The sequence below is a fragment of the Solanum dulcamara genome, chromosome 7 (assembly GCF_947179165.1).
Source record: "Solanum dulcamara chromosome 7, daSolDulc1.2, whole genome shotgun sequence".
NCBI classification, from domain to species: domain Eukaryota; kingdom Viridiplantae; phylum Streptophyta; class Magnoliopsida; order Solanales; family Solanaceae; genus Solanum; species Solanum dulcamara.
This window is the reverse complement of record NC_077243.1, coordinates 77,204,037-77,269,688: the sequence shown is the minus strand read 5'-3', so window position 1 is coordinate 77,269,688 and position 65,652 is coordinate 77,204,037. Positions and strand designations below refer to the sequence as shown.

Here is a 65,652-nt window from a genome sequence, read left to right as displayed (position 1 = left end):
TTTTTGACCATAGAAATTACTTTTATATCCCTTATATTTTAACTAAATTCTCAAACTACCTTTTTTTATTCTTTTAACCCTAAAATTCACATCATAAGCACTTTTATTCAAACACTCAACTGCTTATTTATAAAAATAACTTTTAGCACTTCAAAGTTCTAAAAGCACTTAATACATAAAAGCTACTTTTTTTAAGCCCATCCAAACGGGCTCTTACTCTCTCTGTTTCACTTTGTGTAACACAATTCGAAATACGAAGATCAAACTATTTAATTATTGGTATAAATTCAATTATAAATTTTTTATTTTTTTCAAAATAAAATTTACGCAGTATAAGAAGATCTCTTGTCAATGCATGACGTTATTGTGGTCTTAGTGAACCAACTAATCATAGAACCAACTTCCAACTGCTAGTCAATAAGGTATTTAACATATTCTGACATACCAAAATAATCACAGATGCCTAAGAAATTTAACTCAATCATCTCACTATTATTTTTACATATTCTGACATACCAAAATTGTTTGGTTAGAAACAAATTATCTCGGGAGAAGTTATTCCGGTATAAGTTATTTTATCATTATATGTGATAATTTATCTCATTAGTAAGGTATAAATGATGAGATAAATAATTCAAGGATTACCTAATATATCTAACCAAATGCAGGATAAAATAATTTTGGGATTATTATACTTTATACCTCACACCAAACGACTCATAAGAGTAAAGAAGTAACTCAAAAGGTGAGGATTCACCCAAACTAGCCTAGCAACTGGAGTGTAGTCTTGAGAATAAAATAATATGAAGGCTAGCTCAAGAGGTAAGCAACAATAACATATCTAGTGTAGTCTTATAAGTGAGGTTTGGAGAGGATATTGTGTACGCAAATTTTTTCTTTAATATATTTGGCAGATAGAGAGGTTGTTTTCGATAGATCCTCGATTTAAAATAAAATAAAATAACATAAGTGCAAAAATCAAGACATGTACTACGCAAGATATGACAAAGCATATTGAAAAAGGAACATTAACTACAACAAAATAATACGATAGGCCAATTACAAGGAACAATATATAGTAATAGAAATCAAAAGAATAAGAATCTACAAGTAGGGTCAGCAAAACCAATCGGCAAACCACATCAAACTAACAAACTAAGTCAAATCGAAAAAAAAAATTGATTAGTGGTTTGGTTTTTGAACAAAAAAAACCCTATCATAAATGGTTTTGGTTTGGTATTGACTAAAAAAATCAACCCGAAATCAAAATCAACCCGACATTAAATATATATAATTTTTAAAATTATTTTATACATAAAAAAATTATTATAATATATTTTTCTGTAATTTTGCCATCGTTTTTATTTGGAAAAATTACTTAACTACACACCTAATATATCTATATTTACTATTTTCCCTACCAATTATAAAAATATCAAAAATTCCTCTTTTATTATTTTTCTCTCCAACTATCAGATACATCCCATTACTCCTTCATAACTATCCTAATTTTTTGCCTAATTTCAAGCCATCAAGGAAGCGGTTCCTCTTTTTCAATTTCAGTACATATTCTTCTCAAATTCAATCTTCTAAAAAAGGTAATACAATTTCTCCATTCTCGTTCAACTTCAATTTCATCTTTTCTTCAGTGTATTTTTTTCTTCAACTGTATTTTTAAAACTTTCTTAGTTTTCATCGGCATTACTTGATACATATGGATTTCGGTCCATCTTTTAGTATTGGTCTTACTCAGTTAAACCAACATCAAGGAGTACTCGTTTCTCTTGGCTCTGATTCATCTTGGAAAGGTTATAATGAGATTATATTCAAACATCATAATGATCCCATAGTTATAGATAAATTACGTGCGAAATTGAAGTCCAAATCTCCAGTGCAACAAGCACCCCAAGAAGCAGAGAAAAAAATTGAAGGTGTTACAACACGCCCTAATCTTTCAAAGGTATGAGTTCTTCTATTCTGTATTGTTATTTTTCTTTTTAAATTTCTGTTTTTCGAATACATTTCAACGTTTCATTCTTAAAGTCTGTAATGATACATTTAGTCTTTTTTTTGATATGGGCTAAATGTATCAGATATCTTATTTTTGTTTTTGTTAATGTTGATACACACTTCGTATGATGATACATAAGGTTCTGATATGGATTTTGTTATTATGTACCTAATACATAAAATATACTGCTTTTTATAATGATCATGATACATCATGTACTAATTATGACACATAAGGTTTTACTGATTTTGTGTTGTTCATGATACATTAGTTTATGCTTTTTCTGTTATTCCTGATACATAAGGGGAAAAAAGTGTATCATATCAATATACACAAGCTCTATATGTTTACTTATTGGCCATGCACTTGATACATAAATTCACTTTGTATCATATATTCTAATGTATCATGCTATGCTATATTTTCAGAAAGTCAGCTATATAATATATCAGGTACAAGTCATAGTTATTCATTTGTTATGTCAATGAAGGGTCTGAAGTATGTGATCAAAAAGATCCTGTCTCATTCTTTAAGATTCGGCACCACATATACTGCTAATTTTATTGATGATTTCAAATAATTAATAGGTGAAGAAGGTATTCAATTGTTTAGGCCAACCATCTTTGGTCACTGCCTAGATATGCACAGTGTAACTTTCAAGGTCAAATCATCAAATGTCTCTTATTTTTCGAAGTGGAGCAGAAAAACAAAGATGAATTGCACATTCGACATGTTCAGGATAACGTACTCCATTTCTCAATCAAGAAATTTGCTATTATTATTGATTTGCAGTGTACAGATAATATCAATGAATTTCGTTATCCAAATGCACCCTTAAGCAGATTGTTGTCTAGATATTTCCCTAGTGCACAAAATGGTATAAACAAAGGACGTTTGGTCCATCATTTTCTAATGGGAGGATGGGAATCTAATGAAGACGTTGTTCAGATGGTCATTTTATACTTCATCCACACCTTTGTCTTTTCTCAACTAGGTGATGCACCTATTTCAGTGGATGAATTTAGGATGGTAGAGGATGGAAGATATGAGCAGTTTTCGGGGGTAAAAAAGCATTTTTCCAAACTGATGGCATGTCATACACGCTCAATGCATGGATTTATGAATGTGCATCTCAAGTCCATTCTGAAATTGTCGTAAGAATGGGTAATCATATTCCCAAAATTCTTAATTGGCGTGTTGTTGCGGTTAAGCCCAAATTTGAGACCTTCATGTCTAGCATTTTCAGTAAGGTATATTTCATAAAATCCTATTCATATTTATATCAAATGTAAATATCATATGTTGTTTAAGATTATTCCTTTTTGTAATTCTGCTCTGATTCAGTATACATAATATTTATGATACATTCAATAATCTTGAATCTGATACATTAGATCTCTGTCATGAACTCATGATACAACTGACAATAGTCTTAGACCTGATACATAAGACAACTATCATGAACTCATGATACTTAATTTTGTTTTTTTCTGCTTTTCACTCTATTTTTTTCAGTATACATGCTCCAATATTGTCCCAACTCAAGATGAAATGGAATCACTTGATATTTATGGCAGTAAACCTCCTACTGAAGCTACTATATCAGCTATCAAAGCCAAATTAACAGAACCTCGAGAACTTGTAACACCCCTCAAAATTTTTCCCTAAGATTTGGACCCTTCTTATATTCGGGTAGGGTCGAACTCGAGTATTGTAGAGCATTTGCAGGAGTTAAGATGAGTCTTTGAGAAATTGAGAAGTGCTAGAGGTGATGTGGGGTCACGAAGGACCCCTAGGACCCAGCTAAGTCCAAAAGATTCGTCGTGGCTAAGTTTTAGGATGAGTTTATATGAGGGATCAACTTCTAACGATCCTATCTTTTGAAATATGACAATCTGGGTGGCCCAACACCCATCAAATTAAAGGTCGTCGAGTCTTCTTTCCAACGCCACCAAGAATGTAATTTTTGGAGTTCGGAGTCAAAAGATATGACGATCCTAAGATGAACTAGCACAGTAGAGATTTTCAGGCCTGGGTTGCGATTGCTGGAAAACTGGGCTTGGCGCCGCAGTGGCGCGACGCGCCACTATCGCGCCAGAAATATGCCTCAGTAGTTTGGGCTCTAGCGCGGCGCGCCACTAAAAGGTGTGCAGGGTTTTTCAAGCCAATTTCCAGAACCCAGAAAATATTGGCCTTGGCGCTGTAAGGGCGCGACGCGCCACTATCGCGCCAGAAACATGCCTCGGTAGTTTGGTCTCTGGCGCGGCGCGCCACTGCGAGGTGTGCAGGTTTTAGGCGTAATCATCCTGGCGCTGCAATGGCGCGATACGCCACTATCGCGCCAGGTGAATTTTTAGCCTATTTTCAGAACTTTTGAGGAGGGGCAATTTGGGAACTCACCCAAATTATATATGTATCACCCTAGACTATTTTGAGATCATATTTTCAGCCCCCTCTCTCTCTCTAAAAAAGCCCTAGGAGTTCCTCTCCCTCTCTCTTATTCTTCCTCTCCAAATCCTCCTCCAACAAGAAGAATTCCAAGAGCTTCAAGGTTTGAGTTCTCCATTGAAGACTCAACCACAAGGTTTTCTTCAAGTCTTCACTAAGGTATGTAAGGTTATCCAAAACATGGTTTGAGTCCACCCATGTGCCCTACTCTTGCTTTGAGGTTAGATGTTCATGAAAAATGGAGTTTTCTTGGTATGGTTATGTTTGTATGAGCTTTGTTCCCTATTTATTTGACTCTATATGTGTTGATGTTGTTGAGCTAAAAAGTTCTTAAAATGGGCCTTTATGTGAGTATGAGTTGATAAAGAAGAGTTGTTAAATATGTTTTATTGACCTTTTAATTATTTAGATTGTGATAAAGAATGTTATTTTCCAAAAAAAAGGTTGTCGACTTTAAAAATGTCGATTTAAAGTCTTGAAGTTGTGATGAGTCACAAAGATTTCTCAAATGGATGGAGGCAATGATTGATTATATCTATATGTTGCTATAAATGTGCATTTAAATTTCTTTTAAAGAGATGATTGAGATTGATCAGATAGTACGATTGAAAGAGATTTGATTGTGATGGAGTTTATGAGTTGACAAGGTTGTAATGAGACTTGTCGATATAAGTTGAATGAGTTGATTGGATGGAGTTTTATGAGCATTGAGTCTTGGTAGGAGTATCGAGCACCGAATTGGGCAAGAGTATAGTCCATACTCGAACCCAATACCTGTGTTGCCAAATGTAGGGGGGATTGAACCGTTAAAGTAGGATGCTTCCTCGAGAGATTTGTCCTAATATTATAGGACTTGGTTGGATTGGATCCATGATTGGTTGATTCGTTCATACCCTGGCAAAGTATGAACGGACTCGGCAACAACGTTGGTTTGTTGTACTTTCACTGACTCATAAGTGATGGTTGTCGGTTAAGAGAAACTCTCAAATAGGTCTTGATAGTACTCCGAGTCAGAGTGAGTTGAATGGTATGTGATTGGTCCCGTCTAAATCATATTCTTGTTTAGACTTAGGACACTTGATTGAGTTGTTATTTCCCTTGAGTTGAGCTTCCGAGTTGATTTGATTCTTCCTTGATGTTCGTTGTATTCGGCCATTTTATATACTCGTACATTCCTTGTACTGACGCAATTTGGCCTGCATCGTTTCATGATGCAGAGACAGGTACTAGAGATCATCAACCGGCGCTCCGTTGAAGATCCACATACACTTCCAGATAGTTGGTGAGTCCTCTTAGTTTCCGGAGTATGTTGAGCTTTCCTGTATAGTGTGTTGTCGTTTCTTTTATTTTGATTTTTGGTAGCCATGGACTTGTCATTGGCACCTCTTAGACTTTGATAGAGGCTTCATAGACTAGAGTGTGGGGAGGTTGAACGGTTATTTTGAGGAGTCTTATTATATTTGTTTGTTGAGTTGATGAATGTTTGGCCTTCGACCCCCATATTGTGAATAGTATTTCATTAATTGAGTTTCCGTTAAGAGAATGTGATTGAATGAATGTGTGACTGGACCAGGTGGTTCGCTCGGAGGTCAGAAATGATCTTCGGGTGCTGGTTACGTCTAGGGTACCCTCCCGGAGCGTGACAGAACTCCCCAAATTTAAGGACTTTTTAACTAAACCACCGAAAGAATTGTTAAGAAAATCCGATCGTGTTGCTGATACATCTTCTCTAGCGCCTCCCAAAAAAAAGAAGACTGCCCCTAGTAAAAAATCCATTTCATTAGAAATGGATAAAAAAGACAAAGATGTCATACCACCAAAGCCATCAAAAAAGCATGTTTCTACTACTACAAAACTATTGCCAAAGTCAGTGGTAGGAGGTGAATCATCTGGTCAATTGGACCAAATTGTTCGTGTGGAATTCAAAGCATTAAAGAAGTGTCTAAAGAAATATCTAAGTTATTAGTATAAGATTTAAGTTAGTCAATATACTTTTAACAAGTTGATACATTCTGTTTTTTGAAATTATTGTTTTTAGGTTGACCGGAAGTTCAAGCGACTCGAGAATAAAATCGATTCAAATCATATCGATCTCTTGAATGCCATTACGAATATAGTTCACCTACCCTCCAAGATATAGTATTTTTTGTTAAAACATTTGAATTCGTTAGTATATTTTAATTTTTGATTTTTATAACATTGTAGATCCCTGATCATGATATGACTGGCATATTAACTGCAATTCAAAATCATTATTTTGTTGAACCACTCCAAGTGGTTGAAGAACCTCAACCACCTACTATATTGAAGGAGAACAGTAATGATCAAATTAAATCTGATGCCCCTGAATCACAGGAACAATCTCATGGCCAAAAAGATATGCAGTACATAAATCATGTATAATTTAATAAGACAGGTTTTTAAATTGTTATACTTATTAACTACTTGATACATTTAATAGTCATATATCAAATCTATATTTTTCCATTTTAATAGTTAGTTACAGATGTAATTGTTATTATAATTATAGGAAGCAAAATCATCCAATATTCCACAACAAATGGAGGATGTATCACTACATGCCATGAAATCAGATGCTGCAAAAGTGTTTGAAGAGGCCGTTGTTGTTGATACATTAAAGGTAATGTACCAGAACATATTATGAGAAACAGTTAATATATATATATAATTTTATTGTTTATATTAAATATTTATTTTAGGATAATGCATCAGAAGAATCAAATATTAACATGAAAGATGCAACTGACACTTCTGATAAGACTGAGAAAATGAAAGAACAAGTTGAGCAAATTGATAAAGATAAAATCAAGCCTGGGATATCGATAACCTTTCCACTCTTGTATCTGATTCATTAGCTTTACTACTGGTTAGTGTTACAAAAAAAATCAGAAAATACTAAATTGCTTACAATTTTTTTATCATTCTTATAAAATAGGATTTCACAACTTCACCTTCAATATTGTCTGAAACTAGAGAAGTGGTAGATGCTCTTATATACGGACTTCCATTACCGACCACAACATTACCTGTTGTTAGTCATGAAGAAGTAGTCAAGGCTGAACATTTACTTCGCAATAGTATACTGCCTATCATTATTCCATCTAAATTTATTGTATTGCCGGATGATGCGAAAACACCTCTTCCATGCAGTAGGATGCCTTCGAAGATATTACAATCACTGTACCTAACAATATTTTGATCGAGTGAAAAAGACAAGGAGAAGATGCCTACTGAAAGGTATCAAAAATACCCTTTTGAAGGTTTTGGAATATGCTATAGTTCTCCAATCGAGATAATCACCGAGTACTCCCAATGGATAGATAAAAGACTATTAAAATTACATGCCAACAAGTAAGTATTATATTAATAAATTATTAATCAATAACAACAACCCACTGAAATCCCACATCGTGGGGTAATAAATTATTAATCGAAACTGTTTATTATATAATTACTCTTAATTTAGGGTATGTTCTCATTCAGGAAACCAAAGGGGGAACACTATAAAGCTAAGTGTTCTTCATTCGATTTTGAAAAAATAGACTTTGTAGTGGCATATCCACAAGATAAGAACTGGTTCTATCTCATGTCACAACCAAAAAGATGCTGGAATGATGAGCTAAGTTATACTATTTCTATCTTTTATAAATATTTATTGATATGCCACAAGTTATTGTCTGATACATGTATATTCATTTTTTCAATGTATCTGATTCATAAGTTCAATGTATCAGATATATATTTGACAGATGTATCTTGTATGTTACCAATTATGTATCATATTGTTTATCTTATATTTTCTTATATTGTGCAACACATCGATGCAATATTGTACTACCTTCGAAAGAAGTCCAAGATTTAGTTGGCCAATTAGTATAGATACACAATAACAAGCTGTATCTTTAAAGTTTACATCGAATCTGTACACATACGATACTATCATATTCCTACTGAAATTTCTACCCAAGAAGATATGGTACGCGCCTCAATTGTATCTCATCACGACAGGTCTGTCAAAAACATAATCAGAGGTTTCTCAATCTCTGCCGGCTTGTCATGGCATTTGATAGATGAGGTATACATCCCGGTCAACTGTGACAGTGATTTTCATTAGGTGCTAGTTGTGGTTGTGTTGAGAGAAAGGCTGATATGTGTGTATGATTCATCCTTTGGATTAAAAAGAACAAACACTTCATTATAGATTCAAAAGATAGCAGTAATGCTACCGACATACCTTCAAGATAGTGGGTTTCTTGAGAAGACTGGGTGTATCAATTGGTCATTACTTGATTCATACAAGGATGAATCAACCAGTAAATATTTTGAACCACATCACCCATTTCGGTTTGAATATATTGAAGGCATCGCGCAACAAGAGAGCGACAATTTGTGAGTATTATAGATTATGCATATTTCATTAATTGTTTGTCTTTTAGTTGTTTTAAAGTAGTTTACTTCTGATTTTGCAGTGATTGTGGCGTATTCATGGTTGCTTTCGCTAAATATCTAAGTGATCGAATTTTTATTCCATCTACTAGATTAAATGTCCAATAACTCTGTTTAAGATACGCCTCTCTATTATGGAATTACGGCTGTCAAAAGAACAATGATGGTTATATTAGCGAAAATGGTGATCCACCAAATCCCAAGAGAGATTTCATTTCTCCTGCTCAAGGAGAAATTGTAACACCCCAGAAAATTTTTCGTAAAAACTCGAACATTTCTTTACGTGTGTAGACTCGAACCAAAGGACTTGTAGTTTTATATATGAGATAGGATTAATTTCTAAGTATTTTAAGTGTGTTAGATGTGTTTAGGGGTCATAAGGGATCTCTAACACCAAGTTGAGTCCAAAGAATTCCAATCGATTAAGTTTTCGGAGGAGTTAGTATAATGGTCAACTTCAAACGACCATATCTCCTAGAATATAATGAACTGGGTGGCCTACTACCTACCAAAATAAAGGTCTTTGAGTCTTCTTTCCAACTCCACCAAGATTGCAATTTTTTGAGTTTGGAGTCAAAAGTTATGACCATTTTACTATAGACTAGTACTGCATGAATTTCAGGCCTGGGCGAAATTTAGGCTTGGCGCTCCAGTGGCGCCCGATGCCACTATAGCGCCAGAAAATAGCCTCAGTAGTTTGTTCCTTGGCGCGATGCGCCACTATTAGATGTGCAGGGTTTTAAGCCTATTTTGGCTTGGCGCTACAGTGGCGCAATGCGCCACTATAGCGCCAACAAGATTTTTGCCCAATTTTCTAGATTTTTTAAGAGGGGCAACTTGGACTTTTTCCCTAATTATATATACCTTTACTTAGAACATTTTGGACCATATTTTTTTAGATTTTTGCCTCTCCAAAGAAACCCTAACCTTCATCCCTCTTCTCTTCCAAACATCTCCAACAAGAAATTACCTTCAAGAATTTCTAAGGTTCAAGCTTTCTATTGAAGACCCAACATCAAGGTTCCTTCAACGTTTTCACCAAGGTATGTAAGTCTAACCTAAAATATGGATTGAGTTCTTCCATATGCCCATAGATGTGTTGGATAAGAGTTGTGAAAGAGTTGAACCTTCTAGGAAGGTTTTCTTGAAAGTTTTCCTAAACTATAGAATGTTTTTAGATACTATTGGTTGATTGATGATTTTAATGACTTGAGTTACTAAATAGTTATCTTTCATATTATTGACTACAAATGTATCTTTGTTTATAGATTTATAGGTATTGATGATATTCTTGAGTTAAGTTTTGTTGAGAGTATGGATTCATGTTTCATTCACATGAGCCCAAGATGAGATTTCTTGTCATAAATGTCTTGAGGTTGAGATGGATGGTTTTGTGTATATGTGTATTGATTGAAATGATAAAAATAAATTGGATAGTTAAGAATGTCCTTTTGCTTCTATAAATTGAACATAGGACTAAAATGAAGATTATGGAGTAGACGTTTGATATTGATGTGATGATGATATTTGACAATGAGGTGATGATAATAATTGATAATGATGTGGATGGTGATGTTGATAATGATGCGAATGATGATGTTTTGTTATTGGTGTGAATGATGATGTGAATGGTGATTATTTAATATATGTAGAATGATTGATGAAGAGATTATGTTGATGAGGAGGTTGTGTGATGAAATAGATTGGAGTCTAATGTGATCATGTGATATGTGATTTACCTAATTTGATGTGGTTGGAGTCTTACGAATATTTTAAAAATAAATAATCTTTTGAGAAAGAGTTTTAAATAAATGTTTTGTGAACCTTTTTGCATAAACTATTTACACACCATTTTGAGCTTTAAAGGATGATTATTTTTATCTACGATTTAAAAAGAGTTTAAGCATGAGTTAAGTTTGAGAAGTCTTTTAATTATTTTTGAACATGAGTATTTGGAGTATAAATGAGTTGAGCATTATTTTTCTTTAAAATGTAAATTTTGAGATTTGTATAGATTTTTAAAGAGAAGAGTTTGATGATTGGAGATGAGTCGATTTGAAAGAGGGTCCAATGAGGCCAGATTTGATTAAGTTTTGAAAAGAGTCCAATGAGACTAAATGAGTTGATTTGAAAGAGTCCGATGAGGCTAAATGAGTATTTTAAATATTTTACTCACTTAATAGCTATGCACGTATTGAGTCTTGGGAGAAGTATTGAGCACCGAATTGGGTAAGAGTATAGTCCATACTCGAATCCCATAAACTACGCCACCAACGTAGGAAGGGATTGTACCGTGTTGGATGTTTCCCTATTTCATTATCCTGAAATGATAGGACTTGATTGATTGACGGATCCATGATTGGTTTGAGTCGTTCATACCTTGGCAAGTATGAGCGGATGGAGCAACGTCGTGACTCATTGTGCATCACCTATATATAGGTGGTGGGATTATTGTCGGTTAGAGAAAATCCCAAATTGAGTGGTTTGTGCATGATATGATTGGTTCGATTGATATTGGTTGATGATTGAGTTGGATTGTATAACATTACTAAGTTCTAAGTTGCATATTTATTGATTTGAGTCATTTGACTTGATTGTTGAGTTGTTTGTTGAATTGATTGTATGGTATTGGATTGGAATGGATTAAATGATATGTGACCAGATAGTGTATGATCAGATTGCACATGATGAGAAAGGGATCGAATTGTAAATGATTTGATTGAACTGTATTGTACATGATTGGATTGGATTGTATGGTTTATGATTGGTCTTTGTCTAAAAATTGTATTCTTACTTTAGACTTATGACACCTTGATTGAGTCTCTCTTTTATCTTTATGATTTGAGGTATTTGAACCAACGTTATTCTTCCTTGAGGTATGTTTCATTCTGCCATATTACATACTCGTACATTCCATGTACTGACGTCCATTTGGACCTGCATCATTTCATGATGCAGATACAGGTTTAGGAGATCGTTAATAGGAGCATCATCGAGGATCTATATACACTCAGCTTATCGGTGAGTCCTCCCCTACATTAGGAGGACACCGTTTATGTTATTCTTGCGTCCAGTTAGCCCTTTTCATTTTGATTTGAGGTAGCTATGAACATGTCATTGGCACTAATCAGATATTAGTGATAGAGGATTCATAGACTAGATAGTGATGGGTCGATTGAATATCTTATTTCCTTGAATTATTCTTGTCAGACTATTTTAATGACAAAGATTGAAGTTTGATTTGTTGGCCCACGGTCTTTCTTTCTTGAGCTAGATTGTTGATTTGGGATTTGTCCGTCAAATATTCTCTTTATTTTAAGTCTTTCACTGATTGAATGAATGAACGGATGTGTGATCAGACTATGTGGTTCGCAGGGGAGCCACAAATGGTTCTTAAGTGCCGGTCACGTCTAGGATACCCTCTCGGGGCATGACAGAAATGGTGGATGTTGAGTAGTTTTTTGAACTTGGTAGATGTAGAATGTAGACATTTATTTTTGTCAGAAATAGTAAACACTTTTTTTGGCTATGTAAATTTTGTAAGATTTTTTTGAACAACTATTGTGTTAATATTTTGTTGCAAATGCATTCAATGAATTGTAATTTTAATGTATCTGATACATTTCTAAATCAAATATGTATCTTCTATGTATCAGATATAAAATTTTATTTATTCAAATGATTCATAACATCAGAACTGGTATCAAAGGCATACCGCTGATATATTATTTTTTTAGATCAATTGTAGGTTATGTATCTGTAACTTATCAAACTTAAAATTTGGATAATAAATGCTTTGAATCTAAGATGCAGTGTATCAAATAAGTCTATATGAAAATTAGATTTGATGTTGATACATAATCTTTCAATATATCAGATACATATTATATCTTACGTATCATGTCTTGTGACAGTGAATGGTCATGTATTAGTATTCATTGTTACAAACTCAAATATCAGTTGAAAAACTATGTATCAGCATGCAATGTATCATTATTTTGATGTATCTGATACATTTCAAAAATAATTATGTTCACTTCAAATATCAGTTATAAATTGATACTTATTCAAATGAGATACAAGAAAAATAACTCTTACACAAACACATGAATTTGAAAGAACTGAATATTCTGATTAATACCAACTAAATATATAATACATATTATAAAATATAACCAATAAAATGATAATATATCATTTTCTAAAACTTCAAATAACAAGTAATTCAGTTTTAAAAAAGAGCCAGTTACATAACTAAACAACAAATCTCTATTGAATTTCTCAACAATTCAAAAATTATGATACATTCTTATTACAAATGATTAAATAATATTTATTCAAATTCAAGATAAATCTATATTGAAAATTCAAACTATCAGTACTATTAATGTATCATAAGAACACTGTGTCACTAGTCCTCAGGTACAAAAAACAAGTTCGTCGGTTATGACCTTTTTATCCACAACGTCCACAACAATTTGTGTTTGATGTTAGTTTCTCATCTGGGTTTTTTCTCTTCTTTTTCTTGATCGTCCAGACATCTTTTTGAATCTAGGCAACAAAACTAATTCATTTGAAACATAATCTGGAACCGACCAATCTTCTTTATCGGGCATTGAAATCATTGAAACCTTATAAGTTTTGGCTAATGCATCTGGTTTGTAGTAATCAAAACAGTATGGATGCATATTTGTAATATTTTTACTTTTTAACACTGCAATTGCATGTGCACAAGGAATCTTGTCTAGCTGAAATCTTCCGCAATTACATATTTTTCGTTCAAGGCATACAATGTATCTTCTTCCAGATTCATAAACTAAAAACATAAACTCAGATGATGGAACAACCTGCAAAGAGTAAGATGATCTAAATCAAGAAACCTGAAAAACACATTGATACATCAATTTACTGGTGATACATAACGTATTGAGGCTAAGATACATACCTTCATTCTTAGACTCTTAGATACGTTTAGAATCAAAATCTCTTCAAACCTTATCCCTAATGTTTCCTTTGTATATGAGGAAATCTCTCTGTTTTTGCAGTGCCAAGAACAAAATTGAATTCTAGCCTCCTCCAAAAACTCCAATGTAGGTAGTTGTCGTGCCTCAACAAGGAACTCATTGATACAATCGACGATGTTTGAAGTCATCATTCTTTCTCTGTTTATTGTTGGATGAACTCTAGACTATTTTTCATACCCAGCTACCTCAAGGTACTCCTTAACCCTGTAATCAATTTATTCTACCTTAGCCATCAATTTTTCAAAGTCTTCTTTTCTATAGGATTTGGCCATTGAGTAGAACAGATCACTCAGTGTGTTTTTTCTCCTCTTGAAGTTCGTACACACGTTCTTTCAAACATGCCATATGCATGCATAATAGGGAACATTTGAAAAAATAATACTTAAACTCTTCATTATGCTCTTATTTCTATCCGATACAACACAATTTTTTTTCCTCTCCCCAAATACATTTTTTTTTGAATTGTTGAAATAACCATGTCCATGAAGAATCATTCTTGGTGTCGACAACTCCATAAGCTAATGGCAATATGCAACCTAATGAAGAAAAATCCAACCAAATGTTAATTTTTTTTAACAGTTAGAAGGTCAAGTATCAGTGAAAGGTGTATCAAATTAAATATAACAAAATAACAATAACAAATAAATTACCTGCTCTATCAAGTGTGCTTGCCGATACAAAGGCCCCTTTGTAAGCTGCACTAAGATATGCACCATCAACCACAACTATAGGTCTACAAAAATCAAACCCCCTCATACAGGGCCTTAATGATATGAACAGATACATAAATTGATTTTTTTTGGACTTGTACATCCTTATATATAAATTTGGGTACATATTATTGAGCATATATATGTATATGGGCATTTTTCTATAACCATCGGCAGGTTTACCCCTTATCATCTCTAGTGCACGCTCCTTAGCTCGCCATACTTGTTGGTAAGAAATCTCAATCCTATATATTGCTCTAATATCTTCAGTTACATCATTTGGAGTATAAATTCTTTTATGATTAAACAACTTAGGAGCAGTTACACCACTTAAAATCCAACTGTAACTTGAACCTTTATTAACATCCTATCTCTTAATGGACAGGTATGTTCACTATTGAAGTACCTAATCTTGAAAATATCTAAATTTTTAAGACAAGATGCCTTCAAATTTCAACCACAGTCAGCAGAATAACACACTAAAATATAGCAGCATGTATTAGATTCATTTAAACTCAAAAAAATGTATCACGTATCATTCAAAACTATAATATTTCACAAAAAAAACACCTAATCACATATACAAAAATATTTCATGACTTTATCATATACAAAAAAGATTTTTTGATTTTACGTATCATGAATTGTTGCTGATACATCATTGCGATGTATCATTTAAAGGTACCGTTCAAAGCTAATGTATCAGAATTCAATGTATAAGACTAAAAGCTCATTTAGATTCTATGTATCAGAATTCAATGTATAATTATTTGACATATCTGATACATTTAATAAAACCTTTACTTTTGAAAACATTCACTTATAATTCAAATTAAAATAGATATTTTAATACGTATCAGATACATACAAATTCTTATGTATCTTACAATGACTAATATCTCACAATAAAAGACCGAATAATCTGTAGTCAATAAACATATCTTTGAATCAGATACACAGTATACGAAAAGTATTACGTCCTTTTCACATCAGATCTCTTGTGCTTTATTTTGTATTTCGCCATAACAGAGATCAGTTTTGATTTATCCTTATACAGTTGCTTCTCCTTCACATCTGTACTATTTGCATTACTAATGTAATTCGTTATTTTTAATTTGGGAATGTAACATGAATCTTCAATTTTTGATTCAACGACAGCAAGTGCGTGTGTATCTTTCCCTAAACCTTTGAGACAGACAATTTCACCTGATGAAGGATCAAAGCAATGTACCTCTTCATCATTTTTATCACTGGTATCAATGCATAATTGATACATTCCAATTTCAGGCTTGTTCTTTTTCACCTCCAAATGCAGTTTTACTCCCATATAGTTTCTAATCATCAGTGGAGATGAATTTCCTTCAATTATGTATCGGATTTCTATGTTTTTCCTCATCTTGTCGATATCTAATTCCACTGCAATAGCAGATTTGAGATTCACGAACGAAATCGTTTGACTAATGACTATTCCTTCGCTCTTGTACCCTGCATAACTCACATCACTCTCCCAAATTCCAGAATGCCTCGACAAAATTGTTAAGTTCATCATGTATCAACCTCTGATTTTGAAAAAAAAACCTTCATTACGTATTGGGTTGTGTTGGAGGTAGATGGGTAAAAGAATTCTGAATGATTTGAAACTGGTGCGAATTGAAAGAGATTGATATAATTTCGTGTCCGCGATTTGCCAACCAGAATTTAATTTTTTACGTTTTGTTTCCTTTTAAAGCTAAATAGACTCATTAAACTTATGTATCATACGTTATGTATCAGGTCTATAGGGATGTATCCGAATTTGAGATTTTTAAAGGGATTTTTGTAAAATTAAAAAGGATTGAAATAGAATGAAATTAGGCTTATACAGTATGTGATTCCTAAAATTTTTACTTTTTATTTTTAACATCTAATTTAGGCTTACCATTTAAGTCCACTGTCCATATATGTGATTAAGATAAATAAAGCCCAGCTCAAACTAATATGTGGAAATTTCGCAAATAACTACTATAATAAACTTAATTAAACTCCTTAGCTATATTTTGCATATTTATGAGTTGTAACTATAGTTTAAGCTGTCTCATTTATATAATTTGCGGGTTTGTATAATTCGCAGATAAACTAAAAATAACGAATTTATACAAACACAAACATTTAAACTTTAAACAGTTATATAAATTATATTATACAAAATTATATTATATAAAAGGTATACAAATTTTGAATTATACAAACATGCGAATTATATGAACTCGAACCATAATTAATACTAAATGTTAGTGACAATTGTAAATTTGCTAAACTATAACTATATTAACTAATTAACTAGTATATATTTGCTTATTCGCATAATTTTTCCAATTAATATTCACCTTAAGTCCCTAATATTAATGTTTCGTTCACTTCTAAGTAGTAAGTTGTAAGTCTAGATCAAATTTCTGAAGTGGTATGATAATAGCTTCATCACTATCTATCAAATTTCTTGTAGTTTTGTGAAACATATGGCTATTATTGATTATTGAAGAGTTAAATAAATTTTGAGATAATTAAATTTGTTTGTCCTACTAGTGCTAAAATGATTCACATTGAATCACAATTTTTTTTCTTTGAGACTGAAAACCCCGAAAAAACCATGCTAATAACGTGTAGAAGTAAACACAGTAACATATTCAAAGTGACTAATTATCTACGTAATAAGATATTTGAAAATACACTAAATTATATTTTAAAATTTCAATTAAAAGTATCTGCGATATAATGTATTTTAGATCACAAGTTTTAATTGTTATATTTTTCGGAAAAAATTCAAAAATATACAATTACCTAACTTACATTACAAAAATATAACCTATAACTTACATTACAAAAATATAACCTATAACTTACATTACAAAATTTTAGTTCAAAACACAATCCGATATACAACATTATACATTCGGTAGACAATAATATACAAAATTATCATATTTTATTTTTTACAAAAAATATTTAAAAACTTGATATACAATATTATACACTCAATTTATTGCATACGGTAGCCTTCTTCGTAGTCGGATAGTAAGGCAAAGAAAGAAAAGTCCAAAATTCTCACTTCCCTCTTTTCTTTATCTATTGATTTTTTCTCACTCTAGCTTATACTTCTAAATAGAAAAGAAAAAAAGAGACTAAGAACAAGAAGAATTATTTTCCAAGAATGTTGAGCCGGGTATATAAGTCATGTATCTAGGAGGAACAACAATAAAAGAAGGGCTTTCGGTTTAGCTAAAAGCCACTCAGCGGATGAGTGACCATATTCGACACCTCTTTCTCTTACTGCTAGTGCACTTTCCTTTCTCTACTAATTTTGTAGCTAAACAACAAAATCCGTTACTAATCCTACTTAGCGACGAATTAGCGGCATATTTTTGTTAGCTACGAGAAAAATAGAGACGGATCAGTGACAACTTTCATAGCTAAATGCAGTGTTTTTTAGTAGTGTTTAACATCAAAAAGCTAGTAATTTTATGTCTTCTCGAGCGAGTGAAGTGCTTCATAAATGTGGAGCACGAACACATAAAACTTTTTGCTTTTCCTTTCCTTCCCTCGCTTAAAGTTACTTTCAATTCCAACCAATTTCAAGTCAGGGCGAGGCAAAATGGGCGAACACGAGTAGTCTGGTGTCCGAGCTGATTGGTCAGACGATGACTACTTCACTTATTGTTTTATTATTATCCGCCTATCAACATCAACAATGTTGGGGCGGTCAGTGTTGCGGTTGACGATTCAGCTCTCAAAAATGTCATTATTTTGGCACCTCTCGTTGCTTCGGATGAGAAGGAAGCTTCTATTATGCAATAATATAGTATTATACAATTTATTTATTTTTTAGCATTTTACATTTGCATCAAAACCCTCAATAAACCCTACACTCCATACCCTTTTCTCACTACCAAATGGCCTCTTTTGGCAGAGTGATCCGCCGTACTTTCTCCACGGCCGAAGCCTCATTATCTCCGATCAGAGCAATCTCCGACGACTTGTACAAAGAGAGGAACCTCAAAAGACTCGTTGAGAAATTCAAACAGTATTCAGATGTCACAAGATTCCGCACAAAATCCGGCATTTACGAATCTACAGTTCATCGATTAGCCACTGCAAAACGGTATAAATGGATCGAAGAAATCCTCGAACACCAAAAGCAATACCGACACGATATCTCTAAAGAGAGTTTCTCGGCGAGGCTGGTGAGTTTGTATGGAAAATCTGGGTTATTTGAGAATGCACAGAAAGTGTTTGATGAAATGCCTGAGAGAAATTGTCAGCAGAGTGTGAAATCTGTTAATGCCCTTTTAGGAGCTTGTGTGAATTCGCAGAAATATGATAAGCTTGAAAGTTTGTTTGAGGAATTGCCGGTGAAGTTGACCGTGAAGCCGGATTTGATCACGTATAATATAATGATTAAGGGGTTGTGTGACAAAGGGGAATTGGATAAAGCAGCTTCCTTTATCTATGAGATTGAAAAAAATGGTTTAAAACCTGATTTGTATACGTTTAATACAATTCTTGGGGTATTTTACTCGAATGGTAAGTTTGATGATGGCGAAAAGATGTGGAATCGGATGGTTAGCAAGAATGTTGTTCCGGATATTAGAAGTTACAATGCTAAGTTGGTTGGACTGATGAATGTGAACAAAGACTCGGAAGCTGCCAAGCTTGTTGGCGAACTGGGAAGTTTTGAGTTAAAGCCTGATGTATTTACTTATGGTGCTTTGATTAGAGGATATTGTAAACAGGGTAATTTGGAGGAGGCTAAAAAGTGGTACGTAGAACTTGTGAAGAGCGGTTCTGCTCCAAACAGGTTGATATTTTCTAGTGTGATTTCATCTGCTTGCGAAAAAGGTGATTTTGATTGGTCTTTTGAGTTGTGCAAAGAGGTTTTTAAAAGGAAGTGTAATGTTGATGCGAAGTTGTTGCAAAGAGTAGTTGATGGGTTGGTGAATTCGTCAAGGATTCGAGAAGCTAAGGAGGTTGTGCATTTGGGCAAGTCAAATGACTACCATCTTTATAAGCTCAATCTGCCTTCAGATGACTAATGGACCAGCCAATTCGCTTAGCATGTTAAATGCTGAATTTGGTATGTTTACCTCGTGTATGAACTTATTTTGATGGTAGTTTCATGACTTATAGCTATAAGATATTTTCTTGTTTTGGATGTTAAATGAATTTATACTTTGCTCAACCTTTTGTGTGTGAGTTTTCGGTCGACTCATGGCTTCACGTGATGTTAGTTTAATGGTCTTGTGGTATAAGGTTTCTAACTAAAAAATACCCTCTCCAGTACCCTTTTAGGCTTTTGTATAGAAATCATAGTTCTATATCCTTAAAATGTACTATTTCAACAAGTTGAGTGAAAGATAACTCCAATTGCAAAACCAAATTTCAGATTTCAATTAATCAACATTAGAAAAAAGTTGGGTTGCAGCTTTCAGTATATTATTTAATAGCTTTATCATTTGCTTTAATAACATACTACAAAAGGAGAAAAAGAATTTGTAACAGAGAAGAAGAGATCAATAAGTAGCAGAAAGGAGCAATAACAACACGACCTGAAAAGATTAATCTACAGTCCCTAGGAAGTAGGAAAGAGAAGTGTCTCCAGTCTCCCTATGAGTTCTCTCATTTGCACATGACTTCTAAAATTGGCCTTTAAGGAATATGAACAAGGAAGACAGAGAGCATAAAGGCTGGCAAATAGCCTTAACTTTGGAACTTTTTTAATATGAAGCAAAGCAGAATTCAGTTCTAAGCATGAGTATGCATATTTGTGTTCGAGTATAAGGCTTCGACCAATAAGGCTATTTCTTGAATGGTTATTTGAGATGATAGAACACCAAACTTAGTTATTTTATTTATTAAATATTGCTTCTTCTGTATTGCATTAAATCTTGTTTTTCAAAGCAAATATTGACAGAAAAAGTGCTGCTCTTTGCCACAAATATACACTGAACTCTTCAGATCTTCAATAGCCCCTTATCTTTAAAACAAGCAACAAACTGATCATAAATCTCTTCAATCCCATACTTAAAACTGAATCCCTATTTGATGAGTTTTTCTGACGAGATGATCAACTTGGCTTTAGATTGGAATTCTTCGAAACTGCAGTACACCAATTAGATATATAGATATATATGTCAGTAATCAAAGGGAACAGTTGGATAGTTGAGGTGTTTATTCAATATTTCTAGTTTCACACCCCAACTATCAGCTGTTTGGGTAGGAAAAAGGAACAGTTGGATAGTTGAGGTGTGTTTTAACTTTTAATACATAGATGATGATAGTTCAGGTAGGAAAAGGGAACAACTGATTGTTAGGGTGTGAAACTCAAGAAAAGACATAGTTGAGGTGTGTTTTTGATGTTTGTGATATTACTTACTCGGTAGGAACATATAAAGTTGGATATCTTTTCTTCAAGAAATTTGCAAGCTCTGTTACACTTGTCTTGACTGCAGAGCAAATGTATCTTCAGGAAGCTGATTCTTTCTCAGCAACAAAAATATGGGCTTGACAAACATCCTCTACATGTGTAATAGAAACTGAACCTGATAACATCTGCATCCCCTTCAAGTCACTTATAAGAGATTCATCCCCTGTCAAAATATTTGCAAAGATAAGATTAAATTCGCATCCAAGGGTTTGGCCTAGTGGTCAATGAAGTGGTTGAGAACCTTGAGGCCTCGGGTATAATTCCTAGTGGAGACAAAAAACACTTAGGTGATTCTTTCTATTTGTCCTAGCCTTTGTGGACAGAGTTACCTGGTACCTGTTGCTGGTGGGAGATGGGAGATGGCAGATATCCCATGAAATTAGTCGAGGCCAGCGAAAGATGGCTCGGACACCACTTTCATAAAAAAAGGATTAAATTCTTCCAATTACTACCTCCATTCCAGTTTATGCGACAATCGACACTGTTTGACCGGCCACAAAGTTTAAGAAAGAAAGGAAGATTTTTTGAAACTTGTGGTCTAAAACAAGTCTTAAATAGTACCCAAGGGTGTGGCCGTTTAAGAGCCATGAGGTCTTAAGTTCAGTTAGCCTTGACAAAACACTAGACGATTTCTTTTCCCATTTTTCAACCCTAGAACAGAGTCACTCTATACTCATGTTAGTGGGACTTAGCGCCTAACATGTTTTCTGCAGAATTAGTCAAGTTCTGCATAAATTGACTCGAATACTACGGTTGTAACAAAAAGTACAAGTCTTAAAACATTTGTTTGACTATAAATCATATAACTAAGGTAAAATAAGAATTTAAATTGAATCGTTTCTAAATAAAAAAGGTAATATTCTTTTTTACACATACGAAAAAAGGGAGCATCACATAAATTGGGACCGAAGAATTGGATATTCATGTGCAGGTCTTAATGGTGTTCTGAGTCAGACCTGTGATTAAGGACATGGCAAGATTAACACTGCTTGGAGTTTCTGGAGTAAAGTAAATACCAGCCATGAGAGATGGAATTACAGTGATATGTTTAATATTGTTTTCCTCAGCAAATTTCCAAGCTTCTTTTTCAGCTAATGTTTTTGAGACAGGGTACCCCTGCATAGCATAAAAAACTTTTAGAATTATAAAACATATTGTTAAAAAAAAGAAAGAAGGAAATAATTAAGTAAATAAAAATATGTGTTCTTTTAACAACTTAACCTTTTTGTTGTGGCAACACAATTGAATATGGCACAAATAGTGTCGGCCTGTTGTCACAACTAGACTTGTATTTTTTTATATTCTCGACCAATAATAAAACTATACATCTTTTTAATGATTTAAACTTTTATATAATATAGTTACACAATTCAAATATATACAAATGATATTAAATAATTATAATATTGAGAAATTACCCAAGTAGGTGGTTTTGTAGAAGTCAAGAACTTAACATCTGTCCAATTAGACTCATCCATGACTAGGCCTGTTCCACTAAGTTGGTTGATTGTTACAGCTGCAGTTGATGAGGTCAATACAACACTTATAACTGTTTTTGATTTGGTACAAACTTTTAGGACAATCACAACTCCTTGTATGGCTGGTTTTATCATATCACTCTGCAAATGAAGAGGACACATCAGAGGCAGAATTCAAAATTTAAAGTTAATGAATTTAAAACAAGAATTATAATTTTATTATGTGTACATTTCATCTTATCTAATTTATGTGACATAGTTTGAATTAAAGTGATAGAGGCGGATGTAGAAGTTTAGATATGGTTTTGATTGAATTCAATAACTCTTGTTCAAACTTCAAACAGTGTACTTGTTTTAGGAAAGTCACTGAATATGTCAACATTTTAAATATAGAATTCAGTTATTAGCAATCGAAATTGTGGCTCCACCTCTTTATGGTAGAGTTTAAGAAAGAAATGAATAATTTTGAAATTTCAGGTCTTAAACATCCCAAATCGATGGCATTTGTCTACATAGCGATAAAACTTTTAAAATTTAGGGCCTTAAATATGCCGTAACATTTGTGTGGTTATGAAAGTTTATTAGTAAACATAAAATGGGAAGTGTAGATCGAGTTAATTATTTCAAAATTTAGAAGAAATGTATCATTCTTTTTAGAATGATTTGGAAAAAAATGTATGTCACATACAATGAAACAAAGAAAGTAGACATTTCAAATGGTTTTTGGCATATACAAAAAGCAATACATTCAGTTGAACTCACAAAACCATCCCTAAATCTGCCTCTTGAGGATTAAATTAAATGTTATAGAAGCTCCAGAGATTGAATATAATTCTATATATATACCTCTGAATCTTGTGAAGCAAAATTAATTGCTGTTGCAACATGGAAGACAATGTCACATCCATTTATAGGGATATCAAAGCTTGTTTCATCTGTTAAATCAGCTTGGTGAGAAATCTTCTTATGATTCCCTATCAAGAAAATTAAAAAAGATAAATTAAACTGTTATATGGGAGTGAAAAGAAAAATAATGGGATATTGTAAAAATATTAACCCAAAACAAAGGAAAGGAAACACAAGCATGAATCAATGTCCATTTTAGTCCTTCCTCCATATACTTTTTTTCTCCACTCAGTGTTCAGTTATCGTTTTTATAAGAGCCCGACTAATCTAAATCACATTTTGTAAAGGATCGTTAAAAGGAGAAGCGCTCCCAATTATTTGGCCCCAAGTGGTGTCATGAAATACTGCTTCGTCCAATAATTTTTAGAAGAAACATTTATATAGATAAGAGCCAATATGAAAATATAATGTCATGAATATCTATTGTCATTATAGTAATTTATTTATTTCTTCATTTTTTTAACATATTGATATCGTTTATGAAAAATCCTACGCACTAGGGTCCCGAACAGTTGTATTAACAGTGTAGCCTTTCTCAAGCAAAGATGCCATAAATCCAGTGCCACCAATTGCTGATTTCAATCCAATTTCTGGAGAACCTACCATGGAATAATCTTAATTTTTCTTATAAGACCTATGAGTCCTTGTACAGAAAAATAATGTGAATATTCAAAACATTAATATAGTTTTAGTGTCAAATGAATAAGGTATGTTGTGTCTTTATATTTAGATGGATGCAACATCCTTAATTTTATATCACTAAGACCATTAGGTTATGTACAAAAAAAAAACAAACTAAGAACATTAGGTTATGAAGTAGATAGGCACATGAAGTAACCAAAATGCCAAACTTTCAAGTTCAAAAGCAAAGTCCATAGAACAAAAAAAGAGAAGTTATAGATTTGACTACGCTGTCAAAAATATTTATAGTTGTTATTAGGAGTGTACGTGGACCGGGTTGGTTCGGATTTTTTACAAATTAAATCAAATTATTTGTGTCGGGTTATTAAATCTATAAACCAAACCAAACCAATAAAAGTCAGGTTTTTTGATATCAATTTTTCTCGATTTTTCGGGTTGGTTCGAATTTTTTACAAACCAAACCAAATCATTTATAGCCGAATAGGGTTTTCTAATTACATAACATGTTTTGGGCTTCCGGTGTTCATTTCTTATGGGCTTTTTTTGTATATTATTTAGATGAGTTTCTCAAGTCCAAATCTAAATATACGAAAGAAAACAAAAATTATGAAAAATTTTAAGAAAATATTTATAAATTACATTTTAATAAATATTTTTATGTATAACATAATTTAAAAGTAATATATCTATAATCGGATCAATTTGGGTTCGGTTTGACTTTTTTTAGTTAAAACCAAACCTATAATGGTCGGATTTTTTTTCCAAACACCAAACCAAATCAAACCAAACCACTAGTCGGGTTTTTTTTTCCGGTTTGGTTCGGTTTGTCGATTTGGTGCGGTTTATCGATTTGTCATGTACAACCCTAGTAGTTATCAATATACAGTCAAATTCCTTAAGCAAGGTGACCCCATTTCTCCCCCTTTAATTTTATTGTTGTTGAGATCCAATCCAAAATGCTAAAGCATCAAAGACATATCTAAATTATCTTTTTTTTTAAAAAAAAAAATCTTACTCGAACTATTAGGTGTGCGAATTTTCTATGTGAGTTATCCTCAACTACATTTTTTCTATGACAAAGGAAACCCACAGTCGCTACCTTTCGGGTGCGCATAGGATAAAATGCCTGCTCCTATGCAATAACTTGCAAATCATACACGTAGTAGGCAAATTCGGTGCGACGAGCTCGACCCAGAAGGCAAATTCCTTATTTTTGCTGGCAAGGGGTTTCAAACTTGAGACCTCCAACATGGAAGTCCCAAGCCCAAACCACTGAGCCACCCTGAAGGGTTTATCCTCAATTATTTATAATCAAGAAAACCTCAACTATCAATTGTTTCATTTTCCTATTTGAAAGATAGTGATATTTCAAGTAGGAAAAGAGAATGATCGATAGTTAAGGTGTGCTGTGATAAATAATTAGTTATAGTTCTAATAGAAAACTCGTACACCTGATAGTTCAAATATGAAACTTGAAAAATAAAAATATTTTAATTTAAATATATTATTTTTGACTATTAACTCTTAAAATTATTATATTTTTTTCAGCATGGCATCACAGGGACCTCAAATCAATCATCTTTCTTGTGCATATCTGTGATTGCTCCTCCAAATTCCATTTTTTCTAGGGTATGGAAAGTGAGGGTTAGAAAAAGTATTACTAGACATCTTGGAAGAATCCCCATAAGACGTGGTCAACAAGAATTAATTATTGGGAACAAATAAATCGGTAAAATAACAGTAGTCACATGTATTATGGTAAGATTAAAACATGCCAGAGACTTCAAAAATATGGGCACATTTGTATTGAATTTTTAAAGGTAGTTTGTTTTTAAAAAATTCTACACAAATATGTAACATTTTAAAAGAGTCTGACCAACCAGTTGAAGAGCCTCCTTTTGGAGCTGGTTAAAAATGGAACTTTTTTTACTTGACTTTTCCCTTAAATTAATTCTTCCCCTAATTTTTATCTGGTTATTAACATGATCCATGTACAGCAAAAGTGTCTTGACATTTTAGTTTCATTTAAGTTATAAATATATGAAATAAATTAGAGTTAACGGTAAAAAAATATATATATATATATATATATATATATTTGACTTATTATTATTTTGGCGAGTTTCATGTCCAAATTATCAATTATTTTTTTTTCTACTTGAACTATCATAATTTATGTATAAAAACACACCTTGAATCTGATTAGGTCAACTATTAGTTGTTCTCTTTTTCTTTTTAAACTATCACCATTAGGGGTGTTCATGGTTCAATTTGGATCGGTTATTGGTTAAAATCAAAACCAAACCTATTCCATCGGTTTTCAAATTTCTAAAACCAAACCAAACTAAAAATAATAACCGTCGGTTTGGTTCGATTTTTATTATTTTTTCGATTTGAAAATGATAAATTTGTTGAAGGCATACACATCTCGATAGATACAAATATCTAGTATATGAACAATCCATATGAAAGCTATTGTGGATTCAATTAAGCAACTAAGCAATACTAGAATTATTATTACATGAAAAAAGTGATTTAGTTAAGCAATACTAAAGTCATTATATATCAAAGATCAAAAGATCAAATCTTTATAGCAAAAAAATAACCCCAAGCTCAACAAGTACATTCGATCTAATAAGTACCTTGTATTAGAATTGAGAAATTCTAGAAAATTATATACCAAAATTTAAGTGTTGGACTTCAGAAAATGGTAAAGTTAAAGACTTAAGTTAATTAAAATTTAATATATATATATATATATATATATTTTATTTATGAATAATATATAAATAATTATGAAATTTATATATATAATTTCTCGGATCGGTTTGGTTATTTTTGCGATTCATTTTTAGTAAAATCAAAACCAAACCAAATAGTATTGGTTTTCAAAATTTAAAACCAAATCTAACCAAGCTAAACCAAATATCAACTTTTTTTAATCGGTTTGGTTCAAATTATGGTTCGATTTTATTTTTTAACCATAACCATAAATAGATCTAATCATCATCTACTCAACTAGGTGTATTTTAATACATATATCATGATAATTCAAATAGAAAAAGAGAATAATTGGTGTTTGAAATATGAAATTCATAAATAACTTTAAAATATTAAGTGTATTTTTTATCATTATCTCGATAAATAATGAATTGCATATAGGATAATGAAGACAAGCGACCAACAATAATATGCGCTCTAAGAATATTTCACCAGTAATAGTGTGTTTGTATTATACACATTGAGAAAACAAATTCCCAAATGTAACACAATTCGAACAAATAAAACCTTCTTGGCAATCACTACGAGCATTGCAAAGTTTTCCACAAGTAGTAGTATCACCAAGTCGAAATAATTTCCCTTTCATCTCTGCAACATCAATGGGTAAGTCTCGTAATGCCATCACTTACATCTTATTCAGAGTCCAAGAGAGATTAACTGCACATTGTAAACGTAACAAAGATTAAACTAATTATCTACTTAGACATCAATATACGTATAATTATATACAAATATTAATATGTAAGTGTTTATTACGGAATAAAAAGGAAAGTAAAAGTAAATCTACCTGAAATTGCAACAAAGAGAGTAATTAAGAGAAAAGCTTGCTTTAAGGAGGCCATCTTAATTAATTTGTAAATATTGATGCTTTCCTTCCTTCATGGAAAGTTGTATTTATAGGCCTAAAATTAGCCAGTATTGAAACTTGTGAGGAAATGACTAAATGGTCACTTAAATATATTTTTGAACAGTTTTGTCCTTTACGTTTGCTAAAGTGAGCATATTTGGTCTACGTCAAATATTTAATAAATTCTGGTTATTAGATTCTGTGAGAACACTGACTAAAAAATTAAGGATTTAAGGAGAACTACTTTAAAAAAATGGAATTAGCTATGAAGTGCGTACCTGATAGGATTTTTTGATAATCCATCTCTAAATAGAATTAGCGACGATTTTTTTTTTCTTCTTTGGCTACATAATTATCCATCCTATTATTTTTAGTAGTGAACTCACATTTGAAGATGCAAGTTTTTACGGTTAACCTAAAATAACTTTTATATTATGCAGTTAAATTAAACTGATAATATGATATCAATATATACAATTTAATTTTTTTATAAGAAATATTTTTAAATATGCCCCTATATTATATATAATTACTTAGTTTAATCATTCGTTATACTTTTGATCCATCTACACCCGTGCTATATCGAACCATCTAGTATTTTTTTTTTAATTTTTATAATCGTTAACAGAGTTTCAACACGAAATGAATGAACTTCATGTGTCCAAAATGTTCAATTCATATTTACCTTTTTTGTAATTCTATCACCACTAGTGCTCAAAGCAATGTTAGCTCTTTCTTCATAAGTCATAATTGTTAGGAGTAGTTTTCTTTGACAATGACATCTTTCTTGAGTCTCTTTTTGAATGTTTATGTACAAAATATGAAAAAGTATCAAATAAAAAAAACTTTATTCTATTAATTTGGCTAAAACAATATCTTATTTTTACTTATTAGATTAAAAATATCTTTAACATTTTATTTATACTTATAAATGTCCCTAAATTGAATCAGATTCACACATATAATCAAATTCGAATTCGTGATGTATTTATGTTCTTTAGAAAATCAAAATTAACGTAACTTCCGAATCTAATTAAATTTAATTATTTAACTACGTACAAATTACATGATATCCAATTATTTTGAATATAAATTCTGAGCAATTGCAATTCTCTTTATTGTAGACCTTCTTTCAACAAGATTGTTGTGATCGAAATAACAAGAATGTCTTGCAGAAGCTATAAATTATAAATTTTAATAATTATAAATAAGATGACAAAGAAAATTATAATTGGGCGTAATTGCTTTTTTTTTCTGCATGCGATGTTGCACTTTTGTCTCTCACTTACATGAGTAATTAACTCAACTAAAAAGGAAATCATTGAATAAAATATTTATTTTATTTGTTGCCTAATTATTATTATATATTAATTTATTTTATTGAGAACTCAATAATTTAGAATCTTGAATCCACTTCAGGGTGTTTAAAGTCACATGGCAATTCCTTAATTAAAAACCAAGAAAAATGATTTTTATTCAATGTAGTAAATATTTGATCTGTCAATGAAAAGGATAATTATGCGCCATTTATTGGACGTCGAGGATATATGTTCATATAATATAGCATATCATGTTCCTCTAGAAAATATTTTAATATGAGTTTATGGAGATTCAGAAAATTCTACAAATACCTAATAATTTAAATATAAAATTCACAGAACAATATTATCCATTATTATTATTATCCAATATTATTATTATAGACATTGCAGATTTTAGTGGCATGTGAATTATAATAAGACATGGTGTTTCAACAAATGAATAAGGTTTTCTTTTCTTTCAAGATATATGTGGAATTTAATTAATTTTTTTTTAAAAAGTTTATTTTCCTTTTTGTTTTCTTTTTAAATTTCAAACTATAATATATTGAACGAAATCCAAATGTTAAGATGAGGAAAGGGTTTAAAAGATGCAAAACAAAAAACTATAGATTCTTGTTTTTCTCAAATCCCAGTTTTAATGAGACCAAATGCTAAAATCATTCTAGATCCTTAGTTATTGCTGAGATTCAAAAATGTAGATTTTTTTTTTTGAATCTACTATTGTTGAATCTTAAAAAAGTTTGAAGAACAAAGATTTGAGAAACTTACTAGCTAAGTCTATTAGGAGAAAATATTTACGCCATGTAGATCATATTTTGAGTTGGTTACCCGGTTGAGCTTATATTTTGTGTATAAACACCTTTTATACATTATCATTTTTTTAAGAGTTGCACACCTTAACAAGCAATTATTCCATTTTGCCTACCTAAACTCAGAATATATGTATTAAAATGCACTTCGAAATTAATTAGCTCAATTATCAATTATTCTCTTTTTCTGTTTGAACTATCGCCATCTACTCAACTAGGTGTATTTTAATATATAAATAATAATAATTCTGATAAAAAAAATAATTAATAATTAAAATATCAAACTCGACAAAATGTAATAAATTTAGATGTATTATTTTGACTTATCTCATTAAATATTGAATTGCATATAGGATAAAGATAAGCGACAAACATATACATATATTTAAGTTGTAACCTATTAGAGTAGGTAGTTTCCCAATATATTGAAAACTTATAAGGTTACATATTTAATTTCTTACACAAACTTTGGAAACACAACATTATTTAAAATGCTTGAATAAACACCAAGACATATCAAGCAATTTACAGTTTATTTATTGCCCGCAACAATTATCTGCGCTCCAAGGATATTTCACCAGTAATATATAGTGCACTTGTGTTATACGCAATGAGCAATTGTAGACCCAATTATAAGACAAGTTGAACATATAAAACCTTCTCTGCAATCAATACGACTCCTGCAAGGTATCCCGCAAGTACCAATATCGCCAAATCGAAATAATTTCCCTTTCATCTTCGCAACATCAGTGGGTAAGTCTCGTAATGCCATCACTTGCATCTTATTCGGAGCCCAAGAGAGATTAACTGCACATTGCAAACATGAAAATGATTATATTTATATTGTCTTTAAGTGTTCATAACAGACTAAAAAAGAAGGTAAAACATCGGAAAAATGTATACTAATAGAATGGGAGAAGAGTGATAAAAGTTTAGAACCTGAAATTGCAACAAAGAGAGCAATGAAGAGAAAAACTTGCTTTAAGGAGGCCATCTTAATTAATTTGTAAATATTGATGCTTTCCTTCCTTCATGGAAAGTTGTATTTATAGGCCTAAATTAGCCAGTATTGTAACTAGTGAGGAAATGACAAAATGGTCATTTAAATATATTTTAGAACAATTTCGTCCTTTACGTTTGCAAAAGTGAGCACATTTGGTCTACGCCAAATATTTAACAAGCTCTGGTTATTAGAGTTTGGGAGAACAAGCAAATCAAATTAAGGAATTAAAGACAACTACTAAAAAATGAAATTAACAACGAATTTCATAGCTAATAGGATTTTTTGATAATCCGTCTCTAAATAGGATCAACACGAATTTTTATTGTTTAACTACGTCTCTAATCACTAATTTCTATTTTTTAGTAGTGAACTCACATTTGGAGATGCAAGGTTTTACACTTAAATCTAAAATAACAGATATCCCTTTATATTATGATTGATATGATAAGTTGAAATAAAACAATCACCTCTTAAAACAGTTAAATTAAACTAATAATACAATATCATTACATATAATTTAAATTCTCCATAAGAAATATCTTTAAATATGATCCTATATTATATAGAATTACTCAATTTAGTCATTCGTTACACTTTGGTTCATCTACACCCATGCCGTATTAAACCATCTAGTATTTTTTATTTGTCTTTAATGGAATTCCATGTGTCCAAAATTGTTCAACCCATATTTTACCTTTTTTTGTAATTCTATCATCACTAATGCTCAAAGCAATATTACTTTTTTCTTCATAAGTCATAATTGTTAGGAGTTGTTTTCTTTGTAGTGACATCTCTATATTGAGGCATTCTACTATCCAACTTTCTTGAGTCTCTCTTCGAATGTTTGTTGAATCGTGTTTCTTTCAGCTATTTTACATATTCGTGCATTTTATGTATTGACTTCATTTAGTCTGCATCATTTTATGATACAGATACAGGTGCTAGGGATTATCAACAAGCGCTTCATTGAAGATCCATTTTTTCTGATAGTGGTGAGACCTCCTTGCTTCCGGAGGAATCATATTTATTTCATGCATTATTTTGAATAGTTTCTTTGAGATAGTCGTGGACTTGTCTCGTCATCTTCTTGACAGTTGATAGAGGCTTCTTAGACATGAATTGAGTAGATTGGAGTTGAGATCTCTTGAAGCTGTTTATTTTGAAAAACTATTACTTTTGAGGCTGAGTTGGCACTTAAGATTATTTATTTAAATTATTCCTTTATTGAGTATTGAGTGGTTAGATCACCTAAGTGTCTCCTTTGAGTTATTTTAACTCTTTCACTGATGTGAATGAATGGTCGGACCAGGTGGTTCGCTTGGGGCCAATAATTGTCTCCGAGTGCCGGCCACGCCTAGGGTACCTTCTCGGGGCGTGACACCAATCCTATGACTTAAGGTATACCAGCTAATGTTTTCAAGAATTATGTAATCCGTCTGGGGCTTAGTTGTCACGCCCTGGGAGGGTACCCTAGGCGTGCCCGGCACTTGAAGGCCATTTCTGACCTCCGAGCGAACCACCTGGTCCAGTCACACATTCAATCAATCACATTCTCTTAGCGGATAACTCAATTAAAGAACATATTTCACAACTTTATTCTATTAATAAAAAAAACTTTATTCTATTAATTTGGCTAAAACAATGTCTTATTTTTACTTATTAGACTAAAAATATCTTTAACATTTTATTTATACTTATAAATGTCCCTAAATTGAATCAGATTCACACATATAATCAAATTTGAATTCGTGATGTATTTATGTTCTTTAGAAAATCAAAATTAACGTAACTTCAGAATCTAATTAAATTTAATTATTTAACTACGTACAAATTACATGATATCCAATTATTTTGAGTATAAATTCTGAGCAATTGCAATTCTCTTTATTGTAGACCTTCTTCCAACAAGATTGTTGTGATCGAAATAACAAGAATGTCTTGCAGAAGCTATAAATTATAAATTTTAATAATTATAAATAAGATGATAAAGAAAATTATAATTGGGCGTAATTGCTTCTTTTTTTTTTCTGCATGCGATGTTGCACTTTTGTCTCTCACTTACATGAGTAATTAACTCAACTTAAAAGGAAATCATTGAATAAAATATTTATTTTATTTGTTGCTTAATTATTATTATATATTAATTTATTTTATTGAGAACTCAATAATTTAGAATCTTGAATCTACTTCAGGGTGTTTAAAGTCACATGGCAATTCCTTAATTAAAAACCAAGAAAAATGATTTTTATTCAATGTAGTAAATATTTGATTTGTCAGTGAAAAAGATAATTATGCGCCATTTGTTGGACGTCGAGAATATATGTTCATATAATATAGCATATCATCAACAATATTATCCATTATTATTATTATCCAATATTATTATTATAGACATTGCAGATTTTAGTGGCATGTGAATTATAATAAGACATGGTGTTTCAACAAATGAATAAGGTTTTCTTTTCTTTCAAGATATATGTGGAATTTAATTATTTTTTTTTAAAAAAGTTTATTTTCCTTTTTGTTTTCTTTTTAAATTTCAAAATATAATATATTGAACGAAATCCAAATGTTAAGATGAGGAAAAGGTTTAAAAGATGCAAAACAAACAACTATAGATTTTTGTTTTTCTCAAATCCCAGTTTTAATGAGATCAAATGCTAAAATCATTCTAGATCCTTAGTTATTGCTGAGATTCAAAAATGTAGAATTTTTTTTTTGAATCTACTATTGTTAAATCTTAAAAAAGTTTGAAGAACAAAGATTTGAGAAACTTACTAGCTAAGTCTATTAGGAGAAAATATTTACGCCATGTAGATCATATTTTGAGTTGGTTACCCGGTTGAGCTTATATTTTGTGTATAAACACCTTTTATACATTATCATTTTTTTAAGAGTTGCACACCTTAACAAGCAATTATTCCATTTTGCCTACCTAAACTCAGAATATATGTATTAAAATGCACTTCGAAATTAATTAGCTCAATTATCAATTATTCTCTTTTTCTGTTTGAACTATCGCCATCTACTCAACTAGGTGTATTTTAATATATAAATAATAATAATTCTGATAAAAAAAATAATTAATAATTAAAATATCAAACTCGACAAAATGTAATAAATTTAGATGTATTATTTTGACTTATCTCATTAAATATTGAATTGCATATAGGATAAAGATAAGCGACAAACATATACATATATTTAAGTTGTAACCTATTAGAGTAGGTAGTTTCCCAATATATTGAAAACTTATAAGGTTACATATTTAATTTCTTACACAAACTTTGGAAACACAACATTATTTAAAATGCTTGAATAAACACCAAGACATATCAAGCAATTTACAGTTTATTTATTGCCCGCAACAATTATCTGCGCTCCAAGGATATTTCACCAGTAATATATAGTGCACTTGTGTTATACGCAATGAGCAATTGTAGACCCAATTATAAGACAAGTTGAACATATAAAACCTTCTCTGCAATCAATACGACTCCTGCAAGGTATCCCGCAAGTACCAATATCGCCAAATCGAAATAATTTCCCTTTCATCTTCGCAACATCAGTGGGTAAGTCTCGTAATGCCATCACTTGCATCTTATTCGGAGCCCAAGAGAGATTAACTGCACATTGCAAACATGAAAATGATTATATTTATATTGTCTTTAAGTGTTCATAACAGACTAAAAAAGAAGGTAAAACATCGGAAAAATGTATACTAATAGAATGGGAGAAGAGTGATAAAAGTTTAGAACCTGAAATTGCAACAAAGAGAGCAATGAAGAGAAAAACTTGCTTTAAGGAGGCCATCTTAATTAATTTGTAAAATATATACAAGAATTGATGTGTAAATATTGATGTTTTCCTTTTTTCATGGAAGGCTGTATTTATAGACCAGTATTGAGACCTATGAGAAAATAACAAAATGGTACTTAAATATATTTTTGGACAGTTTTATCCTTTTCGTTTTGGAAGAATGAGCACATTTGGTCTACACCATATATTTAACAAAGTCTGGTTATTAGATTTTGAGAGAACAGTGAAAAAATATTGAGGATTTAATGAGAATTACTATGAAAAAATGAAATTAACTACGAACTTCCTAGCTAATAGGAATTTTTTGATAATCCATCTCTAAATAGGATCAGCGACAAATTTTCCAGGTCTCCACCTATTTTTGTTATTTTTTTTTTTTGGGGGGGGGGGGGGGGGGAGGGGGCTCTCTTCTTCTTCTTTTTTTTGGATGGAGTGAAGAAAAAATATTCATCATATTATTTAGCTACATCATTTTCCATCGCTAATTCATATTTTTTTAAAATAATGCACTCAAATTTGGAAATGCAGAATTTTAAAGTTAATATAAAATAACTTATAACCTTTTATACTATGCTTGATCTACTAAATTGAAATAAAATGATCACCTCTTCATACAAGTTAAATTGAACAAATAAAATAATATTAGTATATATAATTCAAATTATTCATAAGAAATAATTTAAATATGACCTATATATTATATAGAAGTAGTCAATGTAGTCATTCGTTATACTTTTGAATCATCTAGTATTTTTTTTTATTTGTCATTAATGAAGTTCCAACACGAAACTTATAAACTCCATGTGTCCAAAATGTTCAATCCATATTTTACCTATTATGTAATTCTATCAACACTAATGTTCAAAGCAATGTTTGTTTTTTCTTCATAAGTCATAAATGTTAGGAGTAGTTTTCCTTGACATTGTCATCTTTCTATATTGGGTCATTCTACTATCCAACTTTCTCTCCTTTTGAATGTTTATGTACAAAATATGGAAAAGTGTAAAATGAGAGAAAAAGAGTATGTGTTTGGACGAATAGCTCTTGATAATCAACTTTGGGACTAACGTGTATGTGGCCATTTTGTATTAGTTAGAGCCATTTTAGTCAAGGTTCCTATGCACTTAAAGAAGGTGTTCTCATGTATGAGTCTATGTCAACACATAAAGTGCAAAGAAATAAGGAAAAAAAAGAAAGAAAATTACACTTTTAAGTCTATTGGGAGAAATAGTTATGCCAAGAAACTCATATTTTGAGTTGGTTATCGGATTTAGCTCATATTTGTGTATAAACACTTTTTATACACTATCATTTTTTTTTTTGAGTTGCACACTTCAAGTATATCAAATGTTCCCTTTTCTTATCTGAACATTCATAATTTATGTATTAAAGCACACCTCGAAATTAACTAGGCCAACTATCAGTTGTTCTCTTTTTCTATCTGGATTATCATCGTCTACTCAATTAGGTGCATTTTAATACATAGATGGTGATAACTTATATGTAAAAAGGAATACTTGATAATGGAGGTGTGAAGCTCGCAAAAAATAAGAGAAATTTTCATAAATAACTATATTTTGATCATAATTATGAATAGTAGTTGTAGTTTGCCAAATTACAATTTATAGCAATAGTTTTAGATAGGAGAGAGGTAAGAAATATTGAGAGAGATATAGGAGAGACGCGAGTGATATCGAGAGAGATGAGAGCATAGGCGAGCAAATTGTATCTCAGATATAACATGTATCTCAATTAAAATTGAGATACACATATCACAGATACACATATACATAATATCATATCTCTCTCTCTTTCTCTCTCTCTTTTAATTCTCGCTCGCTTTTTTCCTTTCTCTATCTCAATCTCTCACACATATATACATATTAACTTTGAAATTGAAGCATAGATATATAGATACACATTGTATGTATGTATGTATATATATAGTTTGTATCAATCTTTTGTGATACTCAAATGAAAAATATATTGGTACAATATTTGAATATTGTATCACCCCAAAACAAATACACAGATATAATTTTTTTGATAATAGTTGTTTCAATTTTTTTTATACATAGATATAGACTGATATTAGTTGTATCAATTTTTTCCTGATACACAAACAATATATAGATACAATTGGTTGTATCAATCGAATAAGATACAATTTGACAATAGCTATATTAATTTTCTGATACACAGATACAATTTGTTGTATCAATCTAAGAAGAAAAGAAGATTTAAGTATTGAACAAGAAATCAAGAACCCAAAATAAAAAAAATTAATACCTCGGCGTTAATCCAATAAAAAACTAAATCAACAATCAACAACCACTCATAAAATATTGAAGATCTAGAACCACAACTATAGATAAAAATAATTCAGGTAAAACGTTAATGGAATTTCGTATTAATATAAGAAATAGAGTCGAAGAAGAAGAAAGATTCAGTTAATAAATTGTAGAGAGAAAGAGAGAGGGGAGGGGGGGGGGGGGGCGAGAAGAGAACGTGAGAGGAGAAAGAAAAGTGTGAGAGGGAGAAAGAGAGCGGGAGGGGAGTGGTGTCACGCCCCGGGAGGGTACCCTAGGCGTGGCCGGCACTCGAAGGCTATTTCTGACCTCCGAGCGAACCACCTGGTCCAGTCACACATTCATTCAATCACATTCTCGTAGCGGGAAGCTCAATAAATGAAATATTGCTCCTAATTTAGGGCCAAAGGCCAAACAATCATCAACTCGACAAGAAATTTTAAAAAGGGCCATTTAAGAACAATTCAACATTTCTATACTCCGGTCTATGAAGCCTCTATCTACAATATAGAAGGTGCCCATGACAAGCCCATGTCTACTGTTACGCCCCGGGAGGGTACCCTAGGCGTGGCCGGCACTCAGAAACCATCTCTGGCTTCCGAGAGAACCACTTGATCTCATTACTCATTTGTTCATCAGCGGAAGACTTAAGAATACTAATGTGGGCTTGTCATAATCAAAGGAAAAATATATATTTCTTAGAAGAAGTAGTTTCTAAGGAGAACTACTCCGATTACATCATCAGACTCTGTCTATGAAGCCTCTAATACTCTTAGATGGTGCCAATGACATGTCCATGGCTACCTCAAAAGAAACATCACACTCAACAATAATAAAAGGATAAGGAGTTCCTTCAAATACAAGAAGGACTCACCAAATAGCCGAAAAGAAATGATCTTCAACGATGCGCCTATTGAGGATCTCTAACACTTGTATCTGCATCATAAAACGATGCAGGTCGAATGACGTCAGTACGTGGAATGTACGAGTATGTAAAATGGCAGGAAGGTAAGGATAGATATCAAGAAACTCCTCTCAAGAAAACTCAGCTCAGAACTCAACATCATCTCAACATCAATATGTAATGCAAGTTTAAAATATAATAATAAAAATAATAGTAATAAGCAATGCTTACTCAGTTGGGAGTTTCTCTAACCGACAACCATCACTTATGAGCTAGCGATGATACAACGAAGCGATGTCGTTGCCGCATCCATCCAATACCTTGCCAGGGTAAAGGACATCATCATCTTGGATCCACTCATCAAAGTCCTCTTTTAGGGACTTAAGAGGCATAACCTCCATCCTACGCTGGCTACGTAGTTCTGGGGTTTGAGTCAATTAAACTCTTACCCAACTCGGTGCTCAATACTACTCCCAAAATATGTGCTCATATTAAACTCATCATCTAGTCTCATTGGACTTTAATTTAAATCATCAAACTCATCTTATTACCTCTTCATCAATTATTATACTTCGAAAACATCATTTACATCTCATCAAAACATCTTGCTCAAAACATCATTTACTCAAAAAATCATTTAAACTCAATTCTTTTGTTCTTTCAAAACTCAATAAAATACATATATAGTATTAATTCATATCACTCTTTTTATCAATGAAAATAATAAAAAGCCAACATCTTTACTCAAAATATGTGTAAAAATATTCATGAACATCAAATCAATTAGGATTCATGGGAAAGTAGCCATGAACAATAATTCCAATAATATGAGAGATAACAATAATAATAATATTAATGCATAAATATATCAAACTCAATAGAAGAAGAATTAATTTATTTAGAATTCAAGATTTGGATAAAACTCAACTATAACTCAATTATAATAAATTTAAATATTGGGCGCATGGACGAACTCAATCCAATGCTATGAAAGCCTTACATACCTTAAATCGGAAGCTTTACTTCGAATTGGAACACTCTTGGACCCCTAGCCTTTTCTTCTCGCCGAAGCATTTTGTGTACTACCCGGAGTATAAGAATAACCGGAGTAGTATTTTTATACTACTAAAACTAAAACTATATTTGAGAAGAAGTATATAGAGAGAAGAAATGCTTAAGAAAGCTTGATGAATAAAATGAGGAAATAAGGTGGGTATTTATAGGTGTGGAGGAGGGATCTAACCATAAATAAACATAATCATAAAGGATGATCTTGAAAATTCAATGGAGAATTTTGATGTCATGGATGATGTCAAATGGTTCTAGATCTTTCTATGGTAGGTGAGATGAAATCTCTTTTAACGGAATATCTGTTTTCGAAGCTGCGTTTGAATAAGATAAATTCCTTATTAGGATTTGATGTCTTCATAAGAATTGTAGATATAGAAGTCTAGTTTCATTTAGTTCAAGAATTATTCAATTTGAAGCATTCTACATCGAGATATGAATTTTATTCTACAAATACTCTATTCCGTCACAGCACTATGTCTTGCAAAGATCAATTTATTTGATCTACTTAAACTCCGAATCTTAAGATGTGTTCTTCATGAAAGTTGTAGGTAATGATGTTGTGGTTACTCAGAAATTTGAATCACCTAATTTGGAGCATTATACATCGAGATATGAATTTTATTCTACTAATACTCCATTCCGTCACAGCACTATGTCTTACAAAGATTAATTTATTTGATCTATTTAAACTCCGAATCTTAAGATATGTTCTTCATAAAAGTTGTAGGTAATGATGTTGTGATTACCCATAAATTTGAATCACCTAATTTGGACAATCCTATGAAAAGTTATGCCCAAATTACTTTAGGCATGAGAGAACATAATCAAAATACTTTTAGAACATGATCAAAATACTTTAGAACATGATCAAATTTCTTTAGAACATGATCAAAATACTTTTAGAACATGATCAAAATACTTTAGAACATGATCAAAATCTTTAGGCATGAGAGAACATAATCAAAATACTTTTAGAACATGATCAAAATACTTTAGAACATAATCAAAATCTTTAGGCATGAGAGAACATGATCAAAATACTTTTAGAACATGATCAAAATACTTTAGAACATGATCAAAATACTTTAGAACATGATTAAAATCTTTTCATGCCTTCATATAAGGACTTTTGATAAATCAACAATTTAATGCATTTAAAAGCCAATATAAGTTAATATAAGATAGGTAATTAAATTTTATATATTTAATAATCTATGCATTTGGAATTATGATATGAAAAATCCATAAAGTTTCATGCTTGAATTAAATAGAAAACTTTGATAATTTATTTGGACTTCATGAAAGAAAGGATCCATGAATCAATAATATTTATGGGGTGTTACAATATCTCCCCCTTGGAATCATTCGTCCTCGAATGAAGATGAAACTAGGAGACATCAAGTGTGAATTTATTAAGACATCAATTTCTCAATACATCGTACATTTACCCACATTCCAACAATGTCACATTTAAGCCTAGTTCTATAACCATTCTAATAGACTCATTTGAAACCCTTAACAAGAAGTCATCAGTAGACTACTACAATCACTCACATATCTACAGTCACGCATTCAAGCCTACCATTATCCACTTTACGAATCTCTTAAAGTCAACATCACTTAAGAATTTCCATGCCTACCTTAGCTGTTGTACATCCACATTTGAATTTACTCCTATCAAGGGCATACCAATATACTCTTACCTAGCTAATGCACACAACAAGATCCATGTAGCTCTTTTTTTTTTCCATGTATATAACTTTAAATGGAATGAGCATGCCAACATCATCACTATACGGAACCGCCACTCTCTATTTATCTATCATGACTCGCCTAATATTATTAACATTAGAACAAACAACCGGCCTTGATAACTAGGTACTCTATCTCCCCCTTGTGAGAGAACTTTGAACTTCTTATCAACCACCAATTTTTTTTATTTAACTAAGACTGGACCCATGTCTTGCCTTACTTTTACATTCGATATCAATGATGATTCCAGTCCATTTTGTACAAGAATACCACTTTCATTAACATCAATCTCCCTTAGGATTGGAACTCTTCTTGAAGACATCTTCTAAAAATCGCAAAGAACAATTGTTAGAGGGGAAAAGACCTAGATTATGCTCTATCGCACGACATAGATCATGAGAGAAGGGAAACTTTTCTAATGTCCTATAGCCTCTTGATTATAAGTGTGGTGCACGACACACCCATAACCAAGACTCTACTAGACACGGCTTCATAGACACCCTAGGACTCTTGAACTCTATGCTCTGATACCAAGTTTGTCACGCCCCGGGAGGGTACCCTAGGCGTGGCCGGCACTCAGAAACCATCTATGGCTTCCGAGAGAACCACTTGATCTCATTACTCATTTGTTCATCAGCGGAAGACTTAAGAATACTAATGTGGGCTTGTCATAATCAAAGGAAAAATATATATTTCTTAGAAGAAGTAGTTTCTAAGGAGAACTACTCCGATTACATCATCAGACTCTGTCTATGAAGCCTCTAATACTCTTAGATGGTGCCAATGACATGTCCATGGCTACCTCAAAAGAAACATCACACTCAACAATAATAAAAGGATAAGGAGTTCCTTCAAATACAAGAAGGACTCACCAAATAGCCGAAAAGAAATGATCTTCAACGATGCGCCTATTGAGGATCTCTAACACTTGTATCTGCATCATAAAACGATGCAGGTCGAATGACGTCAGTACGTGGAATGTACGAGTATGTAAAATGGCAGGAAGGTAAGGATAGATATCAAGAAACTCCTCTCAAGAAAACTCAGCTCAGAACTCAACATCATCTCAACATCAATATGTAATGCAAGTTTAAAATATAATAATAAAAATAATAGTAATAAGCAATGCTTACTCAGTTGGGAGTTTCTCTAACCGACAACCATCACTTATGAGCTAGCGATGATACAACGAAGCGATGTCGTTGCCGCATCCATCCAATACCTTGCCAGGGTAAAGGACATCATCATCTTGGATCCACTCATCAAAGTCCTCTTTTAGGGACTTAAGAGGCATAACCTCCATCCTACGCTGGCTACGTAGTTCTGGGGTTTGAGTCAATTAAACTCTTACCCAACTCGGTGCTCAATACTACTCCCAAAATATGTGCTCATATTAAACTCATCATCTAGTCTCATTGGACTTTAATTTAAATCATCAAACTCATCTTATTACCTCTTCATCAATTATTATACTTCGAAAACATCATTTACATCTCATCAAAACATCTTGCTCAAAACATCATTTACTCAAAAAATCATTTAAACTCAATTCTTTTGTTCTTTCAAAACTCAATAAAATACATATATAGTATTAATTCATATCACTCTTTTTATCAATGAAAATAATAAAAAGCCAACATCTTTACTCAAAATATGTGTAAAAATATTCATGAACATCAAATCAATTAGGATTCATGGGAAAGTAGCCATGAACAATAATTCCAATAATATGAGAGATAACAATAATAATAATATTAATGCATAAATATATCAAACTCAATAGAAGAAGAATTAATTTATTTAGAATTCAAGATTTGGATAAAACTCAACTATAACTCAATTATAATAAATTTAAATATTGGGCGCATGGACGAACTCAATCCAATGCTATGAAAGCCTTACATACCTTAAATCGGAAGCTTTACTTCGAATTGGAACACTCTTGGACCCCTAGCCTTTTCTTCTCGCCGAAGCATTTTGTGTACTACCCGGAGTATAAGAATAACCGGAGTAGTATTTTTATACTACTAAAACTAAAACTATATTTGAGAAGAAGTATATAGAGAGAAGAAATGCTTAAGAAAGCTTGATGAATAAAATGAGGAAATAAGGTGGGTATTTATAGGTGTGGAGGAGGGATCTAACCATAAATAAACATAATCATAAAGGATGATCTTGAAAATTCAATGGAGAATTTTGATGTCATGGATGATGTCAAATGGTTCTAGATCTTTCTATGGTAGGTGAGATGAAATCTCTTTTAACGGAATATCTGTTTTCGAAGCTGCGTTTGAATAAGATAAATTCCTTATTAGGATTTGATGTCTTCATAAGAATTGTAGATATAGAAGTCTAGTTTCATTTAGTTCAAGAATTATTCAATTTGAAGCATTCTACATCGAGATATGAATTTTATTCTACAAATACTCTATTCCGTCACAGCACTATGTCTTGCAAAGATCAATTTATTTGATCTACTTAAACTCCGAATCTTAAGATGTGTTCTTCATGAAAGTTGTAGGTAATGATGTTGTGGTTACTCAGAAATTTGAATCACCTAATTTGGAGCATTATACATCGAGATATGAATTTTATTCTACTAATACTCCATTCCGTCACAGCACTATGTCTTACAAAGATTAATTTATTTGATCTATTTAAACTCCGAATCTTAAGATATGTTCTTCATAAAAGTTGTAGGTAATGATGTTGTGATTACCCATAAATTTGAATCACCTAATTTGGACAATCCTATGAAAAGTTATGCCCAAATTACTTTAGGCATGAGAGAACATAATCAAAATACTTTTAGAACATGATCAAAATACTTTAGAACATGATCAAATTTCTTTAGAACATGATCAAAATACTTTTAGAACATGATCAAAATACTTTAGAACATGATCAAAATCTTTAGGCATGAGAGAACATAATCAAAATACTTTTAGAACATGATCAAAATACTTTAGAACATAATCAAAATCTTTAGGCATGAGAGAACATGATCAAAATACTTTTAGAACATGATCAAAATACTTTAGAACATGATCAAAATACTTTAGAACATGATTAAAATATTTTCATGCCTTCATATAAGGACTTTTGATAAATCAACAATTTAATGCATTTAAAAGCCAATATAAGTTAATATAAGATAGGTAATTAAATTTTATATATTTAATAATCTATGCATTTGGAATTATGATATGAAAAATCCATAAAGTTTCATGCTTGAATTAAATAGAAAACTTTGATAATTTATTTGGACTTCATGAAAGAAAGGATCCATGAATCAATAATATTTATGGGGTGTTACATCTACCAACAATCAAAATAAAGTAAATGACATCAAAACTATACAAGAAGAGCTCAACATCCTCCGAAACTAGGAGGACTCACCGCTAACTAGGAGTGGGTGTGGATCTTCAATGGAGCGCCGGTTGATGATATCTGGTACCTGTCTCTGCATTATGAAACGATGCAGGCCAAATGACGTCAGTACGTGGAATGTACTGGTATGTAAAATAGCCAAATGAAATGACATAAAGGAAACATCAAATCCATCAGAACTCAACTCAAGAGAAATAGCAACTCAACCAAGTGTTCTAGGTCTAAATAAGAATACAGTTTAGACAGGACCAATCACATACCAATCAACTCAATCCGACTCAGAGTACTATCAAGACTTAGATGGGAGTTTCTCTTACCCGACAACCATCACTTATGAGCCAGTGACAGTACAACAAGCCGACGTTGTTGCCGCATCCGTTCATGCTTTGCTAGGGCATGAACGAGTCAACCAATCATGGATCCAATCCAATCAAGTCCTATAATGTCAGGACAAACATCTTGGAGAAACATCCGACTTTAACGGTTTGATTCCCTCTTACGTTTGGCGACGTAGTTATTGGGTTCGAGTACGGACTTTACTCTTACCCAATTCGGTGCTCGATACTCCTCCTAAGACTCAGTGCTCATAAAAATCCGTCCATTCAACTCAATCAAATCATATCGACAAGTCTCATTTAAACCTTGTCAACTCATCAACTCTAGCACAATCAATCATCTCCAATTCATGTTTCTCAAGAGTGAAATTAAATGCACATTTATAACAATTCTCAAACATCACCAACCATTTCCTCTATTTATTTAATCAATCTTTAAGACTCAACACAACCTCAAGACCTTAATTTAACAATTCAAACTAAGCAACACTTTTAAGGAAAACACATCATTTATCACAATCTACATAGTCGAGAAAATCAATAAGACATATTTAGCAACTTTTCCTCATCAATTCATATTCACCTAAGGGATCCTTTTTAGAAGTTTCTTGACTCAACCTCATCAACATAGTAAGAATCACTTTAATATATAACAAAACTCACTTGAACACAACCCTAGCAAGATACTCCATTTCTATGGACATTTATCCCCAAAGAAGGTATAGGGAACATGGGTGAACTCAACCCATGTTTTGGGTAGCCTTACATACCTTAGTGAAGATTTGAAGGAAACTTTGATGTTGGGTCTTCAATGGAGAACTCAAATCTTGAAACTCTTGAACTCTTTTTGTTGGAAATGGAGAAGAAGAAGAAGAGAGAGAGAGAGAGAAGCTCCTAGGACTTTTAGAGAGAGAGTGAGGCTGCAAAATGTGTTCCCAAAAGACCAAGGGTGATACATATATAATTTGGGTAAGTTCCCAAATTATCCCTCCTCAAAAGTTCTAAAAATAGGCTAAAATGCTCCTGGCGCGTAGTGGCGCGCCGCGCCAGAGACAAAACTATTGAGGCATGTTTATGGTGCGATAGTGGCGCGTCGCGCCCTTATAGCGCCAAGGCCATTGTTCCTGGGTTCTGGAAATTTGGCTTGAAAAACCCTGCATAACTTTTAGTGGCGCGTCGCGCCAAGGACCAAACTACTGAGGCATGTTTATGGCGCGATAGTGGCGCGTCGCGCCCTTACAGCGCCAAGGCCATTTCCCCAGCAATTGCAACCTAGGCCCAAAAATAGAATTCCTGCCGTGCTAGTTCGTCTTAGGATCGTCATATCTTTTGGCTCCGAACTTCAAAATTTCACGTCTTGGTGGCGTTGGAAAGAAGACTCGACGACCTTTAAATTAATAGGTCGTGGGCCATCCAAATCATCGTCTTTCAAAATATAGGGTCGTTAGAAGTCGTCCCCCCCCCCCCCTTTAGCGAACTCCTCCAAAACTTAGCCACGGCGACCCTTTTTGGACTTAGCTTGGTCCTAGGGGTCCTTTGTGACCCCACATCACCCCCAACACTCTTCGATTACTCAGGGACTCATCTTAACTCTTGCATACGCTTCTCAATACTCGAGTTCGACTCTACCCGTATACAAGACGAGTCTGAATCTTAGGGAAAATTTTTGAGGGGTGTTACAAGTGGTGAGCGAGAGAGGAAAGATTTGCTATAAACACCTAAGTATAGTTATGTATGTTATATAATTCTTTGAAAATATCTCTAGATATGTATACATGATAGCTATATTTGCTTTATTATATAATTTTTTTTTTAAAATGCAGTTCAAGTGTGTTATTTCGACTGTTATCTCAATAAATAATGAAATGCATATAGGATAAAGACAGGCGCCGAACATAAACATATATTTAAGTCGTAACTTATTAGAGAAGGTAGTTTCCCAACATATGGAAAACTTGTAAGATTACATGTTAATTTTCTTATACAAACTTTGTAAACACCACATTATTTGAAATGCTTGAATAAATACAAAGACATATCAAGCATTTAATAGTTCATCCCAACAATTATCTGCGCTCCAAGGATATTTCACCAGTAATATATAGTGCACTTGTGTTATACGCAATGAGCAATTGTAGACCCAATTATAAGACAAGTTGAACATATAAAACCTTCTCTGCAATCAATACGACTCCTGCAAGGTATCCCGCAAGTACCAATATCGCCAAATCGAAATAATTTCCCTTTCATCTTCGCAACATCAGTGGGTAAGTCTCGTAATGCCATCACTTGCATCTTATTCGGAGCCCAAGAGAGATTAACTGCACATTGCAAACATGAAAATGATTAGACTAATAATATATATACATTGAGATCCTATATAAAGATATTAATTGTCTATGTATTTATAACAGACTATAAACAAAAATAAAACATCAAAGAACTATATAATAATAAACTGGGAGAAGACTGGTAAAAGTTTAGAACCTGAAATTGCAACAAAGAGAGCAATGAAGAGAAAAACTTGCTTTGAGGAGGCCATCTTAATTAATTTGTAAATATTGATGCTTTCCTTCCTTCATGGAAAGTTGTATTTATAGGCCTAAATTAGCCAGTATTGTAACTAGTGAGGAAATGACAAAATGGTCATTTAAATATATTTTAGAACAATTTCGTTCTTTACGTTTGCAAAAGTGAGCACATTTGGTCTACGCCAAATATTTAACAAGCTCTGGTTATTAGAGTTTGGGAGAACAAACAAATCAAATTAAGGAATTAAAGACAACTACTAAAAAATGAAATTAACAGCGAATTTCATAGCTAATAGGATTTTTTGATAATCCGTCTCTAAATAGGATCAACACAAATTTTTATTGTTTAACTACGTCTCTAATCGCTAATTCCTATTTTTTAGTAGTGAACTCACATTTGGAAATGCAAGGTTTTACACTTAAATCTAAAATAACAGATATCCCTTTATATTATGATTGATATGATAAGTTGAAATAAAACAATCACCTCTTAAAACAGTGAAATTAAACTAATAATACAATATCATTACATATAATTTAAATTCTCCATAAAATATATCTTTAAATATGATCCTGTATTATATAGAATTACTCAATTTAGTCATTCCTTACACTTTGGTTCATCTACACCCATGCCGTATTAAATCATCTAGTATTTTTTTATTTGTCTTTAATGGAATTCCATGTGTCCAAAATTGTTCAACCCATATTTTACCTTTTTTGTAATTCTATCACCACTAATGCTCAAAGCAATATTACTTTTTTCTTCATAAGTCATAATTGTTAGGAGTTGTTTTCTTTGTAGTGACATCTCTATATTGAGGCATTCTACTATCCAACTTTCTTGAGTCTCTCTTGGAATGTTTGTTGAATCGTGTTTCTTTCAGCTATTTTACATACTCATGCATTTAATGTATTGACTTCATTTAGTCTGCATCATTTTATGATACAGATACAGGTGCTAGGGATTATCAACAAGCGCTTTATTGAAGATCCATTTTTTTTCCTGAAAGTGGTGAGACCTCCTTGCTTCCGGAGGAATCATATTTATTTCATGCATTATTTTGAATAGTTTCTTTGAGGTACTCGTGGACTTGTCTCGTCATTTTCTTGACAGTTGATAGAGGCTTCTTAGACATGAATTGACTAGATTGGAGTTGAGATCTCTTGAAGTTGTTTGCTTTGAAAAACTATTACTTTTGAGACTGAGTTGGCACTTAACATTGTTTATTCAAGTTATTCCTTTATTGAGTAATGAGTGGTTAGATCACCTAAGTGTCTCCTTTGAGTTATTTTAAGTCTTCCAGTGATGTGATTGAATGAATGGTCGGACCAGGTGGTTTACTTGGGGCCAATAATTATCTCTGAGTGCCGGCCACACCTAGGGTACCTTCTCGCGGCGTGACACTGATCCTATGACTTAAGGTATACCAACTAATGTTTTCAAGAATTATGTAATCCGTCTGGGGCTTAGTAACTCATTGTAGTCTTGCTTTTATTCTCTAACACTTTTTCTAGACGTTACCGTTTTTTGTTATACATGTCACTGCTGTAACGATCGAGCCCGTTGTTACCTAAAAATATCTGCGGTAAAGGTATACGAATCTCATTCATCCTAAGGTTAGGATCAATACCTTGGTATGTGATTGCATTAGTTATAAATTAAGGTCGTGCTGTGCTCTTATCTCAAAGTTGAGATAAAAGTGTCTTTTCGATTTAGTTTTGGACTTGAGTTTAAATTAAGATCAATTTAAATGACCATATATCTTAGCCTATAATGAATTAGGTGGCCCATTACCAATCAAATTAAAGCTATTTGAGTCTTCTTTCAAATGCCACCAAGTTTGCATCATTCAGAGTTCGAAGTAAAGAGTTATGACCTTTTTACTAAACACTGTTCAGACTGAGCCGCCAGAGCGAGATTTAGGCCGCTGTGGCAGGACTGCCAGAGCAGAATTTAGGCCGCTTGGCGGCAGAGCGAACTACGCACAGTTAAATATTATTTTTAGATCTAAAATGTTATTTTACTCCCAAAACTCGTCAAGGGTTAGGTTAGGGCAAGAGAGGAGCGATTTCTTCAGTTTTCCATCGATTTCCTCCTTCAAGGCACGTCCTTTCATCAATGTAACACTCGTTTGATTCTTTAGTCCTTAGAAAACATAATTGTGGCCTTAGGAGATGGTTTGAATTCATTCTAAGGAGAGAAAATATGGTTTCATGAGGACTTTAGGGTGCAAGATCTTGGGCTACTCTTAAGAATGGTTAATCTTGATTTATTTATCACAATTCTCTAATGTTAACATGAAATTGATAGTTTAGGTAAATTAATGGTAGAAAAATCCTAGTTTGGATAGAAAAATCATGAGTTTAGCCTAGGGATTGGGATTTGCATATAATATAAAAATATTTAGGCCGTTTTTGATTGATTTTGTATTACACCATTATTTTAGACCAAGAACAAGCTAAAGTTTCATTAAAGGAGTCAAGGTTCGTGATCAGACTTCTGCTGTAGTTGCTTGGCACCCAGATAGGCTAGATTTCTCAATTGAGTAGTTATGAATCTGTTCTCATTTCATAATGTATCGTAGATTGACAGGATATTTCATATTTAGGCCTTCGGGCATGAAGTCTATGTCACGCCCCGGGAGGGTACCCTAGGCGTGACCGGCACTCGAAAGTCATTTATGACTTTCAAGCGAACCACCTGATTCAGTCACACTATCATTCAATCACATTCACTCAAAGGAGGGTTCAATCATAACATACTATTCACAATATGGGGGCCGAAGGCCAAACATTATCAACTCAACAAAACAAGTATAATAGGACTCCTCAAGGTAACAGTCCAACCTTCCCATACTCCAGTCTATGAAGCCTCTATCAAAGTCTAGGAGGTACCAATGACAAGCCCATGGCTACCAGCAATCAAAATGAGGAGACAAAACGAAACTATACAGGGAGCTCAAGATCCTCCGGAAACTAGGAGGACTCACCAAGTAGCTGGAAGTGTGTGGATCTTTAACGGTGCACCGGTTGATGATCTTTAGTACCTGTTTCTACATCATGAAATGATGCAGGCCAAATGACGTCAGTACATGAAATATACGAGTATGTAAAATGGCCGGATAAAACAAACATCAAGAAAACATTAATACCAACTCGGAACCTCAACTCATAAATAAATGACAACTCACTCAAATGTCCTAAGTCTAACAAGAAATAGTTTAGACGGGACTAACTCATAAGCCACTCAACTCAACTAACTCGGAGCACTATCAAGACCTAAATGGGAGTTTCTCTTATCCGACAACCATCACCTATGAGCCAGTGATAGTACAACAATCAGACGTTGTTGCCACGTCCATCCATACTTTGCCAGGGCATGAACGCCTCCCTAATCATGGATACCATCGATTAGTCAAGCCTTATCATTTCAGGACAATAAAAATGGGAAACATCCGACTTTAACGGTTCGATCCCACGGGAAGCATCCAACTTTAATGGTTCCATCCCTACCTACATTGGCGGCGTAGTTTTTGGGGTTCGAGTATGGACTGTACTCTCACCCGCTTCGGTGCTCGATACTCTTCCCATGACTCCATGCTTATAAAACTCCCTCCAATCATCTCAAACAAGCCCTCACGGCTAGTTTCATGTAGAACATTGCCAACTCATCAACTCTATTCTCATTTCAACTCAATTAAGTCATAATGAAAAGTCTCATTTAGGACCTCATCCACTCGTCAATTCTATCCTCCAATCAACTCAGTCAAGCCTCATTTAGATAAGCATTTATGACATCTCCTCAAGACTCATCACAACTCTATGGCTTTAGCCCAACAATTCAAGTAGAATAACACATTTAAGGAAAATGACTTATACAATATATTCACATGGTTAAAGAGATCAATAAAACATATTAACATGTCATATCCATCCACTCATACTAACATGAAGGTTTTAGGAACTCTTAGCTCAACAACATCAATACAAATAGGATCAAATTAATAGGAGATAAAACTCATTCAAACACAAACCATACCAAGGAACTCCATTCTCATGGACCTCTAACCTCAAAGCAAGAGTAGGGCATATGGGTGGATTCATTCCATGTTTTAGATAACCTTACATACCTTAGTGAAGACTTGAAGAAAACCTTGTTGTTGGGTCTTCAATGGAAAGCTTGAAGTCTTGAAGCTCTTGGAACAATCTCTTGTTGGAAATGGAGAAGAAGAAGAAGAAGAGAGAGGGATTTCTAGGGCTTTTTAGAGAGAGAGTAAGGCTGAAAATTATGTTCCCAAAATGTTCAAGGATGATACATATATAATTTGGGACAATTCCCAAATTTCCCCTCCTCAAAAGTTCTGAAAAATAGGCTAAAACGCTCCTGGCGCGATAGTGGCGCGTCACGCCATTGCAGTGCCAGGTCGATTACACCTAAAAACCTGCACATCGGTTAGTGGTGCGCCGCGCCAAGGACCAAACTACTGAGGCACATTCTTGACGCAATAGTGGCGCATCGCGCCCTTACAGTTCCAAGGCCATATTTTCTGGGTTCTGGAAATTTGGCTTGAAAAACCCTGCACACCTCGTAGTGGCGCGCCGCGCCAGGGGCCAAACTAATGAGGCTTGTTCCTGGCGCGATAGTGGCGCATCGCGCCACTGTCGTACCAAGCCCAGATTCCCAGCAGTTGCACCCCAGGCCTGAAATCCCTGCCGTGCTAGTTTATCTTAGGATCATCATATCTTTTGACTCCGAACTCCAAAAATTACATTCTTAGTGGCGTTGGAAAGAAGACTCGATGACCTTTAATTTAATAGGTCGTGGGCCACCTAGATTGTCGTCTTTCAAAAGATAGGTTCATTAGAAGTCGACCTCTTATACAAACTCATCCTAAACTTAGCTACGACGAACCTTTTGGACTTAGCTTGGTCCTAGGGGTCCCTTGTGACCACTCATCACCTCCAACACTCTTCAATTACTCAGGAAATCATCTTAACTCAAGCATATACTTCCCAATAGATAAGTTTGACCCTACACGAATACAAGAAGGGTCTGAATCTTAGGGAAGAATTTTGAGGGGTGTTACAGTCTAGATGACTGAATGTATTGCTATTGTTGTTTATGTAGGAATGTGCTATATGGGTTATGATTATGCTGTGACTAGTAGTGATATTCTAGTTTTTGATGGTTAATCATGGTAGAGGTGAGGATGCTGAACCTGCTATGTGGGATGAATTTGAGAGAGCCTTTCTTGACCATTTTTTCCCAGAAAATTGAGGGAAGCGAAAATGGAAGAGTTTGTGAATCTGAAACAAGAGGATATGACCGTTAAAGAGTACAGTTTGAGGTTCATCCAATTGTCCATATATGCTCCATAGATGATCCCAGATATGAGGTCGAAGATGAGAAAATTTGTCTCCAGTTTGGAAAGACATGTGAAGAAGGAGTGCAAAGCGGCATTGTTAATCTCCGACATGGATATTTTAAGATTAATAGTGTACGCTCAACAGGTGGAGGATGAGAAGAGGAAAGACAGAAAGGAGCATCTGAGCAAGAAGGCAAAATCAGCGGGGCATGAGAATGAACAGAGGCAAAACAAGGGCATCAGGCCCTTCTTCCAGAATAGGCCTTCCAACTATGCCTCATCTACCGCTAGTGCACCTATGTTGCAAAACCGGTATGATCGGCAGGGACAGAGTCGCCAAAATTTCATACCCTAGGGTTCTCAATCTCAGGCTAGCGTGGGTCAAGGTTCGCAAGGGAAGCCACCATGCGGCAAGTACGGTAAGCTCCACTTGGGGGAGTGTAGAGCGGGAAGGGTTGGTTGTTATAAATGCGGTCAAATAGACCATTTTCAGAAGAAGTGTCCAATATGGGGAAACAGAGCCCACTATTCTACCCCCGTACCACCAGCTAGGGATAATCAGAGGGGCACTACTTCAGGTACGAGCGAAGGTACAAATCGTCTATATGCCATGAGTAGTCGCCAAGTTCAGGAGGACTCCCCAAATGTCATGACGGGTATGATTCGAGTCTTTTCTCTTGTCTGTTATATTTTGATGGATCCGAGTGCCACACTTTATTTTGTGACTCCTTACGTGGCTAGTAAATTTAATAAAATTCCGGAATGTCTTCTTGTGCCTTTTTGTGTAGCTACTTCTGTCGGTGATTCTGTCTTAGCTGAGAAAGTCTATAGAGATTGCACTGTGTCAATCCATCACAGGGATACCTTGGCTGACTTAGTGGAGTTAGACATGGTTGATTTTTATGTGATCCTTCGCATGAACTGGTTTTATATCTGTTATGCCTCTATTGATTATAGGACTCAGATTGTCAAGTTCAAATTCCCGAATGAGGCTGTCATAGAGTGGAAGGGTAGTCCTATTGTGCCTAAGGATAAGTTTATTTCATACCTTAGGGCCAGAAGGCTAATCTCAAAAGGGTGTATTTATCACATTGTCCGAGTGAAAGATGACAAGGTTGAGTCTCCATCCCTTGAGTCGGTTCCGATTGTCAATGAGTTTCCTGAAGTCTTTCCTGAGGACCTGCCCGGAGTCCCTCCTGATAGGGAGATCGACTTTGGGATTGATGTTCTTCTTGATACCCAGCCTATCTTTATCCCTCCATATAAAATGGCTCATGCTGAGTTGAAAAAGTTGAAAGAACAGTTGAAGTACTCATAAGATAAGGGATTCATTAGGCCGAGTGTCTCACCATGGGGTGCTCCCATCCTATTCATGCGAAAGAAAGATGGTTCCCTTAGAATGTGTATTGATTACAAGTAGCTGAACAAGGTCACCATAAAGAACAAATACCCTCTCCCCAAAATAGATGACTTATTTGATCAATTTCAAGGTGCCATCTATTTCTTAAAGATAGACCTAAGATCGGGCTACCATCAGTTGAAGGTGAGGGAGTGTGATATCCCAAAGACAACTTTTCAGACCCGTTATGGCCACTTTGAATTCTTAGTTATGTCCTTTGGGTTGACTAATGCCCCCGTAGTTTTTATGGATCTCATGAATCGAGTATTTAAGTCATATCTTGATATGTTTGTGATTGTATTCATTGATGATATTTTGGTTTACTCCAAGAATGAGGAGGAGCACGCCCATCATCTTAGAGTCGTCTTGCAAACTTTGAAAGACCAGGTATTGTATGCAAAGTTCTCAAAAATGTGAATTTTGGCTTGCATCAATGGCTTTTCTAGGCCACATTATATCTAGAGACGGTATTCAGGTTGATGCTCAGTAGATTAAGGCAGTGAAAGATTGGCCCAGACCCACATCTCCGATAGAGATAAGAAGCTTCTTGGGTTTGGCTGGCTATTATCGAAGGTTTGTAGAGGGATTCTCATCCATATCATCACCATTGACCAAGCTGACCCAAAAGAAGGCTAAGTTCCAATGGTCCGATGCTTGTGAGGAGAGTTTCCAGAAATTAAAGACTAAGCTAACCACTGCTCCTGTTCTAACTTTGCCCGAGGGAACAAAGGATTTTGTGATCTATTGTGATGCATCTAGAGTTGGTTTGGGCTGTGTGTTGATGTAGAGGGGAAAGGTGATAGCTTATGCTTCAAGACAGCTTAAGATTCATGAGAAGAATTACCCAACTCATGATCTTGAGCTGGCAACTGTGGTATTTGCTCTTAAAATTTGGCGCCACTATTTGTATGGAGTGCATGTTGACGTGTTCACCGATCATAAGAGTTTACAATACGTCTTCAGCCAGAAGGAACTCAACCTGAGACAAAGGAGATGGCTCAAGCTACTCAAAGACAATGATATGAGCATCCTCTACCATCCAGGTAAAGCTAACGTTGTTGCTGATACTCTTAGCAGGTTGTCTATGGGTAGCACTGCCCATATAGAGGAGGGAAGGAAAGAATTAGCGAAAGAGGTGCACAGATTAGCCCGATTGGGAGTTCGTCTTGAAGAGAATAATAAAAGTGGAGTTAATGTTCAGGATGGGTCTGCATCCTCACTTGTGGCAAAGGTAAAGGAGAAACAAGACCAGGATCCCATCGTTCTCTAGTTGAAGAAAGTTGTTCACAAACAAACGATGATGGTTTTTACCAAAGGGGGAGATGGTGTGTTGAGGTACCAAAATAGATTGTGTGTACCAGATATTGATGATGTTCGAGAAAGGATTATGGCCGAAGCGCATAGTTCTAGATACTCTATTCATCCTGGCTCTACAAAGATGTACCGTGACTTGAGGAGGTTTATTGGTAGAGTGTAATGAAAAGAGATATCGCGGAATTTATTTCTAAGTGTCCGAATTGCCAACAGGTTAAAGTTCAGCATCAAAGGTCATGTGGGTTAGCTCACAATATAGAGATTCCAAAATGGAAGTGGGAGATGATCAATATGGAATTTATTATGGGTTTGCCGAGGTCCCAAAAGCAACATGATTTAATTTGGGTGATTATGGATAGAATGATGAAATTAGCTTATTTCTTGGCAGTTAAGACTATTAACACCGCAAAAGATTATGCAAAATTATATATTCAGGAGATCGTCAGGTTGCATGAGGTCCCCTTGTCTATCATCTCAGACAGAGGATCTCAGTTCACTTCCTAATTTTAGAAATCCTTCTAGAAGGGATTGGATTCAAAGGTGAATCTTAGTACGACCTTTCACCCCCAGACAGATGGCCAAGAAGAGCGCACCATCCAGACATTAGAGGATATGTTGAGGGCATATGTACTTGACGTCAAAGGAAATTGGGATGATCACTTACCTCTCATAGAGTTTGCATATAATAATAACTATCATGCAAGCATTCAAATGGCTCCTTATGAAACTTTGTATAGGAGGAGGTGTAGATCACCAATTGGGTGGTTTGAAGTTGGTGAAGCTGAGTTGATTGGGCCTAAAACAGCCTCAGTAGTTTGGTCTTTGGCGCGACGCGCCACTATCAGATGTGCAGATTTTAAGCCTATATTCGACTTGGTGCCGCAGTGGCGCGATGCGCCACTATCACTCCATGAGTGTTTTAGCCCTTTTTTCCAGATTTTCAAAGAAAGGGTAAATTGGGCATTTCTCAATTTATTTATACACTAGCCTTGGACGTTTTTGGACCATTTTTCAGTTCCACTCTCTCTCTAAAAGCCCTAGAAATTCCCTCTCTTCTCCTTCAGATCCATCTCCAACAAGGATTGCCTTTAAGAACTTCAAGATTCAAGCTTTCCATTGAAGACCCAACATCAAGATTTCTTCAAAGTCTTCACCAAGGTATGTAAGGCTACTCAAATCATGGGTTGAATCCACCCATGCGCCCTACACTTTCTTTGAGATTGATTGTTCATAAGAATGAAGTTTGTTGATAGAGTTAGGTCCAAATAGGTCATTTTCATCTATTAACCTAATTTTTATTATGTTGATGTTGTGGAGTCAAGAAAGTGATGTGCTACATATTGGTATGAGTTGATTGAGATGAGAGGCCGAACATATATTGTTAATTTTCTTAACTATGTTGATTATGATAAAGAATGTTAATTTTCTTAAATATGTTGCTTATCTTGAATTGCTGATTTAAAACCTTAGAGTTGTGATGAGTCCCAAAAGATTTGTTAAATGAATAGAGGAATGATTGGATAGGTTTGTATGTTGTTATAAATGTATATTTAATCTACTCTTGAAAGATATGATTGGGATTGATCGGATAGTATGATTGGGAGAGGTTTGATTGTGATAGAGTTGACAAGGTTGTAAATGAGACTTGTCGATATGATTTGACTGAGTTGATTGGATGGAGTTTTATGAGCATTGAGTCTTTGGAGGAGTATTGAGCACCGAATTGGGTAAGAATAAGTAATAACTCGAATCCAATAACTACGTCGCCAAACGTAGGAGGGGATTGAACCATTAAAGTCAGATGCTTCCCCAAAATTATTGTCCTGACATTATAGGACTTTGTTGGATTGGATCCATGATTGGTTGATTCGTTCATACCCTAGCAAAGTATGAACGGACGCGGCAACAACGTCGGTTTGTTGTACTGTCACTGGCTCATAAGTGATGGTTGTCGGATAAGAGAAACTCCCATATAGGTCTTGATAGTACTCTGAGTCAGATTGAGTTGAATTGTATGTGTTTGGTCCCGTCTAAATCATATTTTTGTTTAGACTTAGGACACTTGATTGAATTGTTCTTTCTCTTGAGTTGAGATTTTGAGTTGATTTGATTCTTCCTGGATATTTGTTTCATTCGGCCATTTTACATACTCGTACATTCCATGTACTGACGCCATTTGGCCTGCATCATTTCATAATGCAGAGACAAGTACTTGAGATCATCAATCGACGCACCATTGAAGATTTCCCTATTTTCAGCTAGTTGGTGAGTCCTCCTAGTTTCCGAAGGATATCGAGATTGTCTTTATAGCTTTGTTTTGTTTCCATTATTTTGATTGTTGGTAGCCATGGACTTGTCATTGACACCTCTTGGATTGTTGATAGAGGCTTCATAAACTAGAGTGTGGAAGTGTTGAATTATCCGTTTGACTAGTTTTATTCTAGTTAGTTATTGATTAGGTATTTATTTGGCCTTTGGCCCTAAATTATGAATAGTATCCTTATAATAGAATCTTCCGCCAATAGAATGTGAATGAATGAAAGTGTGACTGGACCAAGTGGTTCTCTTGAAGGTCAGAAATAGCTTTTGAGTGCCGGTCACATTTAGGGTACCCTCCCGGGGCGTGACACTATCCCCTTTGTTTGTGTTGGATTCTCTCAGGCATAACATGGTGTCCTTAGTTTTCGGACGTAAACTAGTTTATTTATATATTTTAGTGTTTGATACTCTTAGACTTGATATTCTGAGATTAGATGTCCTTGATGTGATGACTTTCAGGTTTTAGGAATGATATGTGATAGACCCTAGTGGATTGTTGTTTCTTACTTCCGTAAGTTGGGCTTTCGCATTATTATCGTATTTAACAAGTTGAACAGCTAATATAAGTTGGGGTTGTATCGTTGGTTCTCCCACCTAGGAGGTTAAGTGTGGGTGCCACTCATGACCCATTTTGGATCGTGATATATTTCTTTTTGATATGGTTGATATTCCTTGTAAAGTTATGTGTAAGGAACTTACTAGGTTAGAGTGAGATCCTGAGACTTGTGATAATCAAGGGGGGTCCAGTATGGGACTATTGATCCATAGGAGATATTTAGGGTGTTCTATATAGGATATATATATATGTGTGTATGGGCGAGGGGGGTGGGGTGGGGGTATTCATAATAATAGTTACAAGTGAAATTTTTGAGCAATGCACGTTCATGCAATAAAGTGAAATAAAACTAGTGAAATGACTATTATGAACCATTACATGCAATGACCCTGTTATTTGATTTGCAAGTATGTGAACTATTTGTTATGGACTGTGATTGTGGTTGTGGTTGTGATTGTGATGTTAGAATGGGTGTCACGTACCGATACATATATTGGATCGGATATCATATTCTAAAATATATATATAGGATTAGATGTTACGTTCCGACAAGTATATAGGATCGAGTGTCATATTCCGACACACATATAGGATCAAGTGTCATGTTCCGACACATATATGGTTTGGGTATGGGTTCCATGAGAGAACCAATATGTGACTATCATCTGTGAATTGATCTTGACTATATGCGTGATGATAGAGAAACTAATCAGATTATAACTGAGCATGCCTATCCTGTGTAATAACTGATATAAAAGGACTGAAGGTCTTAATGTTATCATGTTGATTGTTGTAATTGAGAATTACCTTGTGAAACTGTACATTTCTCCTGAAATGGTAAATTGATAATGTGTTCATGTATATGTCTGATTGGATTATGTTATGGGTTCTAGATGCATCCGTATAGTAGGTATGAGATTGTGGATAAATCAATAAAAAGTAGTCAGTGTGTTGTTAAGGGAGATTAATGCCTTAAAGTCAGTTATTGTTGATGTCCTGTAGGCACATAGATTAAAAACAAGATTTGAAGGTTTTCGGTGATTCTGTCTCCGGCCAGGCCACCCTGGCGAGAAGAATCCTGCTGTGGCGAGGCCGCCAAAGAGGGATAGATCCCGCCATGGCGGGAAGTAGCAGTTAGGAGGTGAGCTTTAGCCACCCTAAAGTTATCCTCTTCCAAGTGAGATGTTAATTATCCTACGGCCATGTAATAAATATAGTAGACGGGTTAGATGGAGTTAGTACTGGCTCGTAGTTTGAAAACTTCTCTATGTGATTAAAGGGCTAGGCTTTGATATGTATTATAATTGACAGTGGACCAACTAAAAAGGATGAAAGTTAGGCTTGAACGACTTTAATGAGGTTAATGAGAATGATAAGAGTTTCGCATAAGGATTGGCGGTGAATCTCTTGAGAGCATGTTTTTTCTTGTCGATTCCTTTATATTATGCGGTGGGTATCGGGTTGACTGATGATACCTACTAGTACATCTTGTTTGTACTGATACTACTCTTGCTATGCCACTTGACATAGTCTGTTTGCAGGGTCAGTGATGTTTCATAGGTGAAGAAGAAGATGAGTCTCCAACAACTTCTACTCTTCATTCCTTATGGTGGGAGCTGTGTCTTGCTTTTATTTATACTCTGTATCTTTAGAAGCTCTTGTACCTATTTAGACTAGTATCCTTTGGGGGGGGGGGGTGTTAAAGTATTTTGTAATAAATTCTAGAATTTTGATAATTCAATTATGATGTATTCCTAACTCTTAAGGCTATTATTAGTATTTGGTTAAACTTTCGTATGTTATTTCTATAAGGGTTCTCCTATCTAGGTGTTAGAGTAGGTGCCTGCATGGCCCGGTGGGTTGGATCGTGACAAATGCACATTTTGAATTTCATGTATTATATTGTGGTTATTAAATTAAATAAAGTTAGACTCTCAATGACTTATATTAAGCTCATTCATAAAGTTGTTGAATACTTTGTTTAGAATATATTATACATCGTAATACAAGGAAGAAAGTATTTGATTTAAAGCATGACTGCCATGATTCTTGCATCAATATATTCTTAATAAAGTGATTGTGGCATAACTATAAAGTTGAGTGAATATGAGTTTATGGCTATATTACTTATTTTCTCTCATAAAGAATTTTCTGATTTTAGTATGTGGTCAAAGTGGGAGAATGTATGAATTCCATCTCCTTCTTAGGAGACTTTAATGTGGACCACATATTTGGCAATTAATATTACCTTGTCTCCCAAGTAAAGTAATAAATCAGTCAATCAAATTTTTTTTAAGTTATACATGTATGGTATTTCTTTGATGGCAAGAAGTAATTCTGAGAATCCCTTAGGGTTAAAGTTATTTACCGAAGAGTATCTAACTTATCTATAAATATGTCTGTGACTCCATCAAGCACACACTTTGATAGACATAGGCTAAAAGATTCTTAGAGTTCCTTCTTCTTCCTTGTTGAAGTTCTTGGCAAGACAAACACGATTCTCTACCATACTTGAACAATAATGATTGAAGACACGTTCCTATATATATTATTTTGACTTTATCTCAATAATTAATTAATTGCATATAGGATAAAGACAAGCGACCAACATATACATATATTTAATTTAAGTTGTAGCCGATTATTGTAGGTAGTTTCCCAACATATATGGAAAACTTAAGGTTACCTATTTATTTTCTTAAACTTTGGAAACACAACATTATTTAAAATGCTTGAATAAACACAGAGACATATCAAACAATTAATAGTTCATCCATTGCGCGCAACAATAATCTTTGCACTTATATTATATGCATTGAGCAAACAAGGCCCCAAGTTTAACACAATTTGAACACATAAAACCTTCTTTGCAATCTCTACGATCCTTGCAAGCAATCCCACAAGTAGTAATATCATCAAGTCGAAATAATTTCCCTTTCATCTCCGCAACATCAACGGGTAAGTCTCGTAATGCCATCACTTGCATATTATTCGGAGCCCAAAAGAGATTAACTACACATTGCACGTAAACATAACAATGATTAGACTAATAATATATAAGAATATCATCTAAGTATTTATAACAGACTAAAAAAAAAGTAAAACATCGGAAAAATGTATACTAATAGAATGGGAGAAGAGTGATAAAAGTTTAGAACCTGAAATTGAAACAAAGAGAGAAATGAAGAGAAAAGTTTGCTTTAAGGAGGCCATCTTAATTAATTTGTAAAATATATACAAGAATTGATGTGTAAATATTGATGTTTTCCTTCCTTCATGGAAGGCTGTATTTATAGGCCTAAAATTAGATAGTATTGAGACATGTGAGAAAATGACAAAATGGTCACTTAAATATATTATTGAATAGTTTTGTCCTTTACATTTTGCAAAAGTGACCACATTTAGATTTTGTAAGAACATTGAAAAAAATTAAGGATTTTACAACGAGAACTATTGAGAAAATAAAATTAACTACAAACTTCATAGCTAATAATTTTTTTTTGATAATTTGATCGGTGGCGATTTTTTATTGTTTATTTACATAATTTTCCATTGCTAATTCCTAATTTTTTTTTTAGTAGTGAACTAACATTTGAAGATGCAAGTTTTTGCAATTAATCTAAATAACATATAATCCTTTATATTATGACTGGTATGATAACTTGAAATAAAATAATTACCTCTTAATACTAATTAAATTGAACTGATAATAACATTAATATATATAATTTAAATTCTTCATAAATATTTTTAAATATGACCCTATATCATCTAGAATTGCTCAATTTAGTCATTCGTTATACTTTTGATTCATCTACACTCGTTTCCTATTGAACCATCTAGTATTTTTTTAAATTTGTTATTAATGGAATTCCAACACGAAACGGATAAACTCCATGTGTCCAAAATGTTCAATCTATTATGAAAGTGGATTGTCCACTTAACATAATATTATATATTAGTGGGGTCCACTCAAAGTGGGCAACTAACCCACTTGGTTTTCTTCTTCTTTGATGGCTATAAAATGCCATCAATTTGGCACAAAAATAATCATCCGATGAAACAAAATTACATACTGCAATCACTTTCTTCTGTTTTATTTTCCTTACTCTCTCCGTCTAATTAATTGTTAAGGTAGTATATTCATAACACGTTATCAGCACGAGGCTCCGACTAATTTTTCAAGGTAACAAAAAGTGGTAAGAGTTTTATTTAAATTTATTTTCATAAAATGGCAAATATTTCAAAAATTGAATTTGTTGCTTTGGATATCTCTGGAAAAGATTACTCCTCATGGGCACTAGATGCCGAAATTCATCTTGAATCGATGGGTCTGACAGACACCATCAAAGATGATAACACGGCATCTAGTCAAGACCGTGCAAAAGCTATGATTTTCCTCCGCCACCATCTTGACGAGGGTCTTAAATTATAATATCTTACATTAAAAGATCCTTTGAAATTGTGGAAAAATTTAAAAGAAAGGTATGACCACCTGAAGTTGGTCATGCTTCCACAAGCACGTTATGACTGGTTAAATCTGAGACTGATGGACTTTAAAAATATAACTGAATATAATTCTGCTTTATTTAGAATTATAGCTCAGTTAACTTTATGCGGAGATGAAATCACGGAACAAGATAAACTTGAAAAAACATACTCCACATTTCCACCCGCGAATATGCTCCTGCAGCAGCAATATCGCGAAAAAGGCTTTACAAAATATTCTGAATTATTATCTCACTTACTTATTGCTGAACATCATAATGAATTATTAATGAAAAATCATGATAGTCGGCCCGTTGGTTTTTTGCCGCTCCCTGAAGTGAATCAGGCAAATTATAACCAACGAAAAAAAGGTCATGGCCCCAGTCGTGGTCGTGGTCATGGGCGAAAAAGAAATTATAATCATGATAATCTATTGGCACCGAGAAATGATCAGCAATATAAAAGGCAGGGTAAAAAGTCAGAAGCTTTACCCAAGAAAAATTCAGAAAGTGTATGCCATAGATGTGGAGGTGTGGAACACTGGTCGCGGACTTGCCGGTCGTCAAAACGCTTAGTTAAGCTATATCAAGCATCATTAAAAAGGGCAGAAAATAATCCAGAGATAAATTTTATCTCTGAGGACAATATTGAGCCCATGCATCTGGATGTAGCTGATTTCTTTAATTTTCCAGAAGTAAACATGAATGTTGATAAGCCCGATAATATTTAAATAATTCTCTTTGTTGTTGTATGTATTAAATATTATGTTTGTATTTTTCTAGATCCATGTAATAAAATAAAATTTTGTATAATAAATTATGTATTAATTATAATATTTACTTTCTTTCCTTTTGAAGAAAATATGGAAATGCCTCAAATTTTATTTGGATCAATGATCAATCAAGAAGATATTTGTGTAATTGATAGTGGAACAACTCATGCTATTTTTAAAGATGAGAAATATTTTTCCAACTTGCTTAGAAGAAAAGCTAATGTTACTACGATATCTGGCAATTCCAAAATGATTGAAGGCTCCGGAAGAGCTACTATAATTCTGCCTAAAGGGATAAAAATTGTTATAGAAGATGCACTATTTTCTTCTAAATCCCCAAGAAACTTGTTAAGTTTTAAAGATATCCGCAAAAATGGATATCATGTTGAGACATTAAATGAAATGAATATTGAATATCTTGGTATAACCAATAGTGTCTCAGGCCAGAAATATATTTTGGAAAAATTACCAACTCTGTCATCTGGCCTATATTATGCAAAAATTAGTGCAATTGAAGCAAATATGATCGTAAACCAGAAGTTTACTGATCCAAATATATTTGTGCTATGGCATGATCGAATAGGTCATCCTGGATCAATAATGATGAGACGAATTCTTGAAAATTCAACTGGACATCCGTTAAAGAACCATAAAATTCTTACAAATGATGAATTTTCATGTGTTGCTTGTTATCAAGGCAAATTAATTGCCAGACCATCGACCTTGAAGGTTGGCATCGAATCTCCTGCCTTTTTAGAGCGTATACATGGAGATATATGTGGACCTATTCATCCACCTAGTGGATTATTTAGATATTTTATGGTCTTAATAGATGCATCATCTAGATGGTCTTATGTGTGCTTATTATCATCTCGCAACCTGGCGTTTGCGAAGTTGTTAGCACAAATAATAAGATTGAGAGCGCAATTCCCAGATTATCCAATTAAGGCCATTCGCCTTGATAATGCTTGAGAATTTACATCTCAAGCATTTAATGATTATTGCTTATCAATTGGGATAAAAATTGAACATCCTGTTGCTCATGTTCATACTCAAAATGGTCTTGGAGAGTCATTTATTAAGCGCCTACAATTAATAGCAAGACCTCTACTAATGAAAACAAAATTGCCAATTACTGTTTGGGGTCATGCTATCTTACATGCAGCAGCACTTGTACGTCTCAGACCGACTCATTATAATAAATAATCTTCGTCACAATTAGTATTTGGTCATGAACCAAATATAGCTCATTTAAGAATTTTTGGTTGTGCGGTATACGTGCTTGTAGCACCACCACAACGTACAAAAATGGGCCCTCAACGAAGGTTGGGCATATATGTTGGGTTTGACTCACCCTCCATAATTCGATACCTTGAACCATTGACTGGAGATTTATTCACTGCTCGATTTGCAGATTGTCGGTTTGATGAAATAATTTTCCCGCCATTAGGGGGAGAGAAAAAGAAACCCGAAAAAGAAAAAGAAATTGCGTGGAAAGTTTCATCACTATCACATTTTGATCCACGTACCCGCACATGTGAACAGAAAGTCCAGAAGATCATCCACTTGCAGAAAATAGCAAATTAAATGCCAGATGTATTTACTGATTTGAAACGGATAACTAAGTCACATATCCCTGCAGTGAATGTACCTATCCGGATTGATGTCCCAAAAAGATCATCTACAAGTATCATAGCTTCTGAATCCCAAACACGCCAGAAGCGTGGTAGATCGTTGGGTTCAAAGGATAAAAATCCTAGAAAGAGAAGCGTGAGAAATAATAAAGATGATACTACAATAGAACCTCCTGCAGAAGGTCAAGATTTGAGTAATCCTGATATTCCTGAAGAAATCAGTGAACCCGAGACTCAAGTGAATGAAGAACTTTCAATAAATTCTTTCGGTGATAAGATAAATTTAGATCAATCTAAAATCACGGTTGATAATGTTTTTTCATATAATGTTGCACTTAACCTCATGCAAGATAATGAAAATCTTGAGCCTAAATCCATCGAAGAATGTCGACGTAGATGTGATTGGCCAGAATGGCAAAAGGCAATTCAATCAGAATTAGACTCACTTACTAAACGTGAGGTTTTTGGACCTGTAGTCCAAACCCCTGAAGGTGTAAAACCAGTTGGCTATAAATGGGTTTTTGTGCGAAAACGAAATGAGAGAAATGAAATTGTAAGATACAAGGCACGCCTTGTTGCACAAGGATTCTCTCAAAGACCGGGAGTCAACTATGAAGAAACATATTCACCAGTTATGGATTGAATAACTTTTCGATATCTCATCAGTTTAGTTGTACATAAAAATCTTGAAATATATCTAATGGATGTAGTTACAGCTTACCTTTATGGTTCACTTGATAATGAAATTTACATGAAAATTCTATATGGATTAAAATTGCCTGAAG

The 65,652-nt window shown here is 33.6% G+C and overlaps 2 protein-coding genes and 2 long non-coding RNA genes across 4 annotated transcripts; 1 reads left to right on the top strand and 3 right to left on the bottom strand.

Annotated features, from left to right (window-relative positions):
• Nucleotides 1-18,513: 18,513 nt before the first annotated feature.
• On the top strand, nt 18,514-19,872 carry LOC129896524 (pentatricopeptide repeat-containing protein At1g55890, mitochondrial-like). Its single transcript, XM_055972448.1, has one exon. The coding sequence runs from the start codon at nt 18,587-18,589 to the stop codon at nt 19,724-19,726; it is 1,140 nt and encodes a 379-aa protein (XP_055828423.1). The 5' UTR covers nt 18,514-18,586; the 3' UTR covers nt 19,727-19,872.
• Nucleotides 19,873-20,618: 746 nt separating this feature from the next.
• On the bottom strand, nt 20,619-24,107 carry LOC129894901 (anthocyanidin reductase ((2S)-flavan-3-ol-forming)). Its single transcript, XM_055970502.1, is given in 6 exon segments — nt 20,619-20,789; nt 21,067-21,280; nt 22,074-22,233; nt 22,536-22,736; nt 23,442-23,569; nt 23,999-24,107. Coding segments are annotated over 6 exon segments (957 nt in total). The 3' UTR covers nt 20,619-20,644.
• Nucleotides 24,108-30,198: 6,091 nt separating this feature from the next.
• Nucleotides 30,199-30,907, bottom strand: LOC129896616 (uncharacterized). The gene is made up of 2 exons (XR_008768005.1): nt 30,842-30,907; nt 30,199-30,709 (listed from the first exon to the last, which is right to left on the bottom strand). It is a non-coding gene; the product is annotated as an uncharacterized LOC129896616 (long non-coding RNA).
• A 3,113-nt stretch (nt 30,908-34,020) lies between these two features.
• Nucleotides 34,021-34,729, bottom strand: LOC129896611 (uncharacterized). The gene is made up of 2 exons (XR_008768002.1): nt 34,664-34,729; nt 34,021-34,531 (listed from the first exon to the last, which is right to left on the bottom strand). It is a non-coding gene; the product is annotated as an uncharacterized LOC129896611 (long non-coding RNA).
• Between the last annotated feature and the right edge of the window lie 30,923 nt (nt 34,730-65,652).

What these genes read in the sequence shown, in the direction of transcription:
- LOC129896524 (XM_055972448.1), top strand. Translation starts at nt 18,587, where the DNA reads ATGGCCTCTTTTGGCAGAGTGATCCGCCGTACTTTCTCCACGGCCGAA.